The 69,934-nt window shown below is 50.5% G+C and overlaps 3 protein-coding genes across 7 annotated transcripts in view; 2 read left to right on the top strand and 1 right to left on the bottom strand.

Annotated features, from left to right (window-relative positions):
• S1pr5 (sphingosine-1-phosphate receptor 5) overlaps nucleotides 1–3,749 on the top strand; it is a 4,409-nt gene extending 660 nt beyond the window's left edge. Inside the window, exon 2 of the mRNA XM_038323598.1 lies at nucleotides 1,709–3,749. Coding sequence (XP_038179526.1) covers nucleotides 1,784–2,986 — 1,203 coding nt within the window. The 5' untranslated portion in view covers nucleotides 1,709–1,783 and the 3' untranslated portion in view covers nucleotides 2,987–3,749. The remainder of the gene's footprint in view (nucleotides 1–1,708) is intronic.
• A 5,872-nt stretch (nucleotides 3,750–9,621) lies between these two features.
• On the top strand, nucleotides 9,622–18,805 carry Keap1 (kelch like ECH associated protein 1). 2 transcript variants are annotated; one of them, XM_038323579.1, is made up of 6 exons: nucleotides 9,622–9,857; nucleotides 11,128–11,810; nucleotides 14,642–15,327; nucleotides 16,641–16,846; nucleotides 17,099–17,275; nucleotides 17,652–18,805. In XM_038323579.1, exons 2-6 carry the CDS (start codon nucleotides 11,172–11,174, stop codon nucleotides 17,816–17,818), a joined length of 1,875 nt encoding a protein of 624 aa, XP_038179507.1. In that variant the 5' UTR covers nucleotides 9,622–9,857; nucleotides 11,128–11,171; the 3' UTR covers nucleotides 17,819–18,805. The 2 variants fall into 2 exon arrangements, with proteins under 2 accessions (XP_038179507.1, XP_038179508.1); XM_038323580.1 differs by lacking the exon at nucleotides 9,622–9,857 and adding an exon at nucleotides 9,898–10,144.
• Nucleotides 18,806–32,277: 13,472 nt separating this feature from the next.
• Nucleotides 32,278–62,073, bottom strand: Pde4a (phosphodiesterase 4A). 4 transcript variants are annotated; one of them, XM_038323258.1, is made up of 15 exons: nucleotides 61,877–62,073; nucleotides 53,322–53,513; nucleotides 52,404–52,440; nucleotides 52,245–52,315; nucleotides 50,033–50,082; nucleotides 49,804–49,916; nucleotides 46,204–46,297; nucleotides 43,120–43,316; nucleotides 40,581–40,679; nucleotides 40,323–40,487; nucleotides 39,274–39,373; nucleotides 38,640–38,794; nucleotides 38,343–38,465; nucleotides 37,486–37,668; nucleotides 32,278–34,753 (listed from the first exon to the last, which is right to left on the bottom strand). In XM_038323258.1, the coding sequence occupies exons 1-15, from the start codon at nucleotides 62,071–62,073 to the stop codon at nucleotides 34,133–34,135; spliced, it is 2,397 nt and encodes a 798-aa protein (XP_038179186.1). In that variant the 3' UTR covers nucleotides 32,278–34,132. The 4 variants fall into 4 exon arrangements, with proteins under 4 accessions (XP_038179186.1, XP_038179187.1, XP_038179188.1 ...); XM_038323259.1 differs by lacking the exon at nucleotides 61,877–62,073 and adding an exon at nucleotides 59,377–59,807; XM_038323260.1 differs by lacking the exons at nucleotides 53,322–53,513; nucleotides 61,877–62,073 and adding an exon at nucleotides 53,224–53,276.
• Nucleotides 62,074–69,934: the final 7,861 nt, after the last annotated feature.

The raw sequence follows: 69,934 nt of genomic DNA, 5'->3' as shown, positions 1-69,934 counted from the left end.
CATTTTTGTGGATTGTGTGAGAGAAACAGACACCTTTGAATCTACTTTTGTTTTGTTTTGTTTGCTTGCTTGTTTGTTGAGACAGGGTTTCTCTGTGTAGTCCTGACTGTCCTGTAACTCACTCTGTAGATCAGGCTGGTCTCAAATGCACAGAAATCCACCTGCCTCTGTTTCAGGATCCATGAAATTAAAGGCATGTGCCACCACACCCGGCGGGGTCTACTTTGGAGCTTCCTTCCAAACATACATAAAATTGGACTAAGAAGGCCCCAAAATTCAGGTTAGTTGGTGGAGGGCTTGCCTAATATGCAGACAGCCCGTGGACCCATGTCATATACACTGGACGGTGGCATGTTCCTGTAACCTCCTAACTCAGGAGGCAGAGGCATGAGGATAGAAAGTCAATGTAATTTTCAGCTGCATAGTTTGAGGCCAGCATAGGGAACCTGTGGCCTTGCACTTTATTTTAAATTGAGTCCAAGGCTTCTATGAAAGGCATTTCTTTTTGTAAAATTTTACAGGATATGGTGGTGTGTGTACCTTTAATCCCAGTACTTGGGAGACAGAAGTAAGACTTTGTCTCCAAACAAAACAAACAAACAAAAAAAACTTTTAAAATTTCATTTACTTATTTATTTGTGTGTGTGCCTGTGTGTGTTGGTGGATGGTTGGGTGGGACCGTGAATGTATGCATGCCACAACACGAATGTGGAGGTCAGGGGACAGTTTGTGGGAGTTGGTTCTCTGTTTGCATTGCGTGGATTCCAGACACAAAACTGAAGTCCTTTACCCCCTAAGCCATCTTGCCAGCCTTGCAAGGTATTTCTTTAAGAACCCATTTTTGCTCATCTGTAGACTGGAAGAATTGCTGAGAGGATCAAAGGGTTGTTGGCAGGATAGGGGAGTCACTGTGACTTAAGAACATGTGCACCTCTATGAGGTTCCCATCCGCTGTCCTGTGGCAGTGAAGCTGGGCAAGGTGTGGCCAGGATCAACTTTTCACTGGGGCTTTATGGGGATGACATTTCTTTAAAAAAAAAAAAAAACATGCAAAAGTCAATGTATATCAAAGCATGCGCGGTGTGGGGCGCTGGGCCCCAGGCTGGTTGTGGGTGGAGGTTGTGAAATTGTGGCCTGTACTACTGGGTGTGAGACCATTCCCAGGGCTGAGCCCCTGTGGTGGCTTCTGTCATCGAATCTGTGTGTGAATGTTTCATGGAGAAATGTCTTCTCATGGTTCCCTGCACTCCTTCCTTGTTACAGGTCCCTGTCTGGGGTTGTCTGTGTAGCCATGATTTTCTGAATTCTCATTTGTTTACGAGTGAGTATGCTTCTGTGTTATGGGAGTTCCTTTTTATTTTATTTCAACTTGACACAGGGTCTCAGAGCCCAAGTTGGTCTCAGACTTACTATGTAGCTGATCTTACTGATCCTCCTGCCTCCATCTGCCCTGCTTATTCCTCCACCATCTTTCCCGTAGACTGTTTACCTGTCTGCTTCTGGACTGCTGGAATCAGGGGGATATGGCCACCATGGCTAGTTATTAAAACAAACAAACAAATACTTTATTAACTTTATTTAGTTTGTTTTCATGTGCAGGTATCAGAGGACAATTTTGGGGGTGTGGGAGAGTTCAGGGGTTAGGGACCCTCTTCCAGGGCTCTTTCTCCAAGGATTTTTAGATCCTGACTGTCCTTGCCTCCCGTAGACTTTTGGACAGTGGTCTGGTGGACAACCGGCGGGATATAGCAGAGACCTCTCCGCAGTGAGCGGCGAGCGGTCCATGGAGTCCGGGCTGCTACGGCCGGCGCCCGTGAGTGAGGTCATCGCCCTTCACTACAACTACACCGGCAAGCTGCGCGGGGCGCGCTACCAGCCCGGCGCGGGTCTGCGCGCAGATGCGGTAGTGTGCCTGGCTGTGTGCGCCTTCATCGTGCTGGAGAACCTGGCGGTGCTCTTGGTGCTGGGTCGCCACCCTCGCTTCCACGCGCCTATGTTCCTGCTCCTGGGCAGCCTCACCCTGTCGGACTTGCTGGCCGGGGCGGCCTACGCCACCAACATCCTGCTGTCGGGGCCTCTCACGCTACGCCTGTCGCCTGCACTCTGGTTCGCGCGCGAGGGGGGTGTCTTCGTGGCGCTCGCCGCGTCGGTGCTGAGTCTCCTGGCCATTGCGCTGGAGCGCCACCTCACCATGGCCCGTCGAGGACCCGCGCCCGCCGCAGGTCGCGCTCGTACACTGGCGATGGCGGTGGCCGCCTGGGGCGCGTCGTTGCTGCTCGGGCTGTTGCCGGCTCTGGGCTGGAACTGCCTGGGACGCCTGGAAACCTGCTCCACTGTGCTGCCGCTCTACGCCAAGGCCTACGTGCTCTTCTGTGTGCTGGCCTTCCTGGGCATCCTGGCTGCCATTTGTGCACTCTATGCAAGGATTTACTGCCAGGTGCGGGCCAACGCGCGTCGCCTGCGTGCGCGGCCCGGGTCCCGCAGGGCCACCTCGTCCTCACGATCGCGGCACACGCCACGGTCGCTGGCCCTGCTCCGCACGCTCAGCGTGGTGCTACTGGCCTTCGTGGTCTGCTGGGGACCTCTGTTTCTCTTGCTCTTGCTGGATGTAGCGTGCCCAGCCCGCGCGTGTCCCGTGCTCCTGCAGGCCGACCCCTTCCTGGGTCTAGCCATGGCTAACTCACTCCTGAATCCCATCATTTACACGTTCACCAACCGAGACCTGCGTCACGCGCTCCTGCGACTGCTCTGCTGTGGCCGCCGGCCCTGCAGCCAAGGCTCCTCCAACAGCTTGCAGCGATCCCCGAGTGCTGCTGGGCCTTCGGGTGGTGGCCTGAGACGCTGCCTGCCACCAAGTCTGGATCGCAGCTCCAGCCCATCAGAACACTCTTCTCCCCATCGGGACAGAGTGGACACTAGCTGCTCCATCGGCAGTCCGGGAGCAGCTACCGCCGACCGGACCCTGGTGCCTGCTTCTTCAGACTGATGCTCTTCAACCCACTGTGACCCCTCGCAAGTGCATCATCTAAAGGAAACAGCCGAAGACAGACAACAGGGATAGAAAAAAAGGAAGGCAAATGGATTGAATGTCCTATAACAGGAACAGACAAAAGTACGCTCCTCGCAGGTTTGACATGGACCATCAGAAGTGAGTGATGGAAAAGTGGACAGGCAGTGATGTAACTTGAGCTGGGAACCCCCGAAGCAGCCATTCAGTGTGGCTGGAGCAGAAGCTGAGCAGCAGCATGGGGAGACTTGATATGAAAGGGCAGGTTGTGGTTATTGATTCTGAGGAAGGCCTGTGATGTGGCTCCTAGGCAGGTGGAAGCCAGAGACTTCTGAACAAAGGCCGAACTTGCCCGGATTCAGACCTCCACAGGTACTCTGTGACTCCCAGAGTTCCAGGGGCAAAGGGTGCTCAGAAGCTGATGAAGTCTAGATAGGTAGGGTGTGCTAATAGTTGGCAGGATGAGTGACTGGCAGAGTTGTGGAGAAAGATAACAAGGCAAGCCTGGCTCCAAAAATTTAACCCTGGACACTTTGCCAGATATCAACTGCTGAGCTTTCAGAGCATGGAGTCAGGTTCTTCACACAAAAACAAACGAACTGCAATAGAACAATTTGAGCTGCTGGTCTCACTGGGATCTTTCAGAATAAATGCATTCATCTATTTATTTATTTTCACCAGAGAGCCCTAATCATCATCTTTAAGTTTTTATTTGCTAGGTAATGATGGCGCACACCTTTAATCCCAGCACTTGGGAGGCAGAGGCAGACGGATCTCTGTGAGTTCCAGGACAGCCTGGTCTACAGAGCTAATTCTAGGATAGCCGAGACAACACAGAGAAATCCCACCTTGAAAAACAAAATAAGTAAACAAACAAACAAGTAAATAAATAAATAAATAAAAAGTTTGATTTATTGGGTCTGGAGAGATAGCTCACCAGTTGCGAATACTTGCTGCTCTTGCTGAGGACCTGGCTTCATTCCGAGCACCCAAGTGGTGGTCCATAACTATTGGTAATTTCAGTTCCAGGTCATACACTGTCCACATCTGGACGTTCGAATGAATGTGGGCAAAACGCTCATGCACACGAACTAAATAAATCTTTTAAAAAACTTTTAAAAATTGTTTATTATTCATTTATTTTGAGACAGGCTCTCACTGTGTGGCCCCAGCTGGCCTGGAACTCAATATGTATACCAGGCCGCCCAGGAACTCCTGAGAGCTAAAATTGAAGGTTAGTTCAGGCTAGCTTGGTCTACGTAGTGAGACCCTGTTCTTTTATTTTTCTAATTCTATTTGTTTGTTTTGGTGTTTATCTTTGTTACTGCCCCGACTGTCCTGGAACTGACTTTGTAAACCAGGCTGGCCTGGAGCTCACAGAGATTTGCCTTTCTCTGCCTCCTACGTGCTGGGAGAGACCCTGTCTTTAAAACTTTTATTTATTTACGTATTCTGTGCCCTTGTTATGTATGTGGGTACCCAGCGGCCACATCAGAGGGCAACTTCCCTCCGTTTTCTCCCTCCACTGCCTGTGACCGTCTCAATTTCAGCCATATTTATCTGGATGGATGCATGGTCTTTGGCACCGATAAGGCGGTGGCTTACTGAGCATTTCTGTGCCACATGCATGTCCATGGACCCACTGGTTCTGTATATCAAGGCCAGCTCACTCTGGGTCCAACGCGAGCGCACACCCCACACCCCACTTTGAGACAAGGTTTCTTGTAGCTCAGCCTGGCATCAAACATGCTATGAAACCAAAGACAACTTTATTAAACTTGTGAGTTGTTTCCTGTGGGTAAAGGCGTGTGCCTTGCCACAAGTGGCTTCTGTGTGCTAGGATGGAACCCCGGACTTGATTCATGCTAGGCAAGAGGTCCACTGAGCTACAGTCTCAGCTGTCACCCTCCATTTGGTAGATGAAAAAACTGTAAACACTAAGTTCCCGTGCCAGTGTCTTAGCAAGACGACCTTGGGGTGAGGATTGGGGTGCGGTGGGGAGGGCATGCGGGAGGGGCCTGTCTGGTATTTCTTGCTCTTAGAGGGGTTTGGTTAGACTAGAAACTCTCCCTAGAAGATTTTGCATTGTTGTCTGGGGGTGATACAGAGGTCTGATGTGTGTTTATGAAACGCTTGTTTTCCATGCCATCCCTAGCATGTCCCAGACGGTGGGCGGGCTCGGGGAGTGGGGTGTGGGTCGGAGAAGGACGTTGGCAGCTGTTTGAAGCGCAGCACGCCACCTTGCAGCAGCCCTGGGAATCGCATCAATCAGAAGTGGACTTATGGCCTAGGGATAAGGTGCAGAGCGCCTCCTTGAGGTAATCTTGGGAACGACAAGCAGCATAAAAGCGGGTGGTGATGGTGATAAGCACAGGCTGGGGCTTCAGGCCACACACGCAAAAAAAAAAAAAAAAAAAGGCTGTAGAGATGACTCAGAGGTTGGGAGCACTGGCTGCTCGTCCAGAGGTCTGAGTTCAACTCCCAGCAACCACATGGTGACTCACAGCCATCTGTGATGAGATCTTGTGTGCAGGCATACATGCAAGCAAAACACTGCATACATGATAGATAGATAGAAATAGAGATAGATGATAGATAGATAGATAGATAGATAGATAGATAGATAGATAGATAGATAGACCTTTAAAAAACCCGAGTGTCTTTCCCAGAAGTCATGTTTCTGCGAAGCCTGAGGGCACACCAGGAATCCCCCCACACACACTTCTCCTATCTTTCCTGGAGTGTTGGTTTGGTAGTGAATTTAGATATTCTGATACTAAATTCAAAATCACCCAGTTCCCTATTTAAATATTAGTTTTAAAAAGCTGGGACTTGTAGGGAACTTCCAGAAGTGTTCTGTGGGAAAATGACCTGAAATGTAATTTTTTCCCCATTTTGTTTTTTGTTTTTGAAATAGGGTCTCACTATGCAGCCCAGGTTGGCCTTGAACTCACTATGTAGCTAAGAATGTCCTTAAAATTTCAGAGCCTATGAAGCTGGAGAGATGGCTCAGTGGTTAAGAGCACTGACTGCTCTTCCAAAGGACCTGGGTTCATTTCCCAGCACCCACAGTGCCACTCACAACGGTCTGTAACTCCATTGCTTGAGGATCTGACACCCTTACACAGACAGACATACATGCAAGCAAAACATCAATGCACATAAAATACAAAAAATTAATTATTTTTAAAAATGTCTGATCCTAGCACTCCAGAGGCAGAGGTAGGCAGACCTCTGTGAGTTAAAGACCAGTCCACCTTGGTCTACAGACAGAGTTCCAGGACAGACAAAGCTACACAGTGAAACCTTGTCCCTCCTCCGTGCCCCCCCCCCCAGAAAAAACATGGGATAGAGAGATGGCTCACCAGTCCCTGCCTCTGCTTCCTGGGTGCTAAAATTAAAGGTGTGTGACATCTGGATTTTATTTTTTTCTTAGAGTCTTACTATGTAGCCTGGGCTGTTCTCAAATATTCACCCCTTCTGCTCCACACTCCTCTGTGGTAAATGCCTTTTAAAACTGTTCCTTTTTTCACCATTTATTCTTTTGTTTTCTGATACAAGGTCTTGCTAGGTAGCCGAGCTTGCTTCGAACTGGAGGTAATCCTACTAAATGCTGGGATTACAGATGTGTCACCCCATCCAGGTTTATTTTTATTTTGATAGGTTTATTTATGTTTTTATGTGTATATTTGCTTGCATGTATGTCTGTGTACCACCTACCTGCATGGTGCCCATAGAGGTCAGAAGATGGCCTTGGCTCCTCTAGAACTGGAGTTACGGATAGCTGTGAGCCTCATAGATTCCGGGCTCTGCAAAAGCAGCAGGTGCACTGAACCACCGAATCATCTCTCCAACTCCTATTTTTGTTTAGTTTTCTTTTTTGAGAAAGGGTCTCCTGGGGTAGCCTTGGCTGTCCTGAAATTTGTTCTGTAGACCAGGCTGGCCTTGAAGCCACAGAGATCCACCTGCCTCTGCCTCCGAGTGCTGGGATTAAAGGCATGCACCACCACTGCCCAGCTGAATGAGTTTTAATAAATCTCTTCAGCCAGTTCACAGGGCCTGTAGATTGGACTTTGAGATGTAGATGTTGTGGTCTTAGCCAGCCTGTCAGGAGGACCAGGCAGAGTGTGGTAAGACACCACCCCTGGAGAAGCCTGGAACTGCAGCTTCTTCTCCATTAGTCCCAAGTCCTGAAAAGGTGGAATTCACCTGGGGTCTCCGGGAATTTCCCACACAGACCGACATCTCTCCCACTGGCATTTCTTTTTACAGGTGCTAAAGATAAGTACACTTAATTAAAACGTATATAGTTAATTGTGGTGGCTGTATTAAATCCCCAGTGCTTGTGAGGCTGAGGAGGAGACTCACTCTGAGTTCAAGGCCAGCCTGGGCTACACAGTCTCAAGCATAAATAAGTAAAGTTTGGGGCTGGAGAGATGGCTCAAGGGTCAAGAGGACCCAGGTTCAAGTCCCAGCACCCACATGGCAGCTTGCAATTGTCTATAATTCTAGTTCCAGGGGAACCAACAACCCATGCTAAACACCAATGCACATAAAATAATAATTAAAAAACCAATTAATAAAAAAATAAGTAAAGCTGAGGGAGAGAATACAAATTCGTAATCCCAGTTTGGGCTACGTAATGATGTCTTGTCTCAAACAATCAAATAATAAATGTTGTCAGGCAATGGAGGCGCACGCCTTTAATCTTAGTACTCGGGAGGCAGAGGCAGGTGGATTTCTATGAGTTTGAGGCCAGCATAGTCTATAGAGTGAGTTCTAGCACTGTCAGGGCTCTTACACAAAGAGAACCCGTATCAAAAAAAATAAGCCAGGCAGTGGTAGCTTACACCTTTGATCCCAGCACTCAGGAGGCAGAGGCAGGTGGATCTCTGAGTTAGAGGCCAGCCTGGTCTACAGCGGAAATTCCAGAAAAGCAGCCAGGGTTACACAGAGAAACCCTGTCTTGAAAAACAAAAACAAGGGGGCTGGAGAGATGGCTCAGCGGTTAAAGAGCACTGACTGCTCTTCCAAAGGTCCTGAGTTCAATTCCCAGCAACCACATGGTGGCTCAAAACCATCTGTAATGAGGCCTGCAGGAAGAATACTGTATACATACTAAACAAATAAATAAATATTTAAAAAAAAAACAAAAACAAAACAAACAAAAAATAGTAGTATAGTAAATATTTTATAATTTTTATTTTTCCTTATTTGTTTGGGTGTTTTGTCTTCATGGTGCTGATGCCTGTGGGAGCCAGAAGAGGGTGTTGGGTGCCCTGGAACTGGAGTTACAAATGTTTGTTCCAATATGGGTGCTGGGAATTGAACCTGGTCCTCTGGAAGAGTAGTCAGTGTTCATAACCACTGAGCCATTCTCTCCAGCACCAATAAGAAATACCTTTATTGTTCAAAATTAATTTTTATGTGTGTATATGAAGGTCAGAGGCCAACTTGTAGGAGTTGGTTTTCTCCTTCTACCATCCGGATGCCAGGGATGGAACTCTAGTTGCCAGGATTGGCCAAAAGCATCTTTACCCACTGAGCCATCTTGACAGTTCAGGAAATAACTTTCCATCATAAATGCCATAAGTATCTATTACCGTAAAAATATCAAAAGTTTGTGAGAAACACAGAGGCAGACCTGGGTATTCCAATGCTCTCAGAGAATACCATACCTCTGAGAGAGCAGAAAGAGAAAGAGAGAGAGAGAGAGACAGAGAGAGAGAGAGAGAGAGAGAGAGAGAGAGAGAGAGAGAGAGAGAGAGAGAGAGATTACAAAGCCTTCGAGATAGCTCAGCAGGTGGAGGTGCTTGCTTGCCCAAATTTACACACAGCCTGAGTTCTACCCAGGCCCCACGGAGGGGAAGCTGGGGATGGGTTTCTGCAAGTGGTCCCCTGCCCTCAAGTACACACAGCACAAAAATTCCTGTAAACAAGCCCTGAGTGATGTAACCATCTTTAACCCCAGCATGCAGGAGGCAGAGGTAGAAGGGTCTCGGTGAGTTCAAGGCCAGTCAGGGATATACAATAAAGCCCTGTCTCAAAAAGAAGCTACAGGGCTGGATGGACGGCTCAGTGGTTAAGAGCACTGACTGCTCTTAGAGAGGTTTGATTTCCAGCTCCTGCAAGCTCACAACTATCAGTATCTCCAGTTCCAAGGAATCCCAACCTCCGTGGGCACCAAGCATTCATATGGTGTACATACATGCAGGCAAAACACTCATACATAAAATTAATAAATGAAAAAAAAAGTAAGTTATAAGACTGGAGAGATGGCTCACATCATTTAAGAGTACTTGCTGCTCTTGCAAGTTCCATGGTGGCCCACAATCACCTGTGACTTCAGAAGGCACTGCACGCGCACAGTGTGCAGACATATATACAGGCAAAACACCCATACACACAAAGTAAATTACAAATTGAAATAAAAATATCAAAAAGTTATTTTAAAAGAATATACATTATAGCTATATATATAATAGATATATGTATATCTCGACCAGGCTGATGGGTCTAGCTGGACCGTGTGGGGTGTGGGAGGGTCCGAGGGTGCAGGAGTACAGACAGCCTAACCCGGAGGCAGGCTCCTAGGGCCGCCCAGACCCACGCCCTGCTCCCTCCGCCCGGCACCTGCAGGAAGGGCTGGAACCGCCTCTGTGTGCCCGCCGTTCGTTTCCGCCCTCCCGCTCCTCCCACGCGTGCCGCCCGCGACCCCGCAGCACTACTGCCCCGGATCCAAGGCCCCCCGGGTCCCCCTCGGCTCCTCCCGGAAGCGTGGCGCGTGGCGGCCCGGCGGCGCGGATTGGACGCGTGGCACCAACAGAAACACCCGGGGGGTGGGACGGAGGTGAGCGATCGCCCGCGGAGATGCGGTGGGGAGTCAGCTCCGAGTGCCGTCCGCGGTCGCGCGTGGGGACGTGCACGTGGTGGTGGGGGAGCGCGTGTCCCCCCCAGTGCGCACCCTGGTCGCCGAGCCCGTCCGCCCGCGTAGGGTGGCGGCCGCGGCCGGCGAGTGGAGGGTAGGGGTCGCCCGCGGCCGGCGCCCCGGGACTCTTATTGTGACAGGGTGGCGCGCTGTGCTTAGTCACCGTGACCCGCGCGGCGGAGGCGGAGGCGGAGCGCAGCCATGGCAGGGTGAGTGCGCCGCACCGGGGCCGGGCCCCGGACCAGGCCCTGCGGGCTCTCCAGGCGTCTGGGCTGCGCCTCCGAGCGACGGGGTGGCCGCTCGAGCAGGCGCCGGGCACCGGGTCGCTGCTGCACAGCCCCCTGCGTAATGCCAGGCCTGAGCTCCGGCAGAGTGTGGTCACGCGTGACAGTCGCTCACCTACTGGGGCCCTTGGAGCATTTTATCGCCCCCCCCCACGGTGCTCCAATAGACACAACACGGGGTGGGGGGGTGCGACTCCAGGCTGAGCCCCAGAACCTGGGGAGCCAGCTGCAGACCCTCTCTTCACGGCCCCTGGCCCCAGGTCTCCAAGGGTCTCCCCAATCCCTGCTGCCCACCGTGGGCGGTCCTGATGCCCCACTCTGTCCCAGAACTTGGGCACTTCGTGTTTCCTCTACACACTTTGTTGTATTTTCAGGCCTTCTCTGTCCTCCTGCTGTGTCTCTGGCGCTCAGAACAGTGTCTAGTACACACTTGGCAGGCTCTCTAAGTTTTGGTGCAGTGTTGAAGAAAGGAGTTTGACTTGTTGGAGGAAGGGATGGGCAGGATGGCTGGGACAGGAGTGAAGAGGTTGGAAAGGGGCTGACTACATGGGACTTGGCAGGCCAGAGGTGGGTTTCCACTCTTGGGCTCAGTGAAAGGTGTTGGACGATTCTGAGCAGAAAGGGGCATGATGTGGCGCGTTTCTTAGCCGGGCCTTCAGGCTAGCGAGTTGGGGAGAACTTAGTTTGAATGAAGCCGGGTGTGTCCAGTTTACTTGACTTGGCAAACTGCTCTAGAAACCATTGCTTAGTTTTTCAAAAAGGAAGCCTGGATGGGCATAGTAGCACACACCGTAATCCCAGCACAAAGAAGGATCAATAAAAAGAAAGGAAAAAAAAAAAAAAAGGAAGCGTGGCAGGCTCTGGTCTAACCTTGCTGTTCCCAGCCCTGTCCTTTTCCCTCCTTCCAGGCCCCTAACTACTAGTGGAACTGTACCTTGTCACCAGGAACCCCATGCAGCCAGAACCCAGGCCTAGCGGGGCTCCCCGCAGCAGCCAGTTCCTGCCTCTAGGGTCAAAGTGCCCTGAGGGGTCAGGGGACGCGGTGATGTACGCATCCACGGAGTGCAAGGCCGAGGTGACGCCCTCCCAGGACGGCAACCGCACCTTCAGCTACACGCTAGAGGACCACACCAAGCAAGCTTTTGGCATCATGAACGAGCTTCGGTTGAGCCAGCAGCTCTGTGATGTGACGCTGCAGGTCAAATACGAGGACACCCCAGCTGCCCAGTTCATGGCTCACAAGGTGGTGCTGGCCTCCTCCAGTCCGGTCTTTAAGGCCATGTTCACCAATGGGCTTCGGGAGCAGGGCATGGAGGTGGTGTCCATTGAAGGCATCCACCCTAAGGTCATGGAGCGACTTATTGAGTTTGCCTACACGGCCTCCATCTCCGTGGGCGAGAAGTGCGTGCTGCATGTGATGAACGGGGCGGTCATGTATCAGATTGACAGCGTGGTGCGAGCCTGCAGTGACTTCCTGGTGCAGCAGCTGGACCCCAGCAACGCCATTGGCATCGCCAACTTTGCCGAGCAGATTGGCTGCACTGAACTTCACCAGCGTGCCCGGGAGTATATCTACATGCACTTCGGGGAGGTGAGTGAGGGCAAGGGCTCAGTTGTCACAGGGAATGGGACAGGCCATCATTAGCCATCCTCCCTTGAAACTGGAACAGTCATTCACATCTGGAGGAAAGCTTCTTGGTGTTTTCTTTTTCCTTCCTCCTGTCCCCCCATAGGGGCTCATGTAGCTCAGGCTGGCCCCCATCTGGTTATGTAGCTGAGGATGACTTTAAACTGCCTCACCTGTCTCCGTTTTCTCAGTACTGGGAGTACAGACATTCGCGCTCACCCAGGCTTTGTGCTCGCTAGGTGAGCAGTCCACCCGCAGAGCCACAAGCCCCTGACTTCATTTTTTTGATAGTCTTCTTTAGGTGTACTGTTGGTTTTGTTTGTTTTTTGTTTTGTTTTGTTTTTTGTTTTTGTTTTTGTTTTGAGACAATGCCTCTTTTTGGAGACAGGTAGACCTGGTTGTCCTGGAACTTGCTCTGCAGACCAGGCTGGCCTCGAACTCACAGAGATCCACCTGCATCTGCCTCCCCAGTGCTGGGATTAAAGGCGTGCACCTCCACTGCCCAGTCTGAAGCTGTTTTTTAACTCCTGTCCTTGCAGTCATATTCTGAGTGCTGAGATCACGAGGCACACGCCACCATACCCTGATAAAGTGAAAATTAACTTTTTTACATTTGTTCACATGTGTGTTTGTACACATGGACAGGCTGGTCTTGTGTGGAGGTTGGAGGACAGCTGGCTGGAACTGGTTCTCTCTACCTTATATATGCTTCTAGGGTTAACTCTGGTCATAGGGCTTGGCAGAAAGTGCCTTTACCCACAAAGCCATATTGCTGGACTGAAAACTCAGGTTATGAACCCCTAATCTGGGAGACCCTAAGAACAGGGAAGATAAGTTCTCACAGTGTGTCAGCAGCCTGCTTTCTCTGCGGTCAGAAGTTGGAACAAGACAGATGTGATACAGATGTGATGGCCAGTGCTTTTAATCCCAGCACTCTGGAGACAGATGTGATACAGATGTGATGGCCAGTGCTTTTAATCCCAGCACTCTGGAGACAGATGTGATACAGATGTGATGGCCAGTGCTTTTAATCCCAGCACTCTGGAGACAGAGGCTGGTGCATCACTGAGCGTTGTAGGCCACTCTGGGCCACACAGTGAGACCTTACCTTTCCAGAGAGAGAGAGAGAGAGAGAGAGAGAGAGAGAGAGAGAGAGAGAGAGAGAGAGAGAACCTCATGCTGCAGCTTGGGAACCACAAGCTGCAGCCTTGCTTGGTCTTTCTTGGTCTCATGTAATGTTACTGCTTTCATTTTCATTTCTTAGTGCGGAAAGTCTTCAAGGGAAGGTAAGAGGAAAGTCCCTGGCAAACGTCACAGTCAGCAGCACAGGTGGCAGTGACCAGAGAGGCTGTGCCCTGCACATGACAGTGCATTCTCAACATCACCAGTCCCCAGATCCCAAGTCTGAAATGCTCTAAAACCCTCAGGTGTGCAGTTCCACACCTGACCTCACAAGATGGGTGGCAGTCAAAACAGGCCTAACATGCCTTAGCTGCTGGCACTTGTGCAGCCCGCGTGAGGCCCTGGGTTCCATCCCCACCACACATAAGCCAGGTGTGTGGTGCACACCTTTAATCTTGGCACTGAGCAGGCAGAGGCAGGCAACTTTATGAGTTGGAGCCAGCCTGCTCTACTACATAGCAAGTTCCAGGCCACTCCCCAACACACACCCATATGGACCAGCATAAATCTATTTTGTTTATTTATTTAGATTTTTGAGACCGCTGGTTTTCATAGCCCAGGCTTGTCTGGAAACTGAGATTCTCATGTGTCAGGGTCCCAAGTGTGAGACCTGGACCACCAGGACCCACCTGAAGTTCTATTTCATTCCTGAGGCATCTATCATTTGTATAAAATAGCCCTACAACAGAAAAAATGCCAATCTGAGACACAGCCTGTCCGTTATTTTATATTTTAATTTTGTTTTTCTGTGTAACAGTCCTGGCTGTCCCAGAACTCACTCTGTAGACCAGGCTGGCCTGGAACTCACTGAGATCCCCCTGCCTCTGCCTCCCCAGTGCTGGGATTTAAGGTGTGCGCCACCACGCTGACCTCCTATATTTTTTATTAAAGTTTTTATTGTATTTATTTAGGGGGTATACATGTGCCACAGTTCATGTGGAGGTCAGAAGACAACTTGCAGAAGTTGATCCTCTCCTTCCATGAGTCCTGGGGGCTGAAGTGAAGTCCTCAAAAACTAGCCATTCAACCAAGCAAACAAACCCAGTTCCTTTCTGAGCTGGTAAAGGCTCTCACTGCCAAGCCTGAAGACCAATCCCAGGGACCCACATAGAAGGAGAGAAACTATCCACCAGACATGAACTATGGCATGCTCCACACACATACACAATAAACCAATAAACAAATCTAATTAAAAATACGTTTTGAGAGCAGGTCTTACTTTGTAGACCAGTCTGGCTTGGAACTCACAGACATTCTCCTGCCTCTCCCTTTCAGGTGCTGGGATTAAAGGCCAGACTAGATTCAATTACTTATTTATTTTTGAAACAGGATCTTACAATGTCCTCTTGGCTGGTCTGGAACAGGCTACGTAGACCAGGCTGTCCTTGAATTCACAGACATTCTCTTGCCTCTGCCTCCTGAGTGAAGGGGGAATTACAGGCGTATGCCACTATGCTTAGCTATACATTTTTTTAAAAGTTATAACCCAAATCAAACAATAAAGGTGCATAAAGAGACCCCACTGTGTGCCCTGTGCCCTTTGTTTGGGTGCTCGGCCAGGAGGGCTTCCCAGAGCCTCCCAGAGAGTGGCCTCTCACCTGCGCTCCCTGCAGGTGGCCAAGCAGGAGGAGTTCTTCAACCTATCGCATTGCCAGCTGGCCACGCTCATCAGCCGCGATGATCTGAATGTGCGCTGCGAGTCGGAGGTGTTCCACGCGTGCATCGACTGGGTCAAGTACGACTGCCCTCAGCGGCGCTTCTACGTGCAGGCACTGCTGCGGGCCGTGCGCTGCCACGCGCTCACGCCACACTTCCTGCAGACGCAGCTGCAGAAGTGTGAGATCCTGCAGGCCGACGCGCGCTGCAAGGACTACCTGGTGCAGATCTTCCAGGAGCTCACGCTGCACAAGCCCACGCAATCCGTGCCCTGCCGCGCGCCCAAGGTGGGCCGCCTCATTTACACAGCCGGCGGCTACTTCCGACAGTCGCTCAGCTACCTTGAGGCCTACAACCCGAGCGATGGCTCCTGGCTGCGCCTGGCCGATCTGCAGGTGCCACGCAGCGGGCTGGCTGGCTGCGTGGTGGGCGGGCTGCTCTACGCTGTGGGCGGCCGCAACAACTCGCCCGATGGCAACACCGACTCCAGCGCCCTGGACTGCTACAACCCCATGACCAACCAGTGGTCGCCCTGTGCCTCTATGAGCGTGCCGCGCAACCGCATCGGGGTGGGGGTCATAGACGGCCACATCTACGCAGTCGGGGGGTCCCACGGCTGCATCCACCACAGCAGCGTGGAGAGGTGAGCACAGGGTCCCAAAGGGAGGGCACCTGTTCTTCCCACCCCCAAAGGAGGCTGAGCAGATGGCATGTTCATCCTCAGTGTCCAGACTTGGGAAGTACTGGAGGGCTGTCCCAAACCTATAGGAATCATCAGCACGCTGGGGACTATGGGAATTAGCACAATATGTGAAATACGTTATGCTAATTGTGTATAATTATGATAAAATGTATCATCAGACCTGGGATGTAGTTCAGTAGTAGGGCTCTGGTCCCTGGCTTGCACCCATTTCTAGGTTCTAACCCTAGTACTGCCAAAAGAGAGAAAGGAAGGGAGAAGAGAGCCAGGGCTGTGACTGGCGGAGCTTTCGGCTAGCACCACATAAGCCGTAGTGCCTGTCATCCCGGCACTTGAGAGGTGGAGACAGAAGAATCAGGAATTCAAAGTTGTCTTTGGCTGTATGGCAAATTCAGGGCCATCCTGGGCTATAAGAGACCCTGTCTCCAGACAGACAGCTATCCCCATACATTTAGGGATTGGAGCAAGATAGGAAGATGAGAAAAACTGAAAAACATTCATGGTGCTGGGAATAGAACTTAGGGACTTGTGCATGCTAGGCCAGCCCTCTACCCCTGAGCTAACCACCCCCAACCTGCAAATGGAATTTTAAACCTATGCCCTAGGGACCTCTAATGTGTGTGGTCTGTGAATAGGATGGTGGGGCGATGTGTCACCTTGAGCGGGCCGCTTTCAAGAAGGACAGGGGCACTATTAATAACTCCAGGAACACAGGTATGGACTGGATGCTTCCTGGCCAGCCGGACGTGTTCACCCCATCTCTGATCATGTTGCTTGGAGGAGTGCTGTCTGAGCGGTAGCCTAGTTGTCAGACTTTCTTGGGTTCTGGAGTTGGACACTAAACTGATGTCACTTGGTGATCCTGAATGTCCTACCCCACATTTCTGATGCAAATCTCATGATGTGAGGCCCTGAGCTCCGGTGAGGTGAAGCCCACAGGCGATGCAGCACAAAGGGTAAACCTGCTGAGGGGACAGGACCTAGCTTCCATAGCTGATGGCTGTGAGCCTCAGTTTCTTCCTCTGGAGATGGAGCTGGAGAGAAATAAAGCATCAGCCAGCAGGTGCTGCCTGCCTGTCACCCAGCACTGGGGAGGTTGAAGCAGGAGGATCTGGAATTCTGGGCTAGCATGGGCTACACAGCAAGACCCTAGCTCTAAAATAGAGTAAAAAAACCAAGTGGTGGTGATGGTGGGGCTTATTGTAAGGGCCCAGCTGTAGTTCCTGGTGACCGTGGTGGAATCGTGTCCTTTGCAGATATGAGCCGGATCGGGATGAGTGGCACTTAGTGGCACCAATGTTGACGCGGAGGATAGGCGTGGGAGTGGCCGTGCTCAACCGCCTGCTGTATGCAGTGGGGGGCTTTGACGGGACCAACCGGCTCAACTCAGCAGAGTGCTACTATCCCGAGAGGAATGAGTGGCGGATGGTCACACCAATGAACACCATCCGAAGTGGGGCAGGTGAGTGGGTGTGTGGGAAAGACCCCACCCAGCCCAGTCTATCCTCAGAATTGTTATGTAGCTGAGGATGACTTTGAACTTATGATCCTCCAGCCTGTCCAGCACTGGCATGGCAGGCGTGCTCCTCCACACCAAAGTCCAGCTTGATTTCTAAGGGGCTCCTCCTGGAAAGAGTGATGGAGGAGGAAGGTGGCTCCTGAGGGCCCCCTTAAACCAGGCCTCAGAATGACTCTCCGCTGTGCTTCTGTTTAGGGGTTTGTGTGCTACACAACTGTATCTATGCGGCCGGGGGCTACGATGGGCAGGACCAGCTGAACAGCGTGGAGCGCTACGACGTGGAGACAGAGACCTGGACTTTTGTAGCCCCCATGAAGCACCGACGGAGTGCACTGGGGATTACTGTGCACCAGGGCAGAATATATGTCCTCGGTGAGGGCTAAGAAGTGGGTCAGGGTGGAAAAGACTCTGTGTCCATATCTCTTCTTAAGATTTGGTGCTGAGGATGGAACCTGAGGAACACCCGAATGCTTGACACATGTTCTGTAACTGAGCCACAGCCCCAACCCTCACTGGGGGATTCTGGGCAGGGATCTACCACTGAGCCACTCCCCACCCCCTTTACGTCCCCCACGCCTCCACCCTGCTTTACTTGGAAGTCTAGGCAAGGGTTCTACCACTGGGCTTCATTCTACCTCATCCCTGTGTTACAAACGGGCGGCTTCCCCTTCCTGAGTTCTGTTGTCTTCTCATGGGCATTAGATTGAGCCCTCTGAGGGAGGTGACCATCTCTTCATTCTCTCTGCAGGAGGCTATGATGGCCACACGTTTCTGGACAGTGTGGAATGCTATGACCCAGACACTGACACCTGGAGCGAGGTGACACGGATGACATCTGGCCGCAGTGGGGTGGGTGTTGCCGTCACCATGGAACCTTGTCGGAAGCAAATTGATCAACAGAACTGTACCTGCTGAAGCACCTGGGTTACCTGGACAACAGTCCGTCCAGACCACCGTTGTCTTCGTACAAAAAGAAAGAAAGGAAGAGGAAAACCAAACAAACCCATAATCAGAACACGGGACAGGAGGCAGCAGAAGAAGGGCGGCTGGGATACCGTGCAAATGCCGTTGTGGAAGACCAGAACTAAATTCATATGCCCGTTTGTCACAGCCCCTGGAGCATCCGAGACAGTCTGCCTGCGGTGCGGTATGGAAGGGGCACCCTCACAAGTGAGAGGCCCCTGTACCCTCTGGCTGGGGATGAGGCCACCAGCACTCGGACTCCTTTCAGAGGGGCAGACAAAGCAGGGTTACACGTGTTTTCTTTGGTCCCTACAACTTGGTGATCAAATCTAGAGGACAAGGGGTAGAAGGGGCCAGGTGAGGCCAAGAGGCTGAGGCTTCCTCAGGAGCCGCAATCCCCAGGGACAAGCCTGCACAGAGAACACTGGGCCTCTACGCCCTGGATAGTTATTTTGTTAAGTAACCCTTTAACTTTCCCATGGAAATTAAAAGCGGATTTAGGAGTGTCTTGTACATAGGACCTCAGAGGGCGATGGGAATCCCTCAGGGAGAGACAGCTCTTCTATTGAAATACACTCAGATCTTAATCGGGGCTGGTATTTGAAACCTGTCTGTTTTCTCCGCGTACCATTGTGCATTCTGCTCATATGGGCATCTTGCACCCTCGTGGGCCACACAACCGTCTGTCAGTTTAAGGTGCATTAGAAGCCAATGACCTAACTTTTGTGCCACTTCTCCTGGGGCCTCCTGTGTTTTGCTTGATTTTAAGACAAGGTCTCATGTAGCCCAGGATGGCCCTCAGTTCAGATCCTGAACTCCTGATCCTCCCTCCTGCCTCAGCCTCCTGAGAGCTGGGATTATAGTTGTATACCACCAAAACTGGTTCCTGCTTGTCCTTTTTGTACCCAAGCAGCAAAATAAAGATTTCTGGGACCTCGAGTGTGGCTCAGTGGATAGAGAGCTAATGTAGCATGCATGAAGTCCTGGGTACCATCCCTAGCACATATAAACCCTGCTAACCCACACTTGCGATCACAGCAGCAGGAGGCAGAAGCAGGAGGATAAGTTCAGAGTCACATGTGAGTGCCTGACCTACACGAGACTTTGTCTAAAATAATAGCAATAATTATATTTTATACACACAAATATACATGTGTATATGTATGCATAGATACACACATATGTGTGTGTATGACACACACACACACACACACACACACACACACACTTGATTTTTCAAAACACTGTTTTCTTGTGTAGCCCTGACTGCCCTGAAACTAGCTACATCTCAGAGATCCACCTGCTTCTGCCTCCCAAGTGCTGGAATTAAAAGCATGCGCTCTTGTTAATACTTTTACTTATTTTATTTATTTTTGTTTTTCTAGACAGGATTTCTCTGTGTAGCAGCCCTGGCAGTCCTGGAACTCATTCTGTAGACCAGACTGGCCTCAAACTCACAGAGATCCACTTGCCTCTGCCTTCTGAGTGTTGGGATTAAAGGTGTTTTCCATCATGCCCAACTGGTAATATTTTTTGTTTGCTTGCTTCTTTTTTTCTTTTTTTTAATTTTTAAAAAAATTTTATCTGCTTTGGTGTTTTATGTGCCATGGGTGTTGGAGTTACAGTTGTGAGCTGCCATGTAGGGGCTGGGAATTAAACCCAGGTTCTCTGAAAGAACAGCCAGTGCTCTTAACTGCTAAGCCATCCCTCCAGCCCTAATCAGCTGGTAATATTTTTAAAAGCATAGAAGAAAGGAAGTTCAAGGTCATCCTCAGCTATATAGGAAATTGGAGACTGTATGAGACAAGTTCAATAAATTTCAGGAGCGGAGATCGCTTAGCAGTGAATGGCACTTGCTGCTTCTCTCTAAGCTTCCTTGGCACCCATGTTGGGTGTGGCTCACAGACACACTTGTACATCCAGTGGATCCAGTGTCCTCTTCTGGCCTCTGAAGGAACTTGGACATAATGCACACACACAAACATACATACACATTTAAAAATAGAAAAATTTTTCCCCTAAATGGCTGGGTAACTTCACCTAACTCAGAATCCTTATCTAAGAACTTGTAAAGTACAGTTAGGAATGAAGGAACAAGCCTGTAACCCAGTGATAGAGAGGTGACAGGAGGGCTGTGATGTCGCGAAAGGCAGGCAGATCTCTGTGAATCCCAGCTGGGGATACATGGCAAGAGCCTGCCAGACAACAAACATGATATATGTTACATACATTAGATCACAGAGGTGGCTCAGTGGCCAAGAGTGTATGCTGTTCTTCCCAAGGACCAGAACTGATTCAAAACAAGAGCAGGCTTTGATGCCTCTGCTATCTTTGGGGCACTTGCACACAAATACACACACACAGACAAACATGCGGCTATATGTGACCTTTTAAAGTCTCTCAGAAAGCAGGAAATGAAGCTCAGTAGTAGAGCCCTTACAGCAGGTGTGGTGGGGTACACCATCGTTTGTTTTGTTTGAGACAGGTTTTCTCTGTTGTCCTGGCTGTCCTGGAACTCACTCTGAAGACCAGGCTGACCTCAAACTCACAAAGATCCACCTGCCTCTGCCTCCTGAGTGCTGGGAGTAAAGGTGTGAAACTACCAATGCTTGGCTATTTATTTATTTATTTATTCTTGGTGCACACATTTAATCCCAGCATTTGGGAGGTAGAGGCAGGTGGATCTTTGGGGCCAGCCTGGTCCTCACTGAGAGACCTGTTTCAAAACAAACAAACAAAAAGAAAAAAGAGAGAAAGAAACCCAACAGTGAGGGGTTGCAGTAAGCAAGCGATAGGACATGAATGAATCTCCAGCACCCATGTGAAAACCAGGCCTAGCTGCATGCCTGTGACCCTAGCACTGGGGGCAGAGACAATAGCCTGCCAGCCTGGGTGAAATGGTAAATTCCAGGTTCAGTGAGAGACCATAGAGAGGAGAGGAGGGGAGGGAAGGGAGTAGGAGAGAGGGAGAGAGAGAGAGAGAGAGAGAGAGAGAGAGAGAGAGAGAGAGAGAGAGAGAGAGAGAGAGAGAGGAGGAGAGAGAGAGCATTCCCCAGGTGTAGTTCCAAGCACCTGTTTAACTCACAAGTATCTGTGACTCAGGTCCTAGGGAATCTGATCCTTTTGGCCTGGATGAGCACCTGCAAGCTTGTAGTGCAAACAAACTCACAAAAGCACACATGCATACACATATAGAGAGAGAAGGAAGGAAGGAGGATTTGGATAGCTGCAAGGGAGCCCACTAGCATACTTTTGGTTTGCTTGTGCAGCCTTGAGGAATGTCGTAGATGTCGCTAGGTAGCCTTTTCAGCACTTCCGATATATCTTCCTTTTTATTACTTCAGTTACACTTATTTCTGCATTGGGGGAGCAAGCCCACCATGACACTTGTGTGACTGTCAAAGGAGAGCACACAGGAGTCAGTTCTAGGTGTCAATCTTAGGTTATCAGGCTGGTGGCCAGCTCCTTTACCCAGGAGCCATCTCATCGGCCCTGTCCTGGTGCTTCTGCTCAGCATTTGGGTAGGGGAAACTAAGTCCTCATACACAGCAATGAAAGGTCCAGACAGCTGAGGCGATTAACTCCCTGGTGCCACCCCTGTCCCTTGAGTGGGTGATCTTTGTTGTAGAGGGTTAGAGCCCCCACTCTCAGGTTCAGTTTCCTGACTCTAAAGCTGCTGGATTCTCAGAATCAAGTGCATTTACCATCTGTTGTTATCTGTGAGGATGGGACTTTGGCCATCTCCCAGGCAGCACACCCTGTATTAGCAGCTGGATCAACCAAGGGCAGGTTTTGAGGGTGATGCTGGTGCTTGAACCCAGGGCCTGCTGCACACTATGTTCTCTACCTCCGAGCTACAACTTCTGCCCCAAGGTATCATTTAGCTTCTCTTGCATGTTCTCTCTCTCTCTCTCTCTCTCTCTCTCTCTCTCTCTCTCTCTCTCTCCCTCCCTCCCTCCCTCCCTCCCTCCCTCCTTCCTCTCTCCCTCCTTCCTCCCTCCCTCCCTCCCTTCTTTCTTTCCTGACAGGGTCTCTCTATGCAGCCTTGGCTGTCCTCACTCTGTGGACCAGGCTGGCCTCGAACTCTCAGATCTGCCTGCCTCCGCCCTCCCAAGTGCTGGGATTAAAGGTATGCACCACCACCGCCCAGCCCATGCCTGGATTTTTTATTTTGGTTCTGGGGATCTAATTCAGGTTCCCTTGTTTGTGCAGCAAGCATTTTACTGACTGCTTGTGACTACAAGTGACTCACTTCTGTTTTTGTTTTTTAAAACAGATCCGGGAACTCACAGAGATCCACTTGCCTGTGGAGTCCAGACTGACACCGAACTCGTGATCTGATAACTTAAGTTTTCCATGTGCGCAGGTTACAAGGCCCGGGAGTTTTTCAGTTTGAATACTGGAAACTCAGCAGCCCTGGACACCCCCGCCACTCATCTAGGTCAGTCAAAATCTAGTTGAGTCCTAGACTCGAGAGATGGCTCAGCAGTTAGGAGCACTTGCTGCTCTTGCAGAGGACCCAGGTTCATTTACCAGCACCTGCAAGGTGGCTTGCAGCCATTCCTAGCTCCAGTTCACTTCACAGGTACTGCATGCGCATGGTGCACAGCCTACATTTTTGTTTGTTTGGTTTGGTTTGGTTCCTCAATGTAGCATTGGCTGTCTTGGAACTCACTCTGTAGACCAGGCTGTCCTCGAACTCACAGAGATCCACCCGCCTCTGTCTCCTAAGTGCTGGGATTAAAGGCGTGCGCTGTCACCACCCAGCCACAGCCTACATCTTAAAAAACATTTGATTGAGCAGAGTATGGCGTCTTACGCCTATAATCCCAGCAACTGCAAGTCTGAAGCAGAAGGATTTCCAAGGATCCAGGCTAATGAACTTGAGAGAGCCTGTTTTTCATTTAATTTGACTTTTAATTTTTATTACATTTGAGAGAGAGGGAGGAAGAGAGAGAGGAAGAAAGGAGAGCACCAGGGTATAGGTGAGAAGACAACCCGAAGGGGTCATCCTCATGAGGGTCCTGGGAATCCACTCAGGTCAGGCTTGGTGGGTGTCAGGCTGAGTGGGGCATTATCTTTACCTGCTGGCCATTTTGCCAGCCCAAGATCTTGGTTTCAAGCAAAACAATAACAAAAACCAGGGCCTTGAGAGAGCTGGTTCTGTGGATAAAGCACGCACCACATGAGGGGACTCTCTCACTTTGTGTACTCCACTCCTAAGGGGTGGCCTGTAGTCACAGCTCACTGGGGCCCGAGACAGGAAAGCCCAAGGAAGGACAAACCAGCAGCTTCCCTGACTGAACTCCACAACTCCAGGTTCCCCGAGACCCTGGGGCCTTGGAAAGTAAGGTGGAGATCAGTGGAGGAAGCTCCCCCAGGATCTGCAGTTAAGGCCTTCACAGAAAAGCACTCCCCCCCAAACATCTGTGTGCATGCCACATATGCGCACAGGCAAGAATGAGAAACAAGAACCTAGTTGGTCACTCCCCCCTCAAGGAAGGATTGCAAGCAGGTAGGGCAGAGGGTGGAGCTCTCTGATACAATGTGGGCTGAGGCTACGCAAAGCCCTGATCCCATCCCCAGCACGTCTGTAAATAAACTCATTGGTTAACACTGGAGGGGCAGGTGAATGGGGTCAAAGTTAAACCTCAGCGTTCATGTGCCTGTCATCTTAGGTCAGCTCGGCCAAAGGTGCTGGCAACCATCCAGGGGAGAGGTGGTGGTGATTCAGGCTCAGCGCATGTGGGCAGGCACGTAATGAGGAAAAATACAAGTTAGCTAATTGGATAGAGCGAAGCCAATGATAGATGATTAACAAGTCTGCAGTTCTCTCTCCTACTATGCTGGACCTAAAACTCAAAAACTCAAGATCTTGTACGTGCTGTTTAAACACACTGCCCAGCCATGCCCCCAGGCCTCACTAGAGGATTCTAGACAAGGGCTCTACCATGGAGCCATGCCTCCAGCCCCTCACTGGGGGATTCTTTTTCTAGTTTCCTTTTTTTTTTTTTTTTTTTTTTTTTTTGGTTTTTCGAAACAGAGTTTCTCTGTGGCTTTGGAGCCTGTCCTGGAACTAGCTCTTGTAGACCAGGCTGGTCTCGAACTCACAGAGATCCGCCTGCCTCTGCCTCCCGAGTGCTGGGATTAAAGGCGTGCGCCACCACCGCCCGGCTCTAGTTTCCTTTTTTTGTTTTGTTTTTGTTTTTGTTTTTCGAGACAGGGTTTCTTTGGAGCCTGTCCTAGAACTAGCTCTTGTAGATCAGGCTGGCTTCGAATTCACAGAGATCCACCTGCCTCTGCCTCCCAAGTGCTGGGATTAAAGACATGTTACTGCTCGATTCTTGAAAAGCAGGGGTTCTGCTCCAGGCGGTTGAGAGCCGCCCAGTGCGGGTGTTGTGCTCTCATCGCTAGGGCTTCACTCTTTTTTTTTTTTTTTGACAGTGTGTAGTTTCTCTGTGGTTCTGCTTGTCCTAGAACTCACTACATAGGATCTTAAACACATATATCCACTTCTCTCTGTCTCCTGAGCACTGGGGTTAAAGGCTGCGCCACCACAGCCGGCTCTTTTCCATGATTTTTGAGGATGGTATTCTGGTGGGGTCAGCCCAGCAAAAGCTCATTTAATAACAAAGCGGTAAATTCAGGTATTGGTGGTCACTTGCCAGTGCCACACTGTCTGTGAAGCAAGTTTGCATTTACAAATGGGACAAAGCCAAAGGGGAGGCTCTCGGCAGTGACAGTGACAGAGCACAGTGCTATGGAAGGAGGCCCAGGTTTGAGTCCCAGTAAGGGGCCCTAGCAGGCCCAAGCATGGCAAACAGGCCTGAGCACCCATAGCCAGCAGCAAAAGGGAAGCCAAAATAATCACCGAGAACGAGAAAATGAAGCCTGTGCCAAGAGGAAACCTCAGCACAGCTCCCTCCCAGACTAAGAGGAACTGAGGAACTGGCTGAAGTCTGGGTGGCGAAGCCCAGAAGGTGCCACACTCCTGGGGCTGAAATCTTCTTCAGCCTAGTGCAAAGAGACTCAGAGCCCGTCTCTGAGGAAGGAGGGAGGACTTGCTGGGGTGCGAAGCTCCTAGCAAAGCCGTCTGTTCTAGTCCATGCTCTCCTGTGCTGTCCTTGAACAACATCCTAGCACTCCATCTGCAGAAGCCAGCCAGGGCTGCCTAGGGAGACTCGCTCCACAGGGCTAATCTGGTCCGAGGCTATTCCTTAAATGAGACTGCCTCTAGTAACTCTGGACTGTCAAGTTGAGAGTCGAAGTTAACTAGTTTTATATTATGCGCTAGAGAGATAGCAGCCCTGGCTGCCCTTCCAGAGGACCTGGGTTCAATTCCCAGCACCCACATGGCAGCTCACAACCTTCTGTAACCCCAGTTCCTGGGGATTGGTCAGATGTCCTCTTCTGACCTCCAAGGGCCTATGGTGTACAAGCATACAGGCAGACAAACCGCCCGTACACATAAATAAAAGTAAATAAGCCTCTGAAAAGTAAAATTGCTGTGCTGGAGAGGTGGCTCAGAGGTTAAGAGTACTGGCTGCTCTTCCAGAGGTTCTGAGTTCAATTCTATATACATAATAGTTATGTATACAGAATTGTATACATAATAAACAAATAACACTGTATATATGATAAATATGTATACATAATAAATAACACTTTATACATAATAAATAAATATAAAAAATAAAATTGTTATATGCATATATGTGTGTAATATATATGATATACATGTATATACAGCAAAACACAACAAAAACCAAAATAGGGTCAAAGAGATGGCTCAGTGGTAAAGGTGCTCACTGTCCAGACTCATGGTCTGAATTTGACCCCATGATAGAAAGCATGACTTCTGACAACTCTTTCCCGACCTCTACACACTAGTATGTTCCCAGACCTAATAAATGCTCAAATGTTGTAAAAACAATGATAGAGCTGGGGAGATGTTTCACAGAATAGAAGCACAGGCTGCTCTCGAACAGGACCTGAGTTAGGTTCCCAGCACCCACACTGGGCAACTCACCACGTCTGGGACTCCAGCTCCAGGGGATCCAACAATGTGGGCACACGTGCTTCCGTATCTATACACATACAATGAATTAGAAGTAAACTAAGGCACAGGACCCAGTGGTATACATCCTAGTACTGGGGAGGTCTCAGCAGGCAGGTCTCTGAGTTTGAGGCCAGTCTGCTTTACACAGGCAGCTGCAGGACAGCCAGGGCTACACAGTGAGACCCTGGCTCCAAACAAACAAGCAAAGTAAGGATTCAAAACAAAGCAAGAAAGAGACTCGGCCTCAGGCTAGGTTATCCCAGCCCATGGTACATCATGCCCACACATGCACACACATACAAAGGCAGAGAGGGGAGAGGCAAGGACACCCAGTGTTGACCTCCAGCACCACATACAAGAGCAACCTCACCCACTTCCACCTTTGAACACATACACATCCCAAACCAATGTGGGGCTGTGTGGAACTGGCGAGATTGCCTAGTTGATTGTCCCAGTGTGTGGACCTTTGGAGAACAACTATTCTGTGTGCGGGAATTTTATCACCACACCGGGACAAGCCCTTTCTACCCCCATCATGTTACCTCCTGCTGACATGTCATAATGCTTGACTTGAGGATCATCCCCAAGTATACTGAGGATACAGAGGCTGTGCTATTGTTGAGAACGCTGCCTGCCCTCTCACTGATACAGAGGCTGTGCTGTTGTTGAGAATGCTGGCTGCCCTCTCACTGAGGATACAGAGGCTGTGCAGTGGTTAGGAACGCTGGCTGCCCTCTCACTGAGGATACAGAGGCTGGGCGATAGGAGCACTGGCTGCTCTCACTGGGGTTTGATCCTCAGCACCCACATGGCAGCTCACACATCTGTAATTCTAGGTCTAGGACATCCATCACCCTAGTCTGACCTTTGGTATTGCATCCTTGTGGTGCACATACGTGCAGGTAGAACACCTACATATGTAAAATAAAATTTAAAAACTTGGTACTGGAGAGTTAGCTCAGTGATTAAGAGCATTTAATTCTTGCTCCAGGACCCAGGCTTGATTCCTAGCAGTCATATGGAGGCTTGCCACATCCTTGGGCACCAGGTTTACATGTGTTGGTGCATAGACACACAGCATGCAAAACACTCATATACGTAAAGTAATAAACATAAACCTAAATTTAAAAACTAAAAATCTAAAAAAGCCCTTTATAAAATATATATGCTGGGTGCAGTTAGATCCTTCCTGTGGCTATTTATGAAGAACAACAGTCCAGTTCCACAAGCAATGTCCCATTAGGTATGGGACATGCTGCTAAGTTCCCTTACCAGCTAGCTTTGCCCTCCTTCCTGTGTCTCCTGTATCCTGAGCTGGCCTCAGATTCACTATGAATCCAAGAAGAGGGTGACCTGGAAACCTGATCATCCTGTTTTCTCCTGCAGAGAGCTGGGGCAGATCAGTTCCACAGTGCTGAGGATGGAGCCCAAGTCTTTGTGCCTGGCGACCCAGCTCCCTGCCAACTGAACACTCTACTCTCAGGAGGTGATCTGTCTTGGTTTTTCCTTCCCAATTTAGGGAGGGGAAAGCTTTGTGTCTTCTTTTGTTCATGGGACCACCGGAGTCTTTGCAAAGATCCCCTTGGATTGAAAGCCATCAAAAAAAAAAAAAATCTCAAAGTATTAAAAAAAAAAGGTATGTGACTATTTTGAGGAGTATGGAAAAGGTGATCTGAGGAAATCCCGAGGATATGGGGAACAAGTCAGGATTCCATGTGTGGGGAGCTGAGGACCATGTGAGGAGCCCTGAAGAGGGGGAAATGATTCCAGGGTCCTCTGAGGAATGATATCAGGGCCCCTATGACACAGAAGATGGTTTTCTGAAGAAAGAAAGGACACTGTTGGGGGCCGGCAACCAGGATTGTGAGCAGGCTCCCCTTAAGGAAATAAGCAGCACTGTGAGCTCGCTCAAAGTAAGACTCACGCCAGGGTATTCTCAAGGAGGGAGCTGTCTACGACAGTGAAGATGACGCTGGTTCGTGCTCAAGATCAAAGCGACAGCAAGGTCATTTGGGGACTACAAGTTTCAGAGGTCAGCCTTCCGATCCAGAAGTCGAGCGGTCGCTACCCTCATCGTTTATTTTCTCCACAAGTGACAGTGATTTCAGCCAATAACTCTGAACAGTCTGTGTCCTGGCTCCGCCTCTCGGATGGTCTGCACCTGCTGCGCCACTTCCTGACGTTGGTGTGGTTCCACAGGTACCCACCAGGGGACGCGCGAATGCTTGCGCTCCCAGTACTGGCTCCTTTGGTTTGTCCTGGGACTCTTCATAATTAGAATCTGACTGTTGGTAATAATACAGACTGTGGGTAATAATGTGCTCAAACACACTGGGCCCAGCGTGGAGTCGGCCCGAGAGTAGTGTCATTGCATTTGACAGCAAGGGCGGTTAAGTAGATGAGCTGACTGGTTTAGACTGTCCACAAACCTGCTGCAGTGGGATAAGACTATTTCTAGCTTTTAGAAGGTGGAGACAGGACGCTGATGCGTTCAAGGGAATCCTCGTTTACATACAGAGTTCCGGGACAGCCCGGGCTACGTGAGACCTTGTTTCCCTGTTTATTATTATTTTAGTGGTGTTTTTTTTTTTTTTTTTTTTTTTTTTTTTTTTTTTTTGAGACAGGGTCTTTCTACATAGACAAGGGTGGCTTCAAAGTCACAGAGATCTGCCTGTATGTCTTTCTAGAGCTAGGATTAAAAGATGTGCGCACCACCTGGTGAGACCCTGTTTAACCCTAATCGGGACACACAATAGGATTTAACAGGTAAAGGCCCTTGCCCACAAGTTTAAAGACATGAATTTAATCTCTGGAACCCACCTAGTGGAGAGTTGTCTTCCGACCTACACAAGCACAAACACACACACTTTCTCCATCTGTCTCCCCGGGCCCCAGGCCAGAGAGATGGTGGTGCTTGTAAGAGCACTGACTGCTCTTCTAGAGGACCCAGAACCCACTTGGTGACATAAAAATTCATCTTAACTCTCGTTCCAGGGGACCTGACGCCCCCTATGGCCTTCTTGGACACTGCACTCACACACACACATATACACGTAACTAAAAACAGAAATCTTTATTAAAGAAAAACAGAAGGGCGCCCAGAAAGGTGGCTGGGTGGCAAAGAGCATGGGCTTCTCTTTCAGAGAACACGGCTTAATTCCCAGCACCCACATGGCAGCCCACACCTCCCTTACTCAGTTCTAGAACTCTCTGCTGGCTTCTGTGGGCCCTGCACACAGCCAGCGTGTGCGCACACACAGGTGTGCACATGTACTGATGAATACAAATATAACTCAAAATAAACTTGAATAAAAAATTTTTAAGATAGGGTTCAGTCTTGTGGCACTGGTTGTCCTGGAACTTGCTATGTAGAGCAGATAGGCCTCAAACTCATAGAGATTAACCTGCCTCTGCATCCTGAGTGCCAGGATTAAGGGTGCTACCACATGCAAAGTACATTTTTAAAAGTGGGCTGTGAGGTGGCTCTTGCCACCAAGTCTCATGACCTGAGCTCAGTCCCTGGAACCCACACAGTGGAAGGAGAGCACCAACCCCTATGAGTTGCTCTCTGACCTGCACATGGGCAGTGGGGCACAGGTACATTCTCTCCCAAGTAAAAATCCAGCTTGTGTGGTGTGTGTGCACGTGTGCACACGTGTGTGTGGTTTTGAGATAGGGTTTCTCTGTGTAGCAGTCCTGACATCTGCTTTGTAGAGCGGGCTGGCCTCAAACTCAGAAATCTTCCTGCCTTTGCCTCCCGAGTGTGCTGATGGCAGATGGTGACCTCTCTCACCCTCATTTCTTCCTAAATGGTCTTGCTGATGCTTTGCTTGAGGAAAGATGAACCCCATCCTACTGAGGCAGCTTGACGGTGATCCTTCCTTGCATGCTCAGCTTGTGCTCCTAAATCTGATGTGTTAATATCCCACCAACCCTTTTACACTTGGGGAAACCGAGGCTGGAAGCAAATAAGTTCCCCACCTAGGTCTCACTGCCCCACTCCCAATAACTCCCTGCAGGCCAGACTCACTTGTGGTCTTTTGACCTCTAGTCTAGTGGCCTTTCCTTAACCCCGCTAGCCTTTGAAGATCTCCTGGGAGAGTGTCTGGGTCTTTTTTTTTTTTTTTTTTTTTTTTGGTTTTTCGAGACAGGGTTTCTCTGCAGCTTTAGAGCCTGTCCTGGAGCTAGCTCTTGTAGACCAGGCTGGCCTCGAACTCAGAGATCCGCCTGCCTCTGCCTCCCGAGTGCTGGGATTAAAGGCATGCGCCACCACCGCCCGGCTTCTCTTTGCTTCTTGTATAAAGTTTGAGAGCATTTGGAAATTTCTATTTTTTTTTCAGCTTTGCTTTTCTACCTGGGGTTCAAACTGGTCCCTTGTCCTCTGGGGTGGCTGTCTCCTGGGAAGCTTTCCAGGCATGGACGAACAGGTAATTCCCCAAAACCTGTCCTGAATGTCTAAAACCATTCAGTGTGGTCCAGCACTGGCTACAGGGCCACTTCATAGAAAGGAAACAAAGTTGGGAGTAGGGATGAATGCCTGTTATCCCAGCACTTATGAGGTGGAGGCAGGAGGATGAAGAGTTCAAGGTCAGCCTCCACTACACAGCACATTGAAAGCCAGGCTGGGTTCCATGTGAGTCTGAAACTAAGAAACATATAGAAAAAAAGAAAGGAGTCGGGGAAATCCCAGGCATGGTAGTGCACATCTTTAGTCCCGGCACTTGAGGGAGCAGATCTTGTGACTTCCAGTCCAACCTGGTCTATGCTAAGTTCTAGGCCAGCCAAGGTTACATAGTTTAATCCTAGCATGTGGGGGTAGGGCAAATGTTTTGCTAGGTCCTAGGGCACCCCTAAGTCTTGAGAACGCTGTTACACACACTTGGTGTGCTGCGTGCTGGAACTTGTGCCTGTAAGTGCGCACTTTACCACTGGGCTGGGCTCCCATTGTCCTGCCTCACAGATGGGACAACTGATGTCAGAGACTACTTTTTTGAGACAGGGTCTCGATAAATAATTCTAGATGATCTAAAACTTTATAGACCAACCAGGCTGGCCTTGCACTCCTGAAGTCTTTGCTTATTGTGGTGCTGGTGTGGAACAGAAGTGGGAAAGGCTGTACCACCAAGCCACCTCCACAGCCTCTCACAGGAGATTCCAGGCAGGAGCTTGCCCACTGGACCATATTCCCAGCCTTACGGAAGATTCTCAGCAGGCTCTGCCACTGAGTCACGTGTCTTGCCCAATGCCATACATTTCTTCATTGCCTTTCTCCTTCCTTCTTTCCTTCCTTCCTTCCCTCTCTCTTTATTGTGAATACAGTGTTCTGTCTGCATTTTGCCTGTACAACAGAAGAAGGCATCAAATCTCATCAAAGATGTCCATGAGCCACCATGTGGTTGCTGGGAATTGAACTCAGGACCTCTGGAAGGGCAGCCAGTGCTCTTAACCTCTGAGCCATCTCTCCAGCCCCTCTCTTTTCTTTCTTTTTTGTTTTTCTAAGACCAAGGTTCTTTTTGTTTGTTTTTGGGGGGAGATTTTTGTTTGTTTTGTTTTTAAAGACAGGGTTTCTCAGTGTAATAGTCATGGCTGTCCTAGAACTTGCTCTGTAGGCCAGGTTGGCCTCGAACTCACTGAGATCTGCCTACCTCTGCCTCCCGAGTGCTGGGATTAAAGGCGTGTGCCACCACCATCCAGCAGGACAAAGATTCTTGATATAACTTTTTTCCCTAAAGACAGAGTTTCTGTGTAGCTCTGGCTGCCCTCGAACTATGTAGAACAGGCTGTCCCTGAACTCAAGAGATTCTCCCTGCCTCACCCTCTAGAGAGCTGGGATTAAAGTTTTGTGTCACCCACCCTGTCCAGATGCCATCAAACTGTAGCTAGGAGCTCCACCCCAGCACTGGATAACCGGGTGTGGAGATACAAGGCCGCCCTAGCACTCTCGGAGGAAGAAGCAGAAGGATCTTGCATTCAACACTTCTGCACTATAGCCCTTCAGATGAGGAGAGAAAAAAGAAGCAACACAGCTGGCTTCAAGCCACAGATCCTACTGAGTGATACTGAGTCTTAAAGTGAGTGGCTGAGTGACAGCCAGGTAAGGTGGCACACACCTGCAATTCTAGAGTCTGAGGCCAGCATGGGCTACATGAAAGCCAGGTTTCAGAGAAAACGGACAGGCAGGGCGGCTTAGCGGGGAAAGAAGGTAACCGAGTCTCAGAAGCTGTCCTCTGACCTCAGCATACACTGTCGCGTGTGTCCCCAGCCCCCAGATAACCAATCTTTCACATAAACAAACTTCAAAAACCAAAACAAAAAACCCCAGGCAACAAATGAAGCCACATCAGCCAGCAGCTGGAAGCATCAGAGAGAGCCTCACTTTAATTAGGGACAATATTGAAGGACTGATTGTCAATCCACAGACCAATTGATCAATTGTCAATGGGGACAACATGTAGGCAGCGCATGGGGCCCTGCACCCACTTTGGCAGGGAGGAGCCCTGACTGAGTACAGGGATCTCGCCTCCTCCAACCCCATCCTGGGCTCTTGGAGAAGGGGACATGGTGCAAGCACTGGCCAGCCCTTGTCCCTCCTCAGGTATGATGACACAATTTTGCATAAACTGGCCGCATGCCCACCCTCCATTCAGGGAATATGGTACAGCTTGTATAATACAGCAGGAAAGGGTTGCTTCTCCCTGGAGATCCCCTTCCTCACCTTCCCAATGGGAAAGGCAAGTTCATTCTCCCTTTCTGTCTTAGAATAATTTATACACCAACCTTAGCATATGTACAAAAAAACAAACAAACACACACACACGGAGAGGGGGTTGTTCTCATGACCAGCTAGGACAGACACTACCTTTGCTTAATAAACAAAACCCTGTAAGCATTGGGGTTGGGAGTGTGGGTTAGCGGGTTAGACAGAAGGACAGCGGAGAAGGAATTGGGGGGAGGGCTACAGTACCGTGTACAGAGATGTAACAGGGCAGGCAAGGGATGAGAGCTCCCCCACCGCCCTGCTGCAGATGGCTGGAGGTGGCAGGGGAAAGCGGGGTCATTCCTTTTTAAAAGTCCCCTCACCCCATGGCTTGGAGAAAATGGCCTTGCTCTATGATATTGCTTAGGGACGGCCTGTGGCTGGGTGGTTGGGGAAGGTCAGGCTCAGTAAGGTAAGGACAGGAGGGACGGCTTTGGTGCAGGGAGGGAAAGGGCTGCCCAGAAGGAGAGGATGTGGTGCACACCATTATTGCTTCCTCCTAGGGCAACGAGGGTTGGGGGGTGCTGAGTGAGACTCTGAAAAGGTGGTGGAGTGGATGCTGGGAAAGGGGTGTCTATGCTGGGGAGCTGCCCACCCAGAGAACAGGAGGGAGTCACCGAGACTTCATCTACGGCCACAGGAATCTTTAAGGCAGAAACAAGAGGAAGAAGCAGCTGGAAGGAGGATGTTCGTGCGCATGGACAGAGCCCCCTTCCTCCAACGGAGAGAATTCAAAGTGACCCAAGTGGACCAGGAAGGAGATGCCATCCGAAGAAGGGACTTTAGCCCCCAGGCCTGAGACTGGTAGAGGGGTGAAACCAGGGTCCCCGGATTCTAAAGCAATAGCTCTTCTGACCACCTCTCATCCACATGGCCAGGATTTTAGGAAAAAATAAGAAAAAGAAGAGATGGAAGACATCGTGGGAAGGGACAGTGAGCCAGGGAGCGGGACCCCTGCTATGGACCAGTCCCCTCCTTGTGGCTCTCCCTGCAGCTATTTCCAATCGGGTTCTAGACATCCTCTGAACCCCAGAACAGCCCAAAAGGCAGTGCCACCTAGACTTGCGTCTCAAGAGAGCCTTGGACTTGAGGCTGACATGATGGGTTAGGTGAGGGAAAATGGGGGACCAGGAATGGGGAGGGGGTGCATCTACAGTTGCTGTGTTTCATTCTTTTTTTTTTTTCTTTTTGTTCTTTTTCTAAAAATGTTACAATTAAAATTCAAAAAATAAAATCCCTTTTTGGGGACTTCAGTTCCTGGCTCCCCAGACCCCACCTCCACAAAAAAGCCCTGTAGGTAAGGGCAGCAGGGAAGGGTAAAAAAAGAAAGAGAAAAAAACCCACTTTTCTGTTTTCTTTTTTCTCAGGAGGGCCAGGAGTTGTTGAGGTGGTCCGTGGTGAGTGGGGAGAGTGGGGAGGAGGGAGGACCCACGGGTGAAGGGAACAGGGCTCAGGCAGGGTCCCCACCTGACCCAGACCTGCCTGGAGCTGAGAAGATGGCAGAGTTGTCTCCTGATGTCCCAGAGCAGGCACAAGCCCTCGTGGCAGCCAGATGGTCTTTTGGGGCCTCCACCTCTGCCGCCATGGAGGGGAGGCCCAGGAGGCCCGGGGCCTCCTCTGAGGGGGACAGGGTCCTCAAGTCAGGCAGAATGGGGGTTCCAGAGCTGAAGGAGCAGCCCACAGCCTCCGTGGACTCCTTGGGAGCCACACACGCTGCGACTGTCCCCTGCCTCAGACACTCTTCCCCCTCTCTCGCAGCAGAGAATTTGACCTTGGACTGTTCTGTAGCCTGAGCCGTGGGCAATCCCAGAACCTCCAAGCAATCCTCCTCTTCCTCCTCCTCCTCCTCCTCCTCCTCCAATGTGAGCTCAAACTGGAACTTGTCAAGTAGGGCTGGATGGCCAAGCCCTCCCGGCTCCTCTTCCGGGGGTGGGGAAGGGCTGTGCCGGATAGCACTGTGGTACCAATCCCTGTTGTCTTCCAACGTGTCCAGGATGTCTTGGGCATCGGGATGGACGAGATCTGCCCACGTCTCCCACAACGGGTGGACAATGTAGTCAATGAAGCCCACCTAGGGAAGAGGAGCAGTGTCTAAGAAGTGGCATGGTGCAGCTAACAGCAGGGTCTACTCAAAAAACAAGCTTCTAGCCTGGTGGTGGTGGCACATATCTTTAATTCCAGAACTCAGGAGACAGAGGCAAGGGGATCTCTGAGGCCAAGGCCAGTCTGGTCTACCAAGAGTTCCCGGACAGCCAGGACTACACAGAGAAACCCTGTCTTGAAAATTCAAAAACAAAACGACAACAACAAAACAAACAAACAAACAAAAAACAGGCTTCTAATGCAGCAGGATTACCATAAATTCTAAGTCAGCCTAGTCTATAGTAGTAGCCCCTGTCTCAAAATCCGAACAGTCAGCAAGCCAGAAAAACTTAAAATGTTTCGTATTGGGCTGGGAAAGAGGCTCAGCAGTTAAGAAGACTAGCTCTTTTATTTTTTCCAAGACTAAGTATTTTCCAAAGCTAAGAACACTAGTTCTTGTAGAGAACCAGGGTTCAGTTCCCAGTACCCACATGGCAGTTGATAACCATCTGTAACTCCAGTTCCAGGGAATCTGATGACCTCTTTCAGCTTCTGCAGGCATCAGGCACACGTATGGTAAACATACATATGTATAGGGAAAACATCAAACAAATTAAAAACAGTTCCGTATGGATCGTCTAGTGATTTTTTTTTTTTTTTTTTTTTTTTTTTGGTTTTTCAAGACAGGGTTTCTCTGCAGCTTTTTTAGAGCCTGTCCTGGACCTAGCTCTTGTAGACCAGGCTGGCCTCGAACTCACAGAGATCCGCCTGCCTCTGCCTCCCGAGTGCTGGGATTAAAGGCGTGCGCCCGGCTTAGTGATTTTTTTTTGAGACAGTCTTTTACTGTGTAGCCATGGCTGTCCCATAACTCACTATGCAGACCAGGCTGGCCATGTGGTCCCAGACATCTTGCCTCATGCTGCCTCCTATTTATTTTTAATTTTATATGTATGAACATTTTGCCTACATGTATGTATGTATGTATGTATGTACGTATGTATGTATGTATGTATGTGTAGTATGTGGGTTCCTGACGTCCAAGGGGGACAGATGAGTGAGCTGGACCCCCTGGAACTAGAGTCACAGCTGTGAGCAGCCATGAGGCTGCTAGGGGTCCCACTCAGGTCCTTTAGAAGAGCCACCATCTTTCCAGCCTTGTCTCTTCCTCTTAAGTGCTGGGATTAAAAAAACATGCACCTGCACACTTGGTCTTTGGTCCCAGTACTAGGAGGCTGACGCAGGCAGATCTCTGAGTTGCAGGCCACTCTGGTCTACACAGTAAGTTCCAGGCTAGCCAGGGATATATGGGGAGGCCTGGTCTGAAAATTAAAAAACAAAACCAACCCCCCCCCCTTTTTTTTTTTTTTGATTTTTGAGACAGGGTTTCCCTGTAGTTTTTGGTGCCTATCCTAGAACTAGCTCTTGTAGACAAGGCTGGTCTCGAATTCACAGATCTGCCTGCCTCTGCCCCCGCCCCCAAGTGCTGGGATTAAAGGTGTGCACCACCACCGCATGGCCCCAAAATCACTTTTATTAAATTTAATTAATTTATTTTGGGGGCACGTGTGTTCCTTGGCATGGTGTGATGGTTAGAGGACAGTCTTGAGGACTCGTTTCTATACATTCAGTCCAGCACCTTTACCTGCTCAGCCATCTCCTTGACCCACAGACAGGATCTTGTTATGCGGTCCCAGCTTGCCCCGAAGTTCAGTACAAAGAGCAGCTAGCACTACAGCTGTGTCACTTGCACAGTGGAGACACAGGTATATGCTCAAACTGTGGGGCTCACATTATGTTTGACACTTTAATTACTGCGCTTAAGAGATCCATAAAGCACAAACGCCTCTAACTTGTAAGTCCCACTTGCCCGAGGACAGGTAACTTCCTGGAATGCTGGGGGCTGCTGCTCATGTAACATAACAAGCCATGTGTTTTTGCATCTGTGAACAAGCAACTACACAAGACATACTTGGTCACATGTAGGCAGGAGGTACACAGGCAGGACACACGTCAGGACGTACCCTTGACCCTGATTGCACAAAGGTGAGAAGAATGTACCCTTATGGTCTTGCCTTCATGAGCCTCTAATGAATGTGGTTTGCAGCTCTGGGAACCCAGGTATGGACCTGGCCGGTGTCCATCATCTTGGCCAGCATTTATTAAACTTGCTTCAAATTTGGCTCAAGAATTGTGGTAGTGATCTTACTCCTCGGTGAGATTAGTAACACAGCTTGCTTTTTTTTTTTAAACCCATAAAGGGGAACTGTGGCTGTAGTTGAGCTGGTAAAGTGTGCTTGCCTAGCATGCATGAAGCCTTGGGTTGCATTTCCAGCACCACATAAACCAGGTGTGGTGGCAAAGGCCTATGATCCCAGTACAAGAGAGGTAAGGCAGGAAGAGCAGAGATTCAAATTTATCCTTGGTAATAGCAAGTTCAAGGCTTAAGTGTAAAACAAAAAAACAACCCCATTCCCATAGCCCACTCCACTGCAGACAAAGCATTGCTCTGAAAACTGCCTAGGGTTGCAGCAGACCTGGATGTTGTGGTAGGTGCAAAAGCGTCAGAGATCTGTGAAAATGAGCATCAAACACCAGAGGATTAAATGCCTCGGAGGATAGTGCTACAGAGGACTGAGCATAGCTCCTTTCCCACAGAGACTGCAAACTCGCAGAGGTGGCCAAGCGAACCCTGTGCTGTGCCCTGCAGCCCTAGCCTGGTACCTGAGACTTCTCCACAGAGGCCGTGTGCTTGTCACACATGGGGCTGATCTCCATTCCACGCTCCCGTTCCCGGTCGCCCTGCTGGAAGAACTCGGCCATGATGCGGTCGGTCCACTGTCGATACAGCTCCAGGGGCTTGGTGGGGTTGCTGAGGTCTGCACAGTGCACCATGTTCCTGAGGACCTGGTGAATGCAGGGTCTGTCAGAGACCAGGCTGAACCTCAGTTTGGGGGGGGCGGGGCTCTGACTGTTCTCCCGGTGTTATGAGACAGGATTTACTATGTTGCAAAGGATGACCTGGAACTTTGATCATATCTCCATCGTCCAAGTGCTGGGATCAAAGGCATATAATACTGTTCAGATCTAGTTCTTAGTGGCTTGGTTTTGTTTTTGTAAAGGGTCTCCAAATGGAGTCCCAGCTGGTTTCAGACTTGTGGTCATCCTCCTGTCTCTGCTTTTGGAATTCTGGGATTAAAGGTACTCACCGGGGTTAATGTTTTTTTAATCCCACCGTGTGTGTGTGTGTGTGTGTGTGTGTGTGTGTGTGTGTGTGTGTGTGTTGGGTGTGGGTGAAATGGAGTGAAAGAGAAAGTAGAGGCGAGAAGCATATGTGAGGGAAAATGCAGAGGTGAGAGAAATGAGGGACAGGACAGGGTAGGTCAGGACTGTGGAGAGAGCCGTGGGGGTCAGAGAGAACAAAGGGCTTCATCAACAGAGGCAAAAAGCGTGAGAAGAAAGGGAAGGAAGGCACTGCATGGGTTGGAAAAGGAAAACGGACGGGAGAGGTAGAAACTAAGAACATGGAAGAGGATGACACCAAGGGCCATTCAGGAGGCAGGGTCTGAGCGCAGGGGAACCTGGATGCGGTCGGCATAGTTGTCCAGCAAGAGAACTCCCGAGCTGGTCACTTTCTTCGTCTCCACCATAGTCTTCAGGTCAGCCAGAAGAGTCATGTGCTTGGACATGTCTGTGGCCAGCACCTGCGGGCAAGGTGGTGTCAAGTCAAGTGGTGAAAGTGTGCCCACACTCCCGTTGTCACCCACCCTGGCCCTGGAACTTTTTCTTCTGCCCAACTGGGAGCCTCTAAAGGTCCCTTTGCACGCGCCCCCACGCCCTGCCCTCTAAGCCCCGCCCGCCGCACTGGCCCCGCCCACCATGTCGATGACCATCTTGCGCAGGCTCTGTCGCTGGCGCTTGGTGAGGTTCTGGAAGATGTCGCAGTTCTCTTCTTGCAGCAGCTTAAAGCCCACAGCCAGGTGGTGGTTCTCAAGCACAGACTCGTCGTTGTACATTAACGCCAGCTCCGAATCTGCGGCGAGACTAAGGTCAGGGGAGGCTACTTTGGGTACCACGCCCCGCCCAGTGTGCGCCCTTCTCCAACTAGCTCCATCCTCTGGTGCCACCCAAGTCCAGAAGAATATCTTCGTAAGCTCCACCCTCAGGTTGGCTTTGCCCCGCCTAGGCTGTTCATGCACCACCCCACCTCGTTTGGTGGGCTTCACCCCACCCCAACTGGCCCATCCCATTCACTCATGCCCCCCCATCTGGCTGGCTCCACCCTTAGTTCAGTTGGTTCAATCCCATGTCCATAAGCCAGGCCCACAGGCAGATTGATTCCCACCAGTATATTAAGCCCCCAAAGCTAGCCTTGCTAGCCCCTACCCTAGCCAGGTGGTCCAGTCTCCACAGCACGACTGGCTCCACCTTCATCCGGATCAGCCCATCCCCAGCTAGCCTAGCATTCTCTCAGCCAGAGTCTGTCTGTCTATGCCCTGAAATGTCACTCACTCGTGTTGATAAGGAACTGGTTGGAGACGCCAGGGTGATCCACGTCATGGATGGCAGCAGCAAAAAGGGCAGCAAGAATCTCCAGGTCTGTGAACACAGCCTGGGGGCAAGAAGGAGAGGTGAGGGAGCACAGACAGAGATGGGGCCACTGAGAGATCCTATTTCAAAAACCAAGGTGTTAATCTCAGCGCGCAGGAGGGGGAGGCAGGTGGATCTCTATGAGTAAGGCACCAGCCTGCTCTACATAGTGAGTTCCAGCTGGGAATATCTCAGAACAAAAAGGGATGCTGGGAAGATGGCTCAGTGGGTAAAGCACTTGTCTTGTATGACCTGAATCCCCAGCACCCATAAACAAGCCATGGTGTATATCTGTAATCCCAATGTCCCTACAGTGAGATGGGAATCAGAGCACAGTTTAGCTCTTGGGCCAGCTAGCTTGGCCTGTTCAGCAACAAATGAGATCCTGTCTTCAAACAAGCTGAAAAGACAGAACTGACTGACACGCAGGCATGTTCTCTGACCTCCACACATGTGCAGTACTCCCACCACACACACACACACACACACACACACACACACACACACACACACACGCTTGAGCACAAGATAAAAACAAAAACAAGCCAGGTGGTGGTGATGCACGCCTTTAATCCCAGCACTTGGGAGGCAGAGGCAGGTGGATCTCAGTGAGTTCTAGGCCAGCCTGGTCTACAAAGAGAGTTCCAGAACAGCCAGGGCTGTTACACAGAAAAACCCTGTCTCAAAAAGCGGGAGGAAAAAAACCCCAAAAACAAACTAGAAAAAAGTCAGGCACTCGGGAGGCAGAGACAGGCCTGTGAGTTTGAGGCCAGCCTGGTCTACCAAGTGAGTTCCAGGACAGGCTCCAAAAAAGCTAGAGAGAAACCCTTTCTCGAACAAACAAACAAAGCAAAAACTAGAAAAGATAAGATTAGAGAGAAAAACAGGATAGAGAAGATCGGAGGGATAAATGGGAAGTGGAGACCAGCACAGAAAGAAGATTGTGACAAGGGGAGGTGGCAGGCACTTACGTCCAGTGCCGGCGTGGCCAGTAGCACGTGTGTGGACTGCAGAACATCGGCTGCATGCAGGCTGTTGTGGTAGGCCACGTCAGCGTGGTAGTGGTCTTCCAGGGTCAGCATGTAAGTCACCATGGTGTCCACGGGGATGCGGAATTTCTTCAACAGGTCCCGCTCCTGGGAGCCAACAGGGCAGGGCAGTGACCCCGTTGTCCCAGTATCCTGTCCCCTTCTCTTGTACCCCAGCCAGCTCCCTGTTGTCCCCATCACCTGGAATATTGTATACATCATACAGCTGAGCGAGCGGCCTCCGGCGTACTCCGACACACAAAAGATGTTCAGGCCCCATTTGCTCAAGTTCTCCAGTTCCTGGCAGTGATGGGGAGGAGAGGTCAGGAGCCTGCATGGCCTGGGGACCTGAAAGCCACATCCTAGGACTCTGAGCCTTATTACTGCTAACAAAATCTGTCCAAATGCATGGACTATTTTGTTTTTTAACTTTCTTTTCCCTAAAGGATTTGTTTATTCATGTATGTGAGTATTCTATTTGCATGTATGTCTGCATAACAGAAAAGAGCAGACGTAAGAGGGCATCTGATCTCATTACAGATAGTTGTGAGTTCATGTGGTTGCTGGGAATAGAACTCAGGCCCTCTGGAAGAGCAGTCAGTACTCTTAACCCCTGAGCCAACTCTCTAACCACCCCCCGTTTTTGTTTTTGGAGACAGGTTTCTCTGTGTAGTCCTGGCTGTCCTAGAACTCACTCTGTAGAGCAGGCTGGTGTCAAACTCACAGAGATCCACCTGCCTCTGCCTCCTGAGTGCCAAGATTAAAGGTGTGCGCCATCACAGCCCACCAATTCATGGGCTTTAGTACAGTACTGTATTTGTTAGTGTGTGCATATGTGTGTGTGGGGTGCAGCCCATGGAGAGCAGTGGTCAATTTTGGGTATCTTTCTCAATCAAATCTCCTTCTTTTTTTTTTTTTTTGGTTTTTCGAGACAGGGTTTCTCTGTAGCTTTTTTAGAGCCTGTCCTGGAACTAGCTCTTGTAGACCAGGCTGGCCTTGAACTCAGAGATCCGCCTGCCTCTGCCTCCCGAGTGCTGGGATTAAAGGCGTGCGCCACCACCTCCTGGCCAAATCTCCTTCTTAAAATTCTTTTTAAAAAGCCAGGTGTTAAGCCGGGCGGTGGTGGCGCACGCCTTTAATCCCAGCACTCGGGAGGCAGAGGCAGGCAGATCTCTGAGTTCGAGGCCAGCCTGGTCTACAAGTTCCAGGACAGGCTCTAGAAACTACAGGGAAACCCTGTCTCGAAAAACAAAACAAAACAAAACAAAACAAAACAAAAGCCAGGCAGGGGCAGGCGGATCTCTGTGAGTTCAAGGCTAGCCTGGTCTACAAGAGCTAGTTGTAGGACAACTAGGACTGTTCTTAATATTTAAAATATTTTTAAGATTTATTTATTTATTTATTTATTTATTTATTTATTATATGTACAATGTTCCATCTGTCTGAAGAGGGCACCAGATCTCGTTACAGATGGCTGTGAGCCACCATGTGGTTGCTGGGAATTGAACTCAGGACCTCTGGAAGAGCAGTCAGTGCTCTTAACCTCTGAGCCATCTCTCCAGCCCTATTTAAAATATTTTTTATGTACCACTTGAGTGCATGGTGCCCAGTGAGGCCAGAAGAGGCATTAAATCCCCTGGAGCTGCGATTACTGTCAGTTGTGAATCCCTGCTTTCCTCATCATGGGGAGCTGAGAACTGAACTGGAGACCTCCATAACAGCAGCAAGCACTCGCTGGCTGAGGCATCTCTCTAGCTCCTAACGTGTGCGTGTGCGTGTGTGTAGGGGTCAGAGGACAACTTCTGGGAGTGGCTTCTCCCTTTTTCGTATTGGGGTCCTGGGTACTGAACTCAGATCATCAGGCTTGGTGTTTAATTTTTGAGACAGTCTCTCTCAGTGAACCGGGAGCTCAGGTTTGGCCACACTGGCTGCCCATTTAGCCCCGGGGACTGTCCTGTCCTGTTTTCACCCCTGGTTTTATGTGGGCACTGAGGATCTGAACTCAGGTCACACTTTAAACCCTATCTTTTTTTTTGGTTTTTTTTTTTTTTGGTTTTTTTTTTTTTTTTTTTGGTTTTTCGAGACAGGGTTTCCCTGTAGTTTCTAGAGCCTGTCCTGGAACTAGCTCTTGTAGACCAGGCTGGCCTCGAACTCAGAGATCCGCCTGCCTCTGCCTCCCGAGTGCTGGGATTAAAGGCGTGCGCCACCACCGCCCGGCAAACCCTATCTTTTTTTGAGACAGGGTCTCCTCCAGTCCATGCTGGCCTTGAACTCACTCTGTGGAGGAGGAGGACCCTGCATGCCTGATCCTCACCTTCTACCTCCCCAGTGTTAGGATCTCAGCCGTGAGGCACCACACTTGGGACTCTGGGAACTCAAGGTAGGCCCGATTCCCAAGCTGGGTTCAAACTTAAGCTAACCTGATCGTGAGACCTCAACTGGTGTTGGGGTAAGGACAGGAATACTGGTCTCCTTGAAATACAGTACACTGCAGGTGCTGGGTTATAATGGGTGACTGTCCGTGGGGGCACTGGAGCTGCTCCAAATGAGTTAGAATGAATGGCTGTCTGCTCTACCCCTGTTGAGTGAAGCCTGGAATCATCCTCTGCCCATCCTTTACTTCCATTCTGGAACAGCTCAGGCTCTGTCTTCTGGGACTCTGGGTTAGATGAGGGAAAGACCTGTCCTTTGCTGAAGGCCTCCCAGACAACGCTGCCCCTGCTGAGCCCCCACCACCTACTTGTGCTAGGAGTTCCTCTTGATCTGTCTTGACTCCAAACCGCGGGACACTGGTGTTCACGCTTCCGGTGTGTACCAGCTTTTTCAGCCCTGTGATCTGAGACATGGGCTGGGACTGTCGCACCAGCAGTGGTGGGGCCTGCTGGAAGGCTCTCTGGCGGGGCGTGGGTGAGGGGATCTCCATTTCATTCTGTTTGTCTGTCAAATATCAAGTAATAAAGCATGAGACCCCCCTCCTTTAAAGGAAGCTCCTCCACATCCCTCAGCTCCTGGCAACGTCCTTGGGCATCTCACTTGATATGAGGCAACCCTTCTGAGGGTGATGTTGGGCTCTTTTCTGAGGTTGGAGGCCAGGACACACGTAAGAAGCTTTCTGAGAGATGCCGCACTGGCATGGGGATCTTAGGGATGGTCCTGGACTATGGACTACTCTCAGATTGGTGCCCAGTTTGGGCCACAACATGGTATGAGACATGAGGAGGTGGGAGGGGCGTCCCAGAGGGAGCTGCTGCTGACTCTGGATAGCCAGGGGACCTTCTTGGCTAGGGAAGACACCCTTATAATGGCAGGAAGTGGTGGTGGGAAGGGGAGTTGCTGGTAGGTGGGAGGGAAGGGGGGTCTCTGGGTCCATGACCCCCCCTCCTCTTGGCACCAACAGCCAGCCTGGGGACCAGTCCCAGAGATTCTTCTTGAGCTTCTGAGGGCCACCAGACCTACTCTACTATGACCTTGGAGAACCTAATTTGCATACTGCGCTCCCACTGGCTGCATCCTCAGAATTCTGAGATGTACCACACACTCACTATTGGAGGGAGGCTTAAAACTCCGAATCTCTCAATTTTGAAGCATATTTTGATACAGGGTCTTATAGGGTAGACCAGGCTGGCCTGGGATCCTCTTGCCTTAGCCTCTTAGCCTTTCAAGTGCTGGGATTTTATGGATGTGCTCCACCATCCCAGCTTTCTTAGTTTATTTTTATCTGTACTTTAAAAAAAAAAAAAAAAAGGTTTCTTTTATGTGTATGTATGTGCTGGCCCTGGGAGGCCAGAAGAGGGCATCAGATCCCCTGGAACTGGAGTTCCAGGTGGCTGTGAGCTGTGTGATGTAGGTGCTGGGAACCCAAACTGAGCCCTCTGCAGGATCAATAGCCCCTCTCCCCAGAGCTCAGTTTTCTTCTTTTAGTGACTGTTTATTTTGTTTTGTTGAAACATTGTGGCCCTGGCCGTCCATGGAATTCACTCTGTACACCAAACTGGCCTGAACTCAGAGCTCCTTCTGCCCCTGCCTCCCGAGTGCTGGGATTAAAGGCGTGCACCACCACACGTGGCCGGTGATTAATTTGCTGTTCTATTTTGTTTTGGTTTTCAAGATAGGCTATCTTTGTGGCTGGCTAGACCTCTCAGAGATCCATCTGCCTTGGTCTCCTGAGTGCCATGATGCACGGCATGCGCCACCATATATTAATTTTTTATATTAATTTTTAAAAAGTATTTATTTGTCCAGGTGGTGGTGGCAAACACCTTTAATCCCAGCATTCGAGAGGCAGAGGCAAGTCAGTTTCTGAGTTCGAGGCCAGCCTGGTCTATAGAGTGAGCTCTAGGACAAACGGCTACACAGAGACACCCTGTCTCGGGGGTGAGGTTGGGTGAGTGGGAGGAGAGGTGTTATGTATCTGTGTTTATGTCACACGAGGCGGTGTGGACGTAGAGGCCAGAGGACAATCTTGGACATCACTCCTCTACTTCCACCATGCTCTTGCTTGATTCTGAGACAGCATCTGACTGTCTGTCCTTGGTTGGTCTGGAATTTCTTTATAGACCATACTGGCCATGAACACACAGGGTCTTCTTGCCTCTACTCCTGACCGTCAAGTTAAAGGCTGTATGTCAGTGATGTTCTATTTCTCTTATTGGGCTTCTTGAGACAGCATCTAACTTTGCAGCCCAGACTGTCCTTAAATGAGCAATTCTTAGACTTAACATCCTGAGCGCTAGGATTATAGGTGTGTGAAGTCACTCCCTGCTCTTTGCCCTACTGTGTGTATGTTTAGTTTTGAGACAGCACCTTTTTATTTTTTTTTAAAGCCCAGAAGGCTTCCAATCAGCTACACGGCAAACTATGACCTTGGACTTCCTCTGTTTTCCTCGAGTGGTGGGATGACAGGCCTGTGCCACCAGGGTGGGTTTCTGCTATGCTGGTAAAGGAGCCCAGGGTTGTGTGCATACCATGACAGTGGCTCTACCCACTGAGCCACCTTCCTGGCTACCGCTTGGAGGCTTTTCAAAGTTTAAGAATTCTATTTGAGTCTGGTCTACATATTGAGTTCCAAGCCAGCCAAAGGTATACAGCAAAACCTGTCTCAAGAAATAAATAAATAAATAATGAAAACTAAACAAGAATTTTATTTGAATTATTATGGAGATTTTGATTTTATATTGGTATTTTAGTTGTGCACACGCATGTGCATGGAGGCCAGAGGTCAGCTTTCAGCGCTGTTGCTCCAACACTGCCCACCTTGCTTTCTCCCTCCCCCTTGTGTGTGTGTGTTTCCTTCTTTTTTTTTTAAAGACATATGTAGCCTAGCTGTCCTAGAACTTGCTACATAGATCAGGGTGTCCTCAAATTTACAGAGATCCTCCTGCCTCTGCCTCCTCCTGATGGGATTAAAGGTGCAGCCACCACCACCTCTGGCTAGCTCTACCTTGTTTAAGGCAGTGTCTCTCATCGAACCCGGGGCTCATGAATTTGGCTCCATTGCCTGGTCAATGTCTCCATCTACTCAGTGCTTGGATCACATGTGTACAGTGTGGCCCTGGCTCTTTACATGAGTGCTTGGATCATATGTGTACAGCTTGGCCCTGGCTCTTTACATGAGTGCTTGGATCCGAATGCAAATCCTCATCCTTGTGAGGCCAGCACTTTAATGACAGGGCAATCTCCCAGCCTGAGATATTTACAAATACAGGCTCTACAGAAATTGGGTGGTCTCACTCAGTTTGCAAAAGGACTCAGGAATGGAGAGCTCTTGAACAGGAGACCCTTGACCCAGTTCCCCACCCCCATCCGCTTGCTGCCTTGCACTCACCCAGGAATGTTGTGGAAATGTACTCTGAGACCTGGTTTCCGGACCTGCTCATTTCCGACAGGTGTGTCAGTTCCCGGTTCAGCATCCTTTTGAACTGAGGAGAAGGAGCCAAGGAACAACGGGTGATGGGGTATCATTGTGGGGTGCATGAGTGTGTGAGAACCCTTCCCAGCAAATTCTTAAAAGTCTCCACAATTTCTCAACTCAGCGCCCCCAATTAGACTGCTTGATGTGTGCAATTAGCTTTTCCCCTTTCCTTGGCTCTGGAAGGGGGACTGCCCTAACTTGGAAGGAGAGGATTCCCAGTTGAGGAAAAAGACACCCCCTCCCAAAGAGGAGCATCTGTGGAAGGGAGGGGCTTCTGCTAACCACAGAACCAATAGCACACCAGGAGACTCCTGTCGCCATGGTGATGGGAGTCTCCTTAGCAACTCCCCCTCCAACCAGCTGCTGAGTCCAGAAAAGGGGGGCAAGTCTGAGGCCCCTTAACCCTTGCCTTCCCAGAGCTACCCCAGGGCCTAGGTGTTGCGAAACATGATCTCAATCCGGTGGGGAGAGAGTTGGAGGGGAAGGATGGGGTCTGCTACTCAGCCCCAGACGAATCTGAAAGGTTACAAGTTTCTTAGCACCCAAGCTCTGGGGAGGAGAGGGTTTGGCCAGATGCAGGGAATGAGTGAGCCGAGGAAATCCCAGTCCCATCACCTGGGGAAGGGGATTACATCAAAGTCCCCCCTCCTCCTTAGGAGGTAGATAATGTACAAATGGGTGAAATATGCCCCCAAATGGGTTTTGGGGTCCCTTCCTGCCCCCCCATGCCCCTCCACACAAGCGTCTTCTGTGACATTGGGCTTGGAGCAGAAAGGGCATTTGCTCCCCAGCCCCAGCACCCCATAGCAGAGACAGACTCATATGGGCAAGGCAGAGGGGGGTGGCAGACAGGAGGAGGTGACCCACACCGGCAAGGGGTGGTCACTCTTCTCAGTACTACTTAGACCCTGGAAACAGACACACATACACAATCTCACACAGTTGCACATAATCACGAATTGTCCTCTGTCTGTCTGTCTGTCTATCTATCTATCTATCTATCTATCATCTACCTACCTACCTACCTACCTACCTATCTATTGTCACATAGCTCAAATACTCCAGCTGAAAGGTACACACCCCAATAAGTAGTCATTGACATTTGGGGGTCACACACCCCAAGAAACATCAGATAGCACCACATTTAACAAATAAACCCCAACACACAATGTCTGGTCCATTCCAGGACCAGACAGGACACCCAGCCATCGCAGACACATGCACATCCAGGTACAGGTCAGTCACACCCAGCCAGAGAGACACCGTCCCCAGTGAGACTCCACATACAATGGCACACAGACATTACCATCTAAACCCAGCCCTGGGTCACACAGAAACCACAAAGCATGTTATATGGCCCACCCATACATGAACACAGCTGCAGCCAAGTGCCCATCCCATGAGGTCAGAAGTCCCTGATGTCATCGTTGTCACCGCCCTCCCCAGACCCTGCACTCCCCTACCTGGTCCCACCAGCCCACCAGCCAGGGCTTGGAGCACGTCTCGCAGAAGAAGTCAACCAGAGGCATGTTGGAGGCTCAGCTCAGCTCTGGGCTGACAAACAAGTAGAGTAGGCTTGGCTGAGTCCCTGGGTCAATGATGCCTGGGCACTGGGGGCACTAGGGGGAGCTGGGCAGGTGGGGACGGCTTCCAAGGGGAGCCGCGGAGGGGCCCGGGCCAGCCCAGCAGGACTGGGGGCCCCCTTCCCCTCCGCGCTCCCAGCAGCAGCCCTGGTTACATGGTCTGCCTGCCCCTGGTCGCGATAGGTCCCTCTGCAGCAGAGGCGGGAGGCCGTGGGAGACCTGTGCCCATGGGGACAGGCAGGGTAAGAGTACTGGGAAGGAAAGCTGTGCTGAGGAGCCTCCGCATGTGCACTGTGTGTGTGTGTGTGTGTGTGTGTGTGTGTGTGTACGCGCGCGCGCGCTCTCACTGCGGTACTGGAGGCTGCACTTGAAGTCAGGTGGTGCTGGGGGTGGGGGGGGGTGTTAAAGGGGCATTGGAGCCCACGGGCCTCAGGCAGGACTTAGAGGAGGCGGCTGCGGGAAGGCAAGGAGGCCCTCAAACCTCTCTGAGGACACATCTCATCCAGGGACATGGACAGATAAAGAAACACACTCCATACCACACACGTCTTGAGACATACCGTCCTCAAACCAGACACTGAATACAGCCAGACACCGAAATGAAATGCTTTCACACACACACACACACACACACACACACACACACACACCCCAAAGCTTCAAGGCCACAATAGAGCCCTGATTGTACATCTAAACAGCACACAAAGGTTCTCAGTCCCACTTCCTTAAAGAGCCCACAGGCAGCAGACTGAGGAACAACTGCCCAGAACCTGACCCACAAGGTGCAAATCAACACACATTACCACAGAAACACTCACGTGTGCAAGGAAGTGTGTACTCTCACACATGCACACACTTTTAGAGACAGTTAACCCATCCTCAGGGACACATTTGTCCTTGAACTCCTTCTCCAGACAAGCCTCCACCCACATAGATCTCTGCATTCCTGAAGAACACCCCCACCTGCACACTCATTTCCTGAGAGACACCCGCCCACAAGGGTTGCACAGCTCCCAGAACTCTCATTCATGGGGACTTGCCTACTGAATGGTGCCCCACACACTCCACATAGCTGGCCAGGGAAGCCCCATGCCCTCCCCTTCCAAGGCCCAGAACTGTAAAAACCAGAGGTTCTCAGATTCAGACCCAGACCAAACTCACACCCTCAGACACACCCCTCCAGCACAGCCTGCACACCCACAGCATATTATGTGACTACTTGTGCACAACCACACACTCTTCTGAAGGCACACACTTGCACACAACCCTTCAGAATGACTCCAAACACACTTGCAAATGAATAGTCAAAAAGCCAGCAGCCATACAGGTTGTGAGCCAGGGCCACATACAACCACACAACCTCCATGAGAGACAGTCATCTGTAAAAAACTACGTACAACTAAACCAACACCTTCACACACACACACCAGCACCTTCCCCCAACATCTGACTTCCTCGGCTCAGAGCAAAGCCTGAGTTACAAGCTACTTTTGTTGTTCTAAAGGCACAGTCAAATGACAGGCCCCGTTTCCTGCATCAGAGCTCAGCCCTGCTCACCACGCAAATCTGGTGATTAGCTTGCACATGGTCCTGCTCTAGGGCCAGAATTCACCCCACTTCCCTACACAAGGATCGGTCCTGCCACACTGGACCTGTAAGCCTCTGGCATCATTCAGAAACCATGCCCTAGGATAAACATATAGGTCCTATCACAGAATTGGGTCCACCCATGGATTTTTATTTCCCCTGCAGCCCTGCCCACCCACTCTGAAGGATTCAGGCCATTCACTGGCCCCCAATCCACAAGCTTCACCCAGGCGATTGGCTCCACCCACCCCATACACCTGCCACTGGCCCCGCCCATCCACCAAGATTTGGCCTGCCCACCAGCCTTGTCCATCAGATTCACCCAGCCCTCCAGGCAGCCCACCTTGTGCGAGGCCATCTCGCTGACGGAGCGGTAGGTCTGCATGGTCTCCAGTTGCTCCAGACACCAGTCCAGCTCTTCCAGGGTCTCCCGGGCCAGCTGCTGGCATGTCTCCTCTGAGAAATGGGTGTCCAGGGAAGTGACCCAGAGGGTCCCCAAGCAGTCTCCCACCCCAGCGAGAAGGGTCCCCCCAGGGTGAGGGGGCCTTTCCCCAATCTCTAGACTTAGCTACCTGACAGCGTGGCCTTGCAGACAGCGGGTGGGCCGCCCAGTGGGGACCGCCTGAAAAACAAGGGGACTCCAATGTCAGCCTGGGTTCTCTCAGAATCAGCTTCCCTCTCCATAAGCAACACCAGTTTCCCTGGTTCTGAACTCACAGAATTTCAGAGCCTGAATTTGTCTTTTTGTGAGACAGTCTCAGCTGAGGCTGGCCTCAAACTCACTACGTAGCCAAAGATGACCTTGATCCTCATAATCCCATTTTCTCTGCGATGGGATTGCCGATGTGCACCACCTTTCCCTGTGTGTGGAGTGTGGGGGATAAGAACTCAGGGCTTCATGCATGTGAGGCAAACTGAGCCCCACCCCAAGTATTTATTACTTATTTATATTTGTTTAAATTCTGGTCCCTGAATTATATACCCAGCCCACGAGCCCAAACAGAGGGAGGACGTGGCGGTTCCAATCAGTGACACGAAATTCTTTTGAAGGTGGCAATGCTTGCAAGAGGGCCTCATTATAGCACAGACTGGACTGGGACTCTAGCCTCAGTCTCCTGGGCGCTGGGATGGCAGACGAGGGCTTCCACATCTGGCTGCAATCTATTCCCTTTATTCTACACCGGTGCTCTGCAGTAGGGCCAGATCCTATGTTTTCAAATTTCCTGTCCTTCCACCTTTCTTAAGCTTCTGAGGATGGCCATCACTGCCTTCAGGGACTGGTGAGCCCCAGCCACCCCTCTGGCCTAAGATAAGAACTGTCTCTCCCCTCCTCTTTTTTTTTTTTAAAATTTGTTTATTTATTATGTATACAATATTCCATCTGTGTGTATGCCTGCAGGCCAGAAGAGGGCACCAGACCTCATTACAGATGGCTGTGAGCCACCATGTGGTTGCTGGGAATTGAACTCAGGACCTTTGGAAGAGCAGGCAATGCTCTTAACCTCTGAGCCATCTCTCCAGCCCCCCCCCCCCCTTTTTTAGACAGGGTCTGACTGTCTGTAGCCCTGGCTGGCCTTGAAAGCACAGAGCTCCCCCTGCCTCTGCCTCCAGAGTGCTCAGATTAAAGGTGTGCACAACCATGCCCAGCCTGTACCAATTTTTAATTTTATTTTTAACTGTGTGTGTGCTTGTGAACATGTGAGCATAGGTGCCCTCAGAATCCAGAAGAGAGCATTGGATGCCCTAGAGCTGGAGTTACAGGCAGCTGTGAGTTGCTCCACGCAGGTGCTGAGAACCGAATCCAAGCCCTCGGCAAGAGCGGCACTTGCTCTCAGCCGTTCAACCATCTCTCCAGTCCTCATAACTATTTTTTAAAACCTTTTTTTTCACATTTATCCTGTGGACGGGGGGTTATGAAGACCATGTGCACATGTGAGGGTCAGATGGCCCATGAGAGTGAGTTCTCTCTCCACTGCGTGGGCCCTAGAGATTGAACTCGGGCTGTCGGGTCTGGCAGCAAGCACCTTATCTTGCCTGACTTGAACCATCCTTATTGACTGAGCATATGCTATGAACCAGGCAGTGTTAACTCTTTCTGCATGTCGTCTTTTGGGTTTCTCACAGAAGCCTTCTAATCAAAGCCCTCTGCAGCTTTCATTTACAGCAGAGAAACATGGGCACCCTAACTACCATATGTCTAGCGAGCTGGTGTTACAACCTGAAGCTCAGAGCTGGAGCTGGAGCCTAAAGGCTGACCACAGTCCTGTCTTAGAAGGGTTGCTTTAACAGAGAAGTCAAGGACTGGCTCGCCTGGGGTCACAGGCAGGACTGAAAACTGAATCCAGCTTTTCTTTTTTTCTTTGCCTCCACTTTGAGGCAAGGTTTCTTTTTTTCTTTGCCTCTGCCTCCCGAGTGCTGGGATTAAAGGCGTGCTGGGATTAAAGGCGTGAGCCACCACCGCCCGGCTTGAGGCAAGGTTTCAAGTAGCCCAGGCTGTCCTGAAACTCCCTACATAGCCAAGGATGACCTTGAACTCCTGGTTCTTCTCCCTCCATTCCTGAGGACAGGTGTGTATCACTACCCCTGGTTTATGGGTTGCTGGGGGTGGAATAGAGACAAGCATTCTGCTCACAGAGCCACATCCCCGACGGCTGCTCACTCATACACACCCATGAGCGTAGGTTCTGGGGACTCAGCTCCACTTCATCCCATGAGTGTGGGTGCTGGGGACTCAGCTCCACTTTATCTCATGAGTGTGGATGCTGGAGACTCAGCTCCACTTACTTGTTGCTGGGGATGGGCACATTGGTTAAGAGTGAGAAGTTGCTTCGAACGCTGTGGAGACTGGCCAGCACCTGGAGTGGGAGACAGCTGTAAGGAGAGATGTCTACCTGCAGGGACCACCAGGATGGGCCCCTTTCCCATGAGGGGAGGAGGTCTCACCTGGGCAAACGGTGTTACAATGAGGTCTTCAGCATGCCTGGAAGTAAGAACAGGGGCAGATGAGGAACCAGGTCTTCAGGGTGGAGACTGTGGGGTCAGGACTAGCAAGGAGGAGACAGGACAAGGCAACAGGAGGAACATACCATAGAAGCCAGAGTGGGAAATGTATACACAGGACATGGGGCCCCAAGAAAGGAAGGTGGTAGATGGGACCCCCATCTCAATAGGGGCTTGTAAGCAAAGGCGGGCCAAAGGGGGTCCCAGAAGTGGGGTTCCTCGTTTGCTGGAGAGACAACTTCATAGGGCTGTGCTGGGGATACAGCTCAGGGGTACGGTCTTGCCCACCACATGTAACTCCCTGAATCATTCCCAGAACCAAACAAAAGAGAAGAGAAAGAAAACTAAAAAGAGCCAGTCTGTACCATATGCTTGTAATCTCAGCTACTCAAAGGGCTGAGGCAGGAAGGTCACAAATTTCAGGGTAGCTTGCCTGGTCATGGAGACGCAGCTCAGTTGGTAGAGAGCTTGCCTAGCATACAGGAAGTCTTGGTTCAATCCCCAGAACAGCATAAACAGGGCATGGTGGTGTACATCTGTCACCCCAGTGCTCCATCAGAGGAGGCAGGAGCTTCAGTTAGATGGGAAGCTACAGACCCTGTTTAGAGTCGGAGGAGAGCGAGAGCCAGACTTGAAAGCAACCAATGATTGGGTGTGAGCGGAGCTAGTGGGCACAGCCAAACTTTCTAATCTTGTAAGTCCTGTGTAAGACACAAAGGGGTGGCTTACCCTTCAATGGGGAGGACAATGTGTGTGTACTGACCAAACAAGGGGGGTGGATGCCCCACTCTTTGTTGGGAAGGACAGCTTGTGGCAGGGCCAGGCTTAGGGAATCTGGTGAGTAGGGCAGGGTTTGCTCACGCTTCGCTGGTGACAGATGAGTTTCTGGACATAGTCTTGGGTGACATATCATAGTCACTGTCTGAACGATAGAGGAAGGACTCTCGGCGCTGGCTGGTGGCTGCCCCAGCATGGAGCACAAGACCGGGGCTCGCCTGTGAGTCCAGGGGGCTGCGGCCAGGGGACGGTGTTGGCCCATTTTCTGCCTCCACACTGCAAGAGACAGAGGGAAGAGGAGTCAGGGGGACTGAGATGGTGCTGGCGAGATTAAGAGGTGTGAAAGAAGCCAAGGAGGTTTGTGGCAGAGATCGGGGAGACAGGCTAGACGTGTGGAGAGACAGCTCAGTTGGTGAAGAACGTGTCACGCAAGTGTGAAAGAGACTTGCATTCAGTCCTTGAAGGTGCCGGCTTTACTTTTATTTTCTACACACGCACACAGCTGGTGTGCTGGCTCCCACCTGTAATCTCAGCACTTAGGAGGCTGAAGCAGCAAGAGCATTGCCACGAATCTGAAGCAAATCTAGGTATATGGCCAAACCCTGTCTAAGGTCAATTAATTTAAAATTTTAAGGGCCACTGAGATGGTCCCCGTCCTCTGATCTCCACTTCAACACCCCTGTACTTTCACCCACACATGTCCCCACCAAGTAAAGAAGAATGCACTAATTATTAAAAACTCAATCTGAAGTTGTCCCAGTAGCTCACAGTCCAAGTGCCTGTACAGAGAACCCAAAGAAAAGCATTGTGGGCTGATGGCATGCTGCTGGCGAAACGTCAGCTCTTAGGAAGGGGATGTGAAGATAAACCTTGGCTCCAGCTTTTAGCAAACAAGGTGACCTTGAGTTCATTGGCAAGACCACACCTTTCAAGAAAGTTTTGGCCAGGCGTTGGTGGCGCACACCTTTCATCCCAGCACTCAAGAGGTTTTCTGAGTTTGATGCCAGCCTGGTCTATAGAGTGAGTCCCAGGACAGAGAAACAGGTTACACAGAGAAACCCTATCTTCAAAAACAAAAACCAAGCAGAAAAGTTTTGTAAAAATGAACTGAGGGGCTGGGTGGTGGCAGCGCAGGCCTTTAATTCCAGCATTTGGGAGGCAGAGGCAGGTGGATCTCTGTTGAGTTCAAGGTCAGCCTGGTCCACAGAGTCAATTCCAAAACAACCAAGGCTACACAGAAAAACCCTGTCTCAAACAAAACAAAACAATCACCTGAGGGACTAGAGGCATGACTCAGCTGTTAAGAAGCATCTGTTGCTCTCGCAGAGGACCTGGGTTTGATTTCCCAGCACCTACATGATCACAACTGTCTGTAACTCCATTTCCAGGGATCTGATGCTCTGTTCTGACCGCTGTAGGCATCAGGCACATACGTGGTACACAGACATACATGCAGGCAAAACACTCATCAGTTAAAAAAATAAGGTTTCTTTTTTTTAAAAAATATTTATTTCTTTATTATGTGTATAGCATTCCCTCCATGTGTGCCCGCAAGCCAGAAGGGGGCGCCAGGTCTCATAGATGGCTGTGAGCCACCATGTGGTTGCTGGGAATTGAACTCAGGACCTCTGGAAGAGCAGTAAGTGCTCTTAACCTCTAAGCCATCTCTCCAGCCCCCAAAATAAGCTTTCTTTAAAGTAAAATCTTGTTGAGAGACTTGGCTGGCTAAATACAGAAAAACCACTGAAAAGACCAAAGGCCAAATCTGGACAAACATGTCCACAATAGCTGTCAGCTACCAAACCCAAACTAACCAAAACAATCCAGCAACTGATGAACTGATATATTCTAGCAAATTCAGACTATGGAATAGTGTACATCGTGAAAAAATGGGTGACTGACACACAAAACTTGAGCGTGTCTTATTTGTTTGTTCATGAACACACACGTGAGTGTGCGCGATGTACATACACAAGTGATCATGCGCTATGGATGCACACATGTGAGCGTGCATGATGGACACACGTGAGTGTACACACGTGATCATGCGCTATGGACGCACACATGTGAGCATACGCTATGAATATACATGTGAGCGTGCCTGACGGACGCACACACGTGAGCGTGTGCTATGGCCCCTGTGGTGGTCCGAGAACAGCTTGAGGGAGTCAGCTCTCCTTCCACCATGTGGGTTCTGAGGATTCACCGCCAGTCTCTTACCTGCTGAGTAACCTTCAGCCTTTCTGCTCAAAGGGATTTTATTAAAATTACAAGGCAGGGATGAGGCGATGATGGCTCAGTGGATACAACAACCGCTGTTCAATCATAAGAAACTGAGTCCCAGTCACTAGCATCCATGTAAAAGCTAGGGGCAGTGGCATGCATCTACAGGGTCTACATGGAGAGTAATAGAAGACACCAGATGTTGACCTCAGACCTCCAGACACGCACACCTGGGCACATGTGCCCATCCACCCCACATACATGATAGAAATACACACAGGAAAGAAAAGGACAAAACTAGAGTATATTCGTGCTACATTATACATGTCAAAACTCACAGAACTAGCCCAACACAATTAAAGCACCAGGGAGGGAGGCTGACGCAGGAGGACAGCAAGTATAAAGTTAGCTGGACCACATACATAGCGAGATCCGAAGGAATCAAAGCCTAGGGAGGTGGTAAGGCACTTGCCTTTGAAGCCCTGGGTTCTACACCTAGCACGGAAATATGAACAGGCCAGTGAGAAGCTGGGGTGGCGGCGGTGGGAAAGAGGCTTACCGCCAAGCTTACACAAAGGTTTGATTCCTAGGACACACACAATGGAGAGGGAACTGACTCCTAAAAGGTGTCCTCTGACCACACACTCCTCAGCATGTGCGTGCCCACACACACACACACACACACACACACACACACACACACGTTTAAAATAAAAATAAAAGCTGAACATAGTAGCACACACCTTTAATTCCAGCATTGGGGAGGCAGAGGCAGGCAGCTCTCTGAGTTCAAGGCCAGCCTGGTCTACAAGTGTGTTTCCAGCCAGCCAGGGCTGCACAGAGAAAGAATGATAAAATAGGAGCCCTGGAGGGAAAACCACAGATGAACTTTTGCCTTTGATGGCAGCGCTCATCTGTGAGTACCTGCTGCACCACGCGCATGGTCTAAGTTGCATGTTTCTCTCGGCTGCATTTCCACAACCAGCGTTTCTGATTTGTATCACATTTTACTTGTTTATTGTGTGTCAGAGTGTTGGTGCCACGCGGTTGGGAGGTCCAAGGCCTTGCACTCTTCTACCGTGGAGCTCAGTGGCAAGTCTCTACCCACTGAGCCATCTGACCCTCCCTCCTCATACCCTTGCTGTCTGCCTCTCCTGTGAAAATGCCCTGTATATACTGACCCACTTACTTCTGCACCATTTGTTGAGGTGGGGCCTGGTGAAATCCCAAAGAACACGAAACCTGAGTGTCACTGGGTACCTAGGGGCCTAGCTGCCTGATAACCATATCCTGAGTTTGCTCCCACTGAGGACCTTGGCCCTCTACACAGGAGCTTAGGCTGCCGTTTAGGGAGGATGAGCCCCACACAGACCTGAGAGGGCTCTCAGCTGACATCCTGGTGGCAGATCTGCCTGCCCCCAGGGAAGCAGTGAACGTCAGTGGGAGCTCATGGGCCTTGTGGTAAGCAGATGGTCCCTTGGGCACTGTTGTTTGTGCTTCAGGCCTGAACATCCCCTGAGTTGAGGGCGGGTGTGGGGAACTGAAGCCTGGGGTGACACAAGGGGTCAGCTGATCCTAGACTGAAGCCAAGCATAGAGACCTCAGTGTAATCCCTGGGACTTACATCCTGGAGGAAGAGAAGTAACTCAACAGCTGCCCTCTAACCTCCACGTGGGTACCGTCATACACATGCCCATGCACATCACACACACACACAAAATACATACAAATGTAAGGAAAAAAGACCCCTGCCTCTCCTGTCCAAAGTCAGCCAAAGTCTCAACAGAAGGCAAATTCACAAGCTACATGGAGGAGGGGCGGAGGCTGGCACTAGAGCCCCCGGCCTGGTCAGCACGGGTACAGTGACCTACACTAGACTCTCACTTCAATCTCAAGAGGCAACATAGTCAAGTACTGACCACAGGGAGACCTAAGTCTGGACTGCCAGCAGCAGCCCTGGGGGACGAGACAGGTCCAGCAGCAGTGCACAGCTGACAGACTGGCCTGGGAAGGTGAAGATGGGATTCCTGGGTCTCCCTGGCCACGTAGTCTTGGCCAATCAGGGAGCTTTAGGTTCCGTAACTGACCCTGTCTCAGGAAAGTAAGGTGAAGGTTTAATCCCCAGGACCCAAGCAGTGGGAAGAGAAAATGGACACCAGAGAGTTGTCCTGCAACCCCTGCATGTATCACCCCAAGAAATTAGATAAATAAATACAGTGATAAAAGAGAAGCCAAACACAAACAAATGCTATTAAGTGCCCCCATGCTAGGCGCTAAATATGCCCCCATATGTATTAGTGCCCCATTTTCCGGGCCAAAACCAGCCAAACAAACAAAACCCTGACAATGGCCAGGCAGTGGTGGCGCACAACTTTAATCCCCATACTCGGGAGACAGAGGCAGGCAGATCTCTGTGAGTTCGAGGATAGCCTGGTCTACAAGAGCTAGTTCCGGGACAGGCTCCAAAGCTACAGAGAAAAACCAAAGCGAAAAAACAAGAACCTGACGATGAGGAGGTCAGAGAGGATAAGCAGGGCTGGGCCTGGCTCAGGGGTGAGGTACTGCCTGGCGCTCAGCTCACAAAGACCCGGGTTCAAGGTCATCCTCAGCTACACAGCAAATTAGAGGCCAGCTTGACTACTAAACAAGCAAACAGAAGGGCTAAATAAGTTGGTCAGGAGTGGCTTTGAACCTGGGGCTGCTGGGCTCTGCACTCTGGGGGCAGAAACAGAGGCCCAGCCTGTGGCCTTCCAGGGTCCTTGCCTGTCTCCACCTGATTGCCTCAAAGGAGGTGCCAGAAAGCGTCCATGGAAAGGACTGGTTTGCTCTGTGAAGGTCACACGGAGGCTGAGTGTCGCTCTGGCAAATGTCTGAAGCGGGCTCACAGTGCCAGGTGCCACTGATGTTTGTGGGACTGGGTGTCAAGACGTGGAGCATGTGATTGTGTGTCCACACTTGTCATGCAGAGGTACGCATGAGGGGGAGGGGCGGGTGTCCCAACTGCCCAGGTGTCTGTCCATCTCCATGTTCCTGTGACCTCATGAGAATGTACCACAAAAACACTATGGCTGTCCCTGACCCAAGTGGTTATGAAGTGGGGGAGGGGGGAGTCTTTCCTGCCTGCAGGAATGTGTATACAAGAGGCGACAGTGTCTTTCTGGGAAGCAAGGTGTATACCAGGCTGTTCTGAAGGTATTAGCATCTGTGTTCACCTGTCATGGTTATGGGTCCCTTGCGGGTTCTCTCCTTGACTACCTGGAGACCCCAGTCACGTCTAGAACAGCAAATACCCGTGACCTGGCTTAACCCAAATGTGGGTGTGGCCACGTGTGTTCTCACTGGACACGGGTGTCTGTGTCCATCAAGGTGTCTGACCAGACTGTGCAGCGAGGCATGGAGGACTTCCCAACTTAAAGGTCACTTCCTGGCCGCAGCTCTACCCATCCAGTTCAAAATGCCCTCTAGGTTCTCAGGCACCTTCCCCCACACGCCAGGGCTTGGCCTGCAGTCTGACAGCCCCAGCTCAGGGGAGTTGTGTGGAGAAACCATGTAAGGCCTTAGGGACCTGGCTCTTGGCCAATGACTTGGGAATGGAGCCCAGGTGCCAGGCTGGACACCCACGTTTGCTGCCGGGGAGAGTGCTAGACACTCAGGTTGAGGGGAATGGAAAGTGCCACTGAACCCCAACCTTGAGTAGACAGGTTGAGCTGGAAACTAGCACCCAGTGTTGGAGCCCAACCATCAGCAGGCACCCACATTTTTAAGGCTAGGGCAGGGGCCAGGGTCCCTTGCTAGATGTGGGAAGTTTCTTAGGGGATTCCCCAGAAGCTGGCTACTCTAAAAGGGTCCTCTTTTCCCAAACATGCAACAACACCTTCAAGTCACAAAGAAAGGCAACTGGCTGCAGGCCACCCACCTGACACATCTGCGGGGAGGGTGTCGAAGAGTGTCCTCCTCGCTGAAGGAGAAGTGGGTCAGTGACTCTGGTCCCAGGGGCAATGCCAAGGCCGGGGGTCGGGGCCGGGCTCGGGGTGCTGCACTGGAGCGCATGGGAGCCAAGCGCCGTCGGGGCCGGCATTGGGGACCGGCAGCTGCACAGCGGGTGTGCGGCGCTGCACGCCAGGCCTTAGGCGCCAGCGATCGCCGGCACCGCCTCCACACTTGTCGTGTCCTAGCCCCTGGCACCACCCCTGTGGCCCCCCAAGGGACACGATCCCGGTGCTCGCGTCCTCCTCACGCGTGTGTGTCCATAGCGCCTGCCTCCCTCTTGCAGAAGGGCCCTGTGAAACTGAGCACCCACTTCCCGCCGGTCCCTCCCCGGGCTTTAGGGACGCCCGGGGCTCCGGTTTCCCCGGCTCCTAGCCCACGGCCCTCCCCTCTGCCCCGGCCCCGCCTTCCACCCCTCCCCGGCCTGACGTCGAGCAGTGCCACCTCTAGGTCTCAGATCGCCACCATGCGCCCGCGGGGGAACCAGACACACCCCAGAGGCGAGAGCACGGCTGGGTGATCAAGACCCTAAGGAGGGACTAGGTGACAGATGCTGGGAGGTGGAGCTGGGCAGTGGAGGGACACACACACACACACACACACACACACAAAACAGAACAGGCACAGACAAACCCAAGACACACTTATGTCCCCTCCACACCTTGCCCCATCCCTAAGGTCAGGCCTCTCCTCTTCTTTCCCCGGCCCACTTCTTGCCCAGTGCCCAGAGTGGCTTCCAAAAGTCTCTGTCCTAAGTAAGTATATATAGAGAACAGAGGACCGTGTCAGCCGGGAGGAGACCCAGCAAAAACCTGGGCCGATCTCCAGGCTACCACGAAGTTCAGTTTCCAGGAGAAAGGGATGTTTGGAAGGCACACCGGATGTGGTTTCTAGGCCTGGCTCCCTCAGGCTTCCTGTCCCCACAGCCCATCACATTCTGGTCAAGCAACCATCCATCCCTCATGGCACGAGGTGGTATCACTACCAAATAAGACCCGGGGGAGGGACTAGGTCACACGCTGGGAGGCAGAGCTAGGGAGAAGAGGGACACAAGACAAACCCAGCCACATAAGGCAACAAAATAACGTCATTCAACAGACAGATAGTGGCTAGAAGAACTCAACACCAACTTGTTCCCAAGTGTGGTAGCTCATGCCTGCAACTCTAGCAATCTTGAGTCAGCCTGGGCTATAGAGCAGGACTTTATCTCAAAAGCCACAGCTCAGCTAGTAGAGTGCCTGCCTAACACACACAAAGGGTTCGGCCTGAACCTGCATGGTGTGCTGTGACTATAACCCTAGTGTTCAGGAGTGGCGGGAGGATCGGAAGTTCAAGGCCATCCTTGGCTGTACAGTGAGCTGGAAATACAGTGAGCTGGAAGCTAGCCTGGGTTACAGGAGCCTGCGTCTCAAAACAAGGTCCAAAAACACAATACCACATCTGGAGCCAAGGCTTGGTAGTTAAAAGTACTGGCGGCTCTTCCTGGAGACCTGGGACTAGATGCCCAGTATCTACATGAAGGCTCACAAGCATCTGTAGGGACCCCAGTGTCATTGGCTGGTCTCCACAGGCACCAGGCACACAGGGTGCACATGCAGGCAAAACTCTCTCTCTCTCTCTCTCTCTCTCTCTCTCACACACACACACACCACACACACACACACACACACACACACAAAGATTTAAAATTAAAAATAAAAATAAAGCTAAATTTAAAAAAAGACAAAATCAAAGAAAGAAAGAAAAGAGATGGACAGGGTGGCACACACTTTTAATTCCAGCCTGGTCTCCATAGTGAGTTACAGGGTAGTCAGAACTGAGCAGCCAGACTGAATGTGGTTCCCGGCACCCACACTGGCCCTCACAACTGCTTCTGACTCCAGATCCAGGGGACCCAGCTTTCTCTTCTGGCTTCCACAGGCCCCTGAACTCGAGTAGACACATATAAGCACATAATCCTATGTTATGTTTATGTGTGTGTGAGTGAATAAACCATTGAATACAGGGCTTTGGTCCTATGTAGCTGGCGGTACCTGTGTTTGTGAGCCCCCAGTGTGTGATGTGGTATTTGGGAACTGAACCTCAGCAAGTGCTCTTAACCTCTGAGCCATCTCTCCAGCCCCTAAAAAAGAAAAGAACACAAGTCCCAGGGTCACACCGGATGCTGGGCTGGCCTCAAGTCCCCCAAGGCATAACCACAGCTTCAAGTAGGCGCAGGAAGTGAAAGACCCTGCGTTTATTGAGCACCTACAGTATGCCCTATCAGATTTCTCCACAGCAACCCTGGAGGGCAAGATGATTTTTATCTCTACCTCACACGGAAGAGGAAAAGCGAGGCTGCAGCAAGCCCCCTCCCCAAGCCCAACAGATGGTCATGCTGGTGAGCGCAGAAGGGCCTCGAACCCGTGGCTAGAGCGGCGCGCACTCACCCGGCCCACGCCTGCCGGCCCCAGTCTTGCACGCTACCACGGAAGAGCCGCAGGCGTCTGTGGGGCGTGGAGGATGTGTTGCTGAAGAACGCGGAGGCTGCGGAGGGCCCGGGCAGGAACGCGTCGTCCTCGGCCGCCGCCTCCAGGCAGGCCGCCGCGCGCGGCTCAGGGATGCGGCCCCAGCCCCGCCGCGCCATGCGCCTCCCGCAGCCTCGGCCCTTCCGGCTGCGCTCGGGCCGCCCTCGGGGCGGGGCCGGCCGGGGCGCCTCAGACCTCAGGAAGCCCAACCACCTTCCTCCAAGGCGCGCCGCCCTGAGTAGCCACAGACCCCTCAGTGTCCCCCTTTTCCTAGCACTGCCACTGTTTTCTGAGACATCCCACTCCCAAAGACCGGTGCACACCAGAATTCTCAAAGTGCACCCACAAATCCGGGTGGTGCTCTGAGAGCCCACGGAGGTCCCTCTGACACCAAGTCCACTGACACGAGCCTCTATTTACTCATTTTTTGGGGGGCAGCGCTAAAACTGGTTCTCACTGTGTAGTTCTGACTGGCTAAGAACTATGAGACCAGGTTGGCCTCGAACTCACGGAGTCCCTTCCAAATCCCAGGATTAAAGGTGTAGGCCACCATGGGCAGCTGGCAGCCTAGATTTTCCAAAACTCTCCCAAAGCGTGCACAGACACCGTCCCCAGCACCCTTGACTCACCTCCCACAGGCGAAGGCAATGTCCACAAGCCAACTGGAGCCCCCAAATCCTAGAGTCACCTATGGCAGAAAATGTTTCCATACTCCCTCACATGTCTCTCCACCCTGGAGTGGCTCCACAGCATCCTACAATGTCCCCCTAAAGTACTGAGACCCCCAACATAAGCTTAGCGGTATCTCCAGACACAAGGCACGGGTGCAAACCATGGTGATACTACCAAGGGGTGAGGGATCCCAAAACGCCGGGGGTGTAAGTAGGTTAATCCACGGCTCTTGGACCAGTCCTAGATTTTAATTCTTACTTTATATTATTTCTTCATTGTTCATTGTTTTATTATTGTGTGTGTGCATTCCCACTTGCGAGAATACAAACATGCACGCATGACATAGTACACATGCGGAGAGCAAAAGCCTCCTTTGGACAGCTTCCAGGAGTCCCGGGGGTGGGACTCAGGGCATAAGACTTAGCAGCAACCGTCTTTGCCTGCTGAGCCACTTCACTGGCCCCAGTCCCAAACTGTAGGTCATAATCTGATAATACATCTACGATCTTGGAAATGCCTCCTAGTGCCACCTATAGCTCACAAGACGTCCCTAAACAGTCTCATGCAGTCCACGCTGACCTTAAACTTGCTATGTGGCAGTCTGAGTTTAAACTCCTAGTCCCCCTGCTTCCACCTCCTCTAGTCTGGGATTCCAGGCATGAGACACCATGCCCACTGTGTTCGGTGCTGTGGATGGAAGCTGGGATTCAGGCTGTGCAAGCATTCTATCAGTTGAGCCACACCCATAGTATTCTTTCTACCTCCTAAGAACCCTAGACAGCCAGGCATCCTGGCTCACACCTTGAATCTCAGCACTCTGGAGACAGAAGCTGGCAGATCTGTATGAGTTCAAGGTCAGCCTGGTCTAATATAGCAAGTTCCAGACCAGCCAGGGCTGTATAATAAGGCCCTATGCCAACAGAGAGACAAAGAGACGGAGAGACAGAGAGAGACAGACAGAGAGAGCACTACCCTAGATAGAAGCACAGACCATCGTAGCCCCTGTACATGTCTAAGGCACCATCAAGTCCTGCTCACCCTACTTTGTGACTGGGTCCCCCAAAGTTCACAAGGTAACCCCAAGAATCCAACCTGCTCCTAGAGGCAGGCCCAGAGCGTGACCATCTGGGATCCCAGATATGACTGCACATGCGCACTGTGACCCAGTGGGCCCAGGTAAAGCCCTTTTGGTGACGAAAACCATCAGAGGGTGGAAGACAGAACACAGCCAGCCAGCTGCTGAAACCACCCCAGCTTCCCTGCCCTTCAGGAGCTCAGGCTGGCTGCAAACTCGAAACACAACTGCTTTGGCTTCTTGGGTGTTGACATTATGCCTCATCGTGCAAGAAGTTTGCTCTATATCAGAAAAGAGAAGGGAGTCTTTGTGTCCGGAGTTATGAGGACCGGTGCCACAGGGCCCAGAGACTGACGAAGGTGAAGCTGGGGCCTAGCTTAACCACCACTTTATCCACTTGGCTTGAAATCACTTCCACAGAGCATCGGTTTGTTCAACTGTAAAGCGGGTACAGGGCTAAGCACAGCTGGTGGAGTGCGTGCTTAGCACACACAGCCCTGGGTTCCACCCCAGGTCAGCCCGGGGACTCCTGAGGCAGACAGAAGAACTGCCATATTAAACTGCTTAGTGAGTTCCAGGACAGCCTGGGCTACATGGTTCAGAAGACCCAGGAACTTTTGGATGTAGTGTGGACTCACTCAATAGCTACAGCTGCTATTATCTGAGAAAATGTTTGACGTTTCACGGTGCAAGCCGAGGGCGACAGCATAGTGGCAGGGATGGTCACAGCTAGTACCTGGCCCTTTCTTCCTTTTTTGGTTTTTCGAGACAGGGTTTCTCTGTGTTGTCCTGGCTGTCCTGGAATTCGCTCTGTAAACCAGGCTGGCCTCAAACTCACAGAGATCTGCCTACCCCAGCCTACCAAGTGCTGGAATAAAGGGTGAGTGCCATCACCACCCCACACAGCTGGCCCTTTCTGTACCCCGTGTGCATCCAGCACTTCCTGGTGTGATGCCAAACACACAAGAGCAGATGAGAGGGCTCACTGGGTAAAGGAGCTTGCTGCCAAGCCTGACAAACTAGGTTTGATCTCCAGAACCCACGTGGTAGAAGGTGAGGCCTGACGGTAAAAAATTAACACCATGGGCTGGAGAGATGGCTCAGAGGTTAAGAGCATTGCCTGCTCTTCCAAAGGTCCTGAGTTCAATTCCCAGCAACCACATGGTGGTTCACAACCATCTGTAAAGAGGTCTGGTGCCCTCTTCTGGCGTACAGGCATACATGGAGGCAGAATGTTGTACACATAATAAATAAATAAATATTAAAAAAAAATTAACACCATGTCAGTGCTGTCCCACGTGCATGTCCACGCAGAAGCCGGTGATCCCCATGTCAGTGCTATACCACTTGCATGCCCATGCAGAAGCCAGTGATCCCCATGTCGGTGCTGTCCCATGCGCATGCCCACGCAGTAACTGGCGCACGCCTTTGATCTCAGCACTGGGGAGGTAGAGGCAGGCAGATCTCTGTGAGTTCAAAGCGAGCCTGGTCTACAAACAAAGGCTGGGGGGGCGGGAGGGAGTTTTTAAGGGAGATAATATATTTAAGAGTACTTCAAGGTCACATGACCTGCCAGTCTTTTGTCTTTTTTGAATTGAGACATACATTTTTTTACTTTTGGGCAAAGTTTTATGTTTTCTATGAGGTTTAAGTGTGAAGAGTGTGTGTGTGCACATGGGCACGCATTTGCATGTGTGTACACATGTGTGCATGCACTTTGAGCCCACACATAACTGTATATTCCACATCTGATTTTGTTTTGGCTTTTGCACAGCCTGTCACTGCTGAGTGGTAATGAATACTTAAGTCTCACTAAACTCCACCATGGTGTTGTATCCTCTCTACTTCCTTCCTATCCAAACAAAATCTATCACAAGCTGAACTGCACGGTTTCAAAATACATTGCAACTTCTGAGCTGCTCACTGCTCAAGCCGCAGTCACTCCAATACATCATGCTTTTCCTTTTCAGACTTTTGACACCAGTTCCTTTCAAAAGAAAGAAGGAAGGAAGGAAGGAAGGGAGGAAGGAAGGAAGGAAGGAAGGAAGATACCATGCTGCTGTATAGACGCAATCAGAACGTCATAGGCCACAGTGGTGGTAGGGGCGTACAACTTGATTCTGACCTAGGGATGTTACTCAGTGGCCGAGCACTTGCCTAGCATGTGTGAGGCCCTGGGTTTCATCCCCGTGTGGTAAAATAAATAAAGAAAATAAGCTTCATTTTTTAAACCTGAATACAGAAACCCCCAGAAAGAAGCAGTCTTCCTTCTCTCCAGATGTGGGGTCACATTGCTGCAAACTTGGGTTTCCCACCCCTGGCCCTACTGACACTTGGGGCTTAAGGTGACCTTTATCGTTCTGGGCGACTGTCCTGTGTAGCAACAGACACAGCCCCTTGTCTTACCCACTAGAGGTCAGTAGCACACTGTCTGTGACAGCTGAAATATGTCCAGCCTTGGCCACAGTTCCTTGAAAGGCGAGAAGAATGACCTTAGGTTTGAGAATTCCTGCCCTAGTCGGTCTGCGACCTAGGAAAGTTCCAGTTCAAACCAGAAGCAGGGCTCACTGGCTAACATTCCTCTGCAGTCTGTTGTAGTTACAATGTGTTGTTTAGAAAGTCCTTGGTGGAGGCTTGTTAGCTTCCGTTTCTTTTCTCTTTCTTTCTTTCTTTCTTTCTCGGGCGGTGGTGGCGCACGCCTTTAATCCCAGCACTCGGGAGGCAGAGGCAGGTGGATCTCTGTGAGTTCGAGACCAGCCTGGTCTACAAGAGCTAGTTCCAGGACAGGCTCTAAAAAAGCTACAGAGAAACCCTGTCTCGAAAAACAAAAAAAAAAAAAAACAAAAAAAAAAACCAAATCTTTCTTTCTTTCTTTCTTCCTTCCTTCCTTCCTTCCTTCTTTCCTTCTTTCTTTCTTTGTTGTTGTTGGTTTTTTTTTTTTTTTTTTTTTTTGAGACAGGGTTTCTCTGTGTAACCTTAGATGTCCTGGTACTCACTCTGTAGACCTGGCTTTGAACTCACAGAGATTCACCTGCCTCCTAAGTGCTGGGATTAAAGATGTGTGCCAACACTGCCCAGCTATAAGAAAGGCGGTGGTGGGTTCTTTTTTTAAAAGATGTACTTAATGTGCATTTGTGTTTTGCCTGTATATATATACTCAGTGAGATGCGAGGGTGTCAGGTCCCCAGGAACTGGAGTTACAGAAAATTGTGAGCTGTCATGTGGGTGCTTGGAATTGAACCCTGGTCCTTTCAGAAGAACAGTCAGTGCTCTTAACTGCTGAGCCATCTCTCCAGTCACTCCCCTACCCCTTGGTGGTGGGTTCTTATTAGGACTATCTTAGAGACACAAAAACCAGAGGCCAGAAAGGGCCAGAAAGGGCAAGTCACTTGGACAGGGATATCTAGCCTAGAAGAAATAGAGCTGGAATATATATATATATATATATATATATATATATATATATATATATATATATAATGTCTAGAGAGGATTGCCTAGATGTACATGCTGATGATAACCTCTGAGGCCAGCTGTCAGACCCCTGGAACAGAGCTGCATTGTGGGTGCTGGAAACTGAATCTGGGTCCTCTGCAAGAGCAACCAGTGCTGTTAGCTGCTGAGCCGCCTCTCCAGACCCCTAGGGCTGGAGTTCCAAAAATAAAAATAAATTTATTTTAATTTCTTAAAATTTATTTCATTCTTGCCAGGTATGATAGTGGACACCTTTGATCTCAGGAGAGGCAGAGGCCGGTGGATCTCTGAGTTTGAGGTTAGCCTGTTTACAAAGAGAGTTCCCGAAAGTAGTCAGGGCTACAAAAGAGAAAGTCTGTCTCTGAAAACAAAAATACAAAATTATTTTCTTTTTAATGATGTGTGTTGTGTGTGTATCTTTGGGTGGATATGTATTCGTGAGAGCAGGTCAGAGGCTGGAAGAGGGTGCCGCATCTCCGGGGGCTCTGGTCACAGCTCAGAGGCTGGAAGAGGGTGCCACATTTCCTGGGGCTCTGGTCACAGCTCAGAGGCTGGAAGAGGGTGCCGCATCTCCGGGGGCTCTGGTCACAGGCAGTTGGGAGCCTGTGCTGGGAACTGGACTTGGGGCTCTAACTGGACTTGTGCTCTAACTGCAGAGTATGTCTCCAGGTCCTGGAATGTTTGTTTGTGTGCTTGAGACAGGTTTTCATGTAGCCCAAGCTGGCCCAGAACTGACTGTACTGTAGGAACTGAGACCTTGAATGTCTGAATCTCCTGCCTCCACATCAGGGGTTACAGGTGGCACCACCATGCCTGGTTCATGCGGTGCTGGGCTACAAGTTCAAGTCTTATGCATTCAAGCAAGCACTCTACCAATTGAGCTAGAATCCCAGCTTCTTCTTTGTTTTTAAGATTTTTTTGCTTTTTTTGCCTACATTTATGTATGTGCACTATGTGTTTCCAGTGCCCACAGATGCCAGAAAGGGTACCGAATCCCCTGCTGATCCAAAGGACCCAGGTTCAACTCCCAACAACCACACGGTGGCTCCCAACCATTTGTAACTCCAGTTCCAGGGGATCTAGTGTCTTCTTCTGGCCCAGGCAGGCACTAGGAATGCTCATGGTGCACACACATGCATGCAGATGAAAACACCCATACATATGAAAATAAAAATTAAAAGATTGTATCATTCTTCCAGTCTCAGCCTCCAGAGTGCTTATGGTGTGTCTGCCCCACTCAACTATAGCCCCTTCCCAGGGCGCCACTCCCACTCAGGACCTAGGAGCCGCCTGTTTGCTGTCCTTTCCCTCTGCCACCGAACACACCCACACCACATCTTCTCTAGGTCTCTACCCAGATGTCACCTCTGCAGAGGATTCCTCTGTGCTTCCTGCCCCACATGTCATCTACAGTTATCTGATGGCTTTGTTATTTCTGCTCAACCACTCTCTGAGAACTCCAGACAGCAAAACTTTTGTTTTTGTTTGTTTTTTGAGACAGGGTTTCTCTGTGTAGCCCTTGCTGTCCTACAACTTGCTCTATAGACCAGGCTGGCCTCGAATCCACAGAGATCCACCTGTGCTGCTTCCCAAGTGCTGGGATTAGAGGTGTGAACCACCACGCCTAGCTCTCTTTTTTCTTTTTTGAAACAGGGTCTTATGTACCAGGCTGGCCTGGAACTCACTACATGGCAGTGATGACAGGCGTGTTTCCTGGGGCTAGGGATGAACGGGGGTTTCTGGAGTGCTACACGAGCGAGCACTCCATCAACTGAGCGCAGACGGCAGCAACTCTGAGTCAAAGCCTTAGCGGCACATGCCTAAGAAGACGGTTCCTGACACATGAGGAAGCTGAGGACATCAAGCAAGGGAGGGGGACAGGGTGGTTGCATTTGATTTCTTTCATACCAAGAGACTCGAGCCGCAAGCCAGGGGCCTGAATTCAGTTCCTCGGACACACGTGGGAGGGGAGAACCAGTCCCCACAAGTGTGTCCTCTAACCTCCACATGCTTGTCACGGTGCCCCGCACCTCCCTCAACACAAAATAAACCTAAATAAATGTAATAAAAGAAGTAAAATCAGCTGGAGAGATGGCCTAGCAGTTAAGAGCACTCTGGTTCTTACAGAGGACCCAGGTTCGATTCCCAGCACCCACAGGTCACTAAACTACTTGAACTCCAGTTCCAGAGGATCTGATGTGCTCTTGTGACCTCTGAACACACAGCACATACATGGTATACAGACATAAGATTCAAGAAAAACAACCATATACATCAAAAATACAAATAACTAAAATATTTTTTATTTTTGTGAATACTTTTTAATATTTATTTTTTATTTATTATGTATACAGTATTCTACCTATGTGTATGCCTGCAGGCCAGAAGAGGGCACCAGACCCCATTACAGATGGTTGTGAGTTACCATGTGGTTGCTGGGAATTGAACTCAGGACCTTTGGAAGAGCAGGTAATGCTCTTAACCTCTGAGCCACCTCTCCAGCCCCTAAGATATTTTTTAATGATTTATTTATCTTAGGTGTATTGGTGTTCTTGCAGCATGTCTGGCTGTGTGATGTCTGTCTGTCTGTGTGAGGGTGTCGGATCTCTTGGAATGGAGAGTTAAAGGGGAGGAGGAGAAACGGTCCTAGGCCCAAGGCAAATATTATATGAGCTGCTATGTAGGTGCTGGAAGAGGAGTCAGTGCTTTTTTTTGTCTTTTTGTTTTTTCGAGACAGGGTTCCTCTGTGTCTAACAATC

The sequence above is a fragment of the Arvicola amphibius genome, chromosome 3 (genome assembly GCF_903992535.2).
Source record: "Arvicola amphibius chromosome 3, mArvAmp1.2, whole genome shotgun sequence".
NCBI lineage: Eukaryota > Metazoa > Chordata > Mammalia > Rodentia > Cricetidae > Arvicola > Arvicola amphibius.
The sequence above is the reverse complement of the archived record's forward strand: the minus strand, read 5'-3'. Positions and strand labels throughout refer to the sequence as shown.

Coding starts and splice junctions, on each gene's coding strand:
- Keap1 (XM_038323579.1), top strand. CDS start 11,172: ATGCAGCCAGAACCCAGGCCTAGCGGGGCTCCCCGCAGCAGCCAGTTC. Junction 11,811..14,641: donor TCTACATGCACTTCGGGGAG/GTGAGTGAGGGC, acceptor CGCTCCCTGCAG/GTGGCCAAGCAGGAGGAGTT. Junction 17,276..17,651: donor GGGCAGAATATATGTCCTCG/GTGAGGGCTAAG, acceptor TTCTCTCTGCAG/GAGGCTATGATGGCCACACG.
- Pde4a (XM_038323258.1), bottom strand. CDS start 62,073: ATGGCGCGGCGGGGCTGGGGCCGCATCCCTGAGCCGCGCGCGGCGGCC. Junction 40,488..40,580: donor TGATGTATACAATATTCCAG/GTGATGGGGACA, acceptor GTTGGCTCCCAG/GAGCGGGACCTGTTGAAGAA. Junction 37,669..38,342: donor ACTATGCCGACCGCATCCAG/GTTCCCCTGCGC, acceptor TGCATTCACCAG/GTCCTCAGGAACATGGTGCA.